The sequence below is a fragment of the Oncorhynchus gorbuscha genome, linkage group LG10 (genome assembly GCF_021184085.1).
Source record: "Oncorhynchus gorbuscha isolate QuinsamMale2020 ecotype Even-year linkage group LG10, OgorEven_v1.0, whole genome shotgun sequence".
Classification (NCBI taxonomy): Eukaryota; Metazoa; Chordata; class Actinopteri; order Salmoniformes; family Salmonidae; genus Oncorhynchus; species Oncorhynchus gorbuscha.
Window position 1 is genome coordinate 82013431 of NC_060182.1, and position 72089 is coordinate 82085519.

A 72089-nucleotide genomic window follows, 5' to 3' on the forward strand; every position below is an offset into this window, starting at 1 on the left:
GGTCATATTGTGGATAATACAGCGTTTTCTAAAAAAGCGTTCTGATGCACCGAATGCTGTTTGCGCAGTTCCTACAGATACATGTGAATGACATTCATTGTAAAGTACAAGGAAAATGTTCTACTGCCTTCTGAAACTGAAACACATATTACAGCAGGCCATTTACTGGTTTATAGAGCTGTCAACTAACAAAAGTAGCTATATTAATGAGTGAACAACACTATATATATATATATATATATATATATATATATATATAAAGGCATTGTCAGTAAGCACAGTTGCAGTCACTTCTGAACATCATTCCTCATTAAGTCAATGTTAGCAGATATGTTAACCCACAGGAATGATTGCCATTGTGTGTTGATTCATGTGTTGAGAGGCTGAATAACCGTCAGTGTTTCGTCCAATTAGAAGGTTACACTTTGAATTGCATCCAGGAGATACAGGACAGGACTCTGTCTTTAACCCCATGTACCCAGTGGTCACACTTCATTCAGGGCAGGTAATAACCAAAAAAGTGTTGAACAAATCCAAATATATTTTATATTTCAGATTCTTCAAAGTAGCCCCCCTTTGCCTTGACAGCTTTGTACACTCTTAGCATTCTCTCAACCAGCTTCATGAGGTAGTCACCTAGAATGCATTTAAATTAACAGGTGTGCCTTGTTAAAAGTTAATTTGTGGACCTTGTGAATATGCTTGAGGAAACAGGTGCAAAAGTACCTATATCCACAGGAAAACTAGTTATATATTGACATAATCTGAAAGGCCGCACAGCAGGGAAGAAGACCCTGCTCCAAAACCACCATAAAAAAGCCAGACTACAGTTTGCAACTGAAATGTCCTCTGGTCGGATGAAACACAAATATAACTGTTTGGCCATAATGACCATCGTTATGTTTGGAGGAAAAAAGGGGGAGGATTGCAAGCCGAAGAACACCATCCCAACCGTGATGCACAGGGGTGGCAGCATCATGTTGTGGGGGTGATTTGCTGCAGGAGCGACTGGTGCACTTCACAAAATAGATGGCATCATGAGGCAGGGAAATGTATGTGGATATATTGTAGCAACACCTCAAGACATCAGTCAGGAAGTTAATGCTTCGTCGCAAATGGGTCTTCCAAATCAAATCAAATCAAATCAAATTTATTTATATAGCCCTTCGTACATCAGCTGATATCTCAAAGTGCTGTACAGAAACCCAGCCTAAAACCCCAAACAGCAAACAATGCAGGTGTAAAAGCACGGTGGCTAGGAAAAACTCCCTAGAAAGGCCAAAACCTAGGAAGAAACCTAGAGAGGAACCGGGCTATGTGGGGTGGCCAGTCCTCTTCTGGCTGTGCCGGGTAGAGATTATAACAGAACATGACCAAGATGTTCAAATGTTCATAAATGACCAGCATGGTCAAATAATAATAAGGCAGAACAGTTGAAACTGGAGCAGCAGCACAGTCAGGTGGACTGGGGACAGCAAGGAGCCATCATGTCAGGTAGTCCTGGGGCACGGTCCTAGGGCTCAGGTCCTCCGAGAGAGAGAAAGAGAGAATTAGAGAGAGCATATGTGGGGTGGCCAGTCCTCTTCTGGCTGTGCCGGGTGGAGATTATAACAGAACGTGGCCAAGATGTTCAAATGTTCATAAATGACCAGCATGGTTGAATAATAGTAAGGCAGAACAGTTGAAACTGGAGCAGGAGCATGGCCAGGTGGACTGGGGACAGCAAGGAGTCCTCATGTCAGGTAGTCCTGGGACATGGTCCTAGGGCCCAGGCCAGTTGAAACTGGAGCAGCAGCATGGCCAGGTGGACTGGGGACAGCAAGGAGTCATCATGTCAGGTAGTCCTGGGGCATGGTCCTAGGGCTCAGGTCCTCCGAGAGAGAGAAAGAAAGAGAGAAGGAGAGAATTAGAGAACGCACACTTAGATTTACACAGGACACCGAATAGGACAGGAGAAGTACTCCAGATAAACAAACTGACCCTAGCCCCCGACACATAAACTACTGCAGCATAAATACTGGAGGCTGAGACAGGAGGGGTCAGGAGACACTGTGGCCCCATCCGAGGACACCCCGGACAGGGCCAAACAGGAAGGATATAACCCCACCCACTTTGCCAAAGCACAGCCCCCACACCACTAGAGGGAAATCTTCAACCACCAACTTACCATCCTGAGACAAGGCCGAGTATAGCCCACAAAGATCTCCGACACGGTACAACCCAAGGGGGGAGGAAACCCAGACAGGCCGACCACAACAGTGAATCAACCCACCCAGGTGACGCACCCCCCCAGGGACGGCACGAGAGAGCCCCAGCAAGCCAGTGACTCAGCCCCCGTAACAGGGTTAGAGGCAGAGAATCCCAGTGGAAAAAGGGGAACCGGCCAGGCAGAGACAGCAAGGGCGGTTCGTTGCTCCAGAGCCTTTCCGTTCACCTTCCCACTCCTGGGCCAGACTACACTCAATCATATGACCCACTGAAGAGATGAGTCTTCAGTAAAGACTTAAAGGTTGAGACCGAGTTTGCGTCTCTGACATGGGTAGGCAGACCGTTCCATAAAAATGGAGCTCTATAGGAGAAAGCCCTGCCTCCAGCTCCAAATGGACAATGACCCCAAGCATACTTCCAAAGTTGTGGCAAAATGGCTTAAGGACAAAGTCTAGGTATTAGAACAGCCCTGACCTTAATCCTATAGAAAATGTTTGGGTAGAACTGAAAAAGCATGTGTGAGCAAGGAGGCCTACAAACCTGACTCAGTTACACCAGCTCTGTCAGGAGGAATGGGACAAAATTCACCCAACTTATTGTGGGAAGCTTGTGGAAGGCTACCCGAAACGTTTGACCCAAGTGAAACAATTTAAAGGCAATGCTACCAAATACTAATTGAGTGTATGTAAACTTCTGACCCACTGGGAATGTGATGAAAGAAATAAAAGCTTAAATAAATCTCTCTCTCCTATTATTCTGACATTTCACATTCTTAAAATAAAGTGGTGATCCTAACTGACCTAAAACAGGGAATTTTTACTAGGATTAAATGTCAGGAATTGAGATAAACTGAGTTAAAATGTATTTGGTTAAGTTGTATGTAAACTTCCGACTTCAACTTTACATTCTAAAATCGCCACTGCATGTACCAATAGACAGCCCTCTTCTCAGCTTACACACACACACACACACACACACACACACACACACACACACACACACACACACACACACACACACACACACACACACACACACACACACACACACACACACACACACACACACACACACACACACACACACACACACACACACACACACACACACACACACACACACACACACACGTACACACAAGTACACACGTATCCGTGAACGCATGCATGTACATGTAACCAATGTGAAATGGCTAGCTAGTTAGCAGTGGTGCACGCTAATAGCGTTTCATTCAGTGACGAGTAGTTATTCCTCTTGCTCTGCAAGGGCCGCGGCTTTTGTGGAGCAATGGGTAACGATGCTTCGAGGGTGACTGTTGTCTGTGTGCAGAGGGTCCCTGGTTCGAGGCGAGGAGAGGGACGGAAGCTATACTGTTACATACACACACATCGAACCATGTCATTGTGTTCATAAAGAGTACATTATTTATCTCTTCCATTTGTATGGAATATTTCATATTTGCAGTGACTTAGTTAGAGTAAATGTCCGGGACTTATTTAGAGTAAATGTCCGGGACTTATTGAGAGTAAATGTCAGGGACTTATTTAGAGTAAATGTCAGGGACCTATTGAGAGTAAATGTCAGGGACTTATTGAGAGTAAATGTCAGGGACCTATTGAGAGTAAATGTCAGGGACTTATTGAGAGTAAATGTCAGGGACCTATTGAGAGTAAATGTCAGGGACTTATTGAGAGTAAATGTCAGGGACCTATTGAGAGTAAATGTCAGGGACCTATTGAGAGTAAATGTCAGGGACCTATTGAGAGTAAATGTCAGGGACTTATTTAGAGTAAATGTCAGGAATCTTGGGACCACAAGGTATTGATGGGATTGGTGTGAATTCATCTCTACAGCGTCTTCAGAACATATTCATACCCCTTGATGTATTCTACATTTTGTTGTGTTACAGCCTGAATTCAAAATGGATTAAAACCTAAGTGTAAGATAATATACAGTATTGTTTTAAGATGGTCATACCATGGATCTTTTAGCTATTTGATTTGGAATTTTAGGACCTCTTTAGGTATCCCCCCAAAATATTAACATATTATTTGATAAAATATTGAATTTGGCCTTTACTACTATAGCCTATTGAAACACATTGAATAACACATGCATAAAAAATAAATCATCAGGAATAACATTTTGAAGTGTCCCAAAATCTAGGAGATAAGAAAGCTAAGGAAATACTTGTGTTTTTTGGACACATATTTAACCGCTTATTTTTGTTGTCACAAAACTACCGTTCCTCCAAACTTCCATTAATTTGAATGGGTTACCTTCAGACGAGTCCCGTGACACTTCTGTAGATTGTTGAGAAAAATGGGGAACAACATGGTGTTTGTGAGAGTCTCCCCTTTCCACATATTAGTTTGTAGCCGAAACGGTTCGGACACTAGAGACAGAAGTTGGCACATCAGCGTTATAGATTTTCGGGATGTCTCTAGCTGAAACTGATGGATTTTGATGGGGATTTTTTCCTTATTTTACTTAGATTGACGCAAAGAGTTGACCAACTTGTTTTCAGGTTGTTTATGCTTCTTTATTTTTACCCATCTACCAACAGGTGCTCTTCTTTGTGAGGCACTGGAAAACCTCCCTGCTCTTTGTGGTTGAATCTGTGTTTTTGAAATTCACTGCTCGACTGAGGGACCTTAGATAATTGTATGTGTGGGGTACAGAGATGAGGTAGTCATACAAAAATCATGTTAAACACTATTATCGCACACAGAGTGAGTCCATGCAACTTATTATGTGACTTGTTAAGCACATTTTTACTCCTGAACTTATTTATGCTTGCTATAACAAAGGGAATACTTATTGGCTCAAGACATTTGAGCTTTTCATTTTTAATTAATTTGTAAAAAATGTCTAAAACATAATTCCACTTTCACATTATGGGGTATTGTGTGTAGGCCAGTGACCAAAAATCTAAGTTTAATTCAATTTAAATGCAGGCTATAACACAAGAAAATGTGGACAAGGTAAAGGGGTGTGAATACTTTCTGAAGGCTCTGTATGGATAATGACTGGGCTGCCTCCCACCCTCCCACACAATATATCCATCTTCATGTATTACTGGAGATATATTCACACTTAGAGAGGTCCTGCAGGACCTCACCACAATCAGCCTTCACACAGCCGACTGTCAGGCTGTCCTATTATAGACTCTTATTTGAAAGGTTCAGTTGGACGTGAAATTCATTCATTGCTGTATCTTTGGCAGATGGCATAATACTTCATATTCATTCTGAATAGACAGCTGTTTTTGTTGGACATTGACATTAAAAGCTTATGGTCCGTCAAAAGAATGGTATCAATATCAGTCAGGGCGGTTTGTGGGAGAGATACATAAAGCCTCCAACTTGGTACACACCACCCACCAAGCACATCACAGCAAAGTTTCACTGTGTTACATAAGGAGAGTTATGCCTGACTAACTGATTGACTGAGCAAAACTAATTTACAATTCAGGACATGCAGAGGGGTGATTCAAATTGAAAAAGGCACCGTGGCAACAATGTTATGACTGTCATCAGGCCCTAATACAGTGGGGCAAAAAAGTATTTAGTCAGCCACTAATTATGCAAGTTCTCCCACTTAAAAAGATGAGAGAGGCCTGTAATTTTCATCATAGGTACACTTCAACTATGACAGACAAAATGAGAGAAAAAATCCAGAAAATCACATTGTAGGATTTTTAATGAATTTATTTGCAAATTATGGTGGAAAATAAGTATTTGGTCAATAACAAAAGTTTATCTCAATACTTTGTTATATACCCTTTGTTGGCAATGACAGAGATCAAACGTTTTCTGTAAGTCTTCACAAGGTTTTCACACATTGTTGCTGGTATTTTGGCCCATTGCTCCATGCAGATATCCTATAGAGCAGTGATGTTTTGGGACTGTTGCTGGGCAACACGGACTTTCAACTCCCTCCAAAGATTTTCTATGGGGTTGAGATCTGGAGACTGGCTAGATCACTCCAGGACCTTGAAATGCTTCTTACGAAGCCACTCCTTCGCTGCCCAGGCGGTGTGTTTGGGATCATTGTCATGCTGAAAGATCCAGCCACGTTTCATCTTCAATGCCCTTGCTGATGGAAGGAGGTTTTCACTCAAAATCTCACGATACATGGCCCCATTCATTCTTTCCTTTACACGGATCAGTCGTCCTGGTCCCTTTGCAGAAAAACTGCCCCAAAGCATGATGTTTCCACCCCCATGCTTCACAGTAGGTATGGTGTTCTTTGGATGCAACTCAGCATTCTTTGTCCTCCAAACACGACGAGTTGAGTTTTTACCAAAAAGTTATATTTTGGTTTCATCTGACCATATGACATTCTCCCAATCTTCTCCTGGATCATCCAAATGCTCTCTAGCAAACTTCAGTCAGGCCTGGACATGTACTGGCTTAAGCAGGGGGACATGTCTGGCACTGCAGGATTTGAGTCCCTGGCAGAGTGAGATCTTGCGTGGAGCCCCAGATCGAGGGAGATTATCAGTGGTCTTGTATGTCTTCCATTTCCTAATAATTGCTCCCACAGTTGATTTCTTCAAACCAAGCTGCTTCCCTATTGCATATTCAGTCTTCCTAGCCTGGTGCAGGTCTACAATTTTGTTTCTGTCCTTTGACAGCTCTTTGGTCTTGGCCATAGTGGAGTTTGGAGTGTGACTGTTTGAGGTTGTAGACAGGTGTCTTTTATACTGATAACAAGTTCAAACAGGTGTCATTAATACAGGTAACCAGTGGAGGACAGAGGAGCCTCTTAGAGAAGAAGTTACAGGTCTGTGAGAGCCAGAAATCTTGCTTGTTTGTTGGTGACCAAATACTTATTTTCCACCATAATTTGCAAATAAATTCATAAAAAAATCCTACAATGTGATTTTCTAGATTTTTTTTCCTCATTTTGTCTGTCATAGTTGAAGTGTACCTATGATGGAAATTACAGGCCTCGCTCATCTTTTTAAATTGGAGAAATTGCACAATTGGTGGCTGACTAAATACTTTTTTGCCCCACTGTATATCATTAGAAATCATAGCAAAGGAAAATGGATGACAGGGTAGAGGAAATAAGTTAGTGCATCGAGAACGGTTGTGTTTACATTGATGAGATACGACAGGAAACTGAAGGGAGAGACACCGTAGTTTAAGAACAAACTAAACTGAGGAGGAGAACAAGCAGTCTAAATCTAACAGTGTTCATGGGGGGGAAATATAAAAAAATAGGTGGACAGTTTGGAGCAACCATCAAGTGCATGTTTTCTTGAATAAACATTGAAAAATTAAAAAACCTGAAAACAAATTGGTACTGTGGTACTGAATAATTCAACCACTCATTGTATTGCTACATGAATCGGTGTTCACAAAAAAATTGCATCAATAGTATTCAGAAGCGTTGTGTAGGTAGCATGGATTACTTTAATATCATAATTCCACTTTTGGCGTCATGACTCCCACTAAGTAAAACCATAGAAATAGTCCTCAAGTACAATAGTGTTAATAAAGGCTCTGCGTGGTCAATCTGATGTCTGAAGTGCCCGTACAGCATTTACTGTGATGCAACCTCTGCAGACTTCAGGGTTTTCATACTTCTTGCGAAGTGAGTTTGTGTTTATACAGGACCTCCCGCCCCCACCTACCGTCAACCAATCATGTCAATGGGGAGCTTTAAGGAGCCCTCCGCATTGTTGCAAAATTTGAGAGGTGCACAGCAATGCGGCAAGGAGCTTGATTTGGCCTCTGCATGCCTATGGAGGCTCCGAAATTGCCCCACACTCTCCACACAGCCTCCGACCACATTTCCAGATCAAGCATAAATGAGCTTTTAGGATGATAAGATGAAGCACATTGCACTGACACTCAATACTCCAAAGGTTGTTATTGGTTTTGTACAAAAGCGCTCAGTGGCGCAGCATACTGCTGAGATGTAACTTGTTTACTACCTGTTCATCTCAATGGCACAAACTTGTCACTAATTATTCGGACTGCCCAGATACGGTCATTCACACCTTTTGTATTTATATCCTGGCAAGAAATGACTACATTTCTTTCCAGTTGTGTGCGTTCAAGTTAAGAGTAAGTTTGTTTCCTTTTTTCCATGTTTATTGTAGTTACCTAACAATGTAATTTTCGTCATTTGAAATATGTTTTAATAGCTTTGTCCTTATCAACATGACCTTTTATGTTATGCAACCTGACATGATGCCTCTCCTTTGTTGCAGAATCACACACCTTTACCATATCCAACCACCAGTCCTCTCTGTCGTCTGCTTGCTCTCTGACCGGAGCGGAGTACACCTGGTGACATCTATCCAGCCAGTTAAATATCTTGGGTTCCTTTTTCATGGTCCTTCGACCGGATTATGTTTAGTAGGGGTACTGTGGCAGATTTCCATCCACCACGGCAAACAGTTGCCTCCTCACCTGAATTACTGTGTGGTTGGTCACTGTAGGGAGTGGAAATGCAAATGATGATACAAATCCTCTACAATCACAGTGAAACCATACAGTCTGGGGTACAAGACAGGGTTGTTTATTTTTTCTGTCTTAAATGGAAAGCATTCATTAAACCCTGACTGGAGTTCACATACATTTTCACAGTAAGTAGACAAAAGGAAGTGTGACTTCACTCCCTTGTTCCTTTGTTCTCTGGTGGCTTTTGGGGGAGACTCCTTTTCCTGTGCACTTAGAATTCCATTTCCTTTGGTTCCCCCACACCGGACCCTTCCCTCTGTGTCCCTTGGACTGCTCCTGTCTGAGATGTGCTGTGGATAAGGTCCTCTCCTGTCTGAGATGTGCTGTGGACAAGGTCCTCTTCTGTCTGAGATGTGCTGTGGACAAGGTCTCACGTGTCTGAGATGTGCTATGGATAAGGTCCTCTCCTGTCTGAGATGTGCTGTGGACAAGGTCCTCTCCTGCCTGAGATGTGCTGTGGACAAGGTCCTCTCCTGTCTGAGATGTGCTGTGGACAAGGTCCTCTCCTGTCTGAGATGTGCTGTGGACAAGGTCCTCTCCTGTCTGAGATGTGCTGTGGACAAGGTCCTCTCCTGTCTGAGATGTGCTGTGGACAAGGTCCTCTCCTGTCTGAGATGTGCTGTGGACAAGGTCCTCTCCTGTCTGAGATGTGCTGTGGACAAGGTCCTCTCCTGTCTGAGATGTGCTGTGGACAAGGTCCTCTCCTGTCTGAGATGTGCTGTGGACAAGGTCCTCTCCTGTCTGAGATGTGCTGTGGACAAGGTCCTCTCCTGTCTGAGATGTGCTGTGGACAAGGTCCTCTCCTGTCTGAGATGTACTGTGGATAAGGTCCTCTCCTGTCTGAGATGTGCTGTGGACAAGGTCCTCTCCTGTCTGAGATGTGCTGTGGACAAGGTCCTCTCCTGTCTGATATGTGCTGTGGACAAGGTCCTCTCCTGTCTGAGATGTGCTGTGGATAAGGTCCTCTCCTGTCTGAAATGTGCTGTGGATAAGGTCCTCCACTGACTGAGATGTGCTGTGGATAAGGTCCTCTCCTGACTGAGATGTGCTGTGGACAAGGTCCTCTACTGTCTGAGATGTGCTGTGGACAAGGTCCTCTCCTGTCTGAGATGTGCTGTGGACAAGGTCCTCTCCTGTCTGAGATGTGCTGTGGATAAGGTCCTCTCCTGTCTGAAATGTGCTGTGGATAAGGTCCTCTCCTATCTGAGTTGTAGAAATGCACTCCACCTCAGCCTCTCTTCCTGCCATTCTCTGGCACTTCCCCAGGAAGCATCTGCTTTTCTCTGACAAAGAAACACTGCCGCAGAACCTAAATAATAGTAATTTACTTAGTAGACAATGAATACTCTGTATATCCCAAGTGGGGTCCTCCCTGAACGCCTCACTAAGTCAAGTTGCTATACAATGACACAATGACTTTCTGAGTGTCGTGTTTTAGGGTTGATAGAAATCAAAGCACACATTAGCGAGGGTCTATTCCCTGAGGGAAATAATCATACTTCTGTTTTTTATCATCACATCGTGATACCAGGACAGTATCAGCAGGCTGGCATATCCTCTCACAAGTTTCAAGTTGGATCTCAGCACCCATTTGTGACACTGGTTATTTTCTTTATTTTGCAAGCCTTTTCTGTGAAGGAAAACTTCCTGCATCTCCCACAACAGAAAGTGAAGCTCGCCTGGTGATCTCATGGGGAAATATTATCAAAGAGCTAAATCATTGAAATTACTGGAGTTATTATGCTGATATGACCTAGAGTACATTAGTGTATTTTTCTCACAACTCATCTGCCAGGCCTTGAATCTTAGGCTGCTGTATACTTTTATAACAATGATAATTTGTTTAAAAGTTGCTAATGTTTGGATATGCCACCACCCCCTCTGCAGAGGAAGTGGATGGCTGTATGAAGTCTAAGCACACTTCCTGCGTTTGTTGTCTTGGGAGGACCTCTCAGGGTAGGCTAAGAAAGTAGCAGGAAAATTTGCATCGTCAGCCAGTCCATTCCAGGGGAGGCTAGCAGGAGGACCATCATCAGTCTGACTGAGCACCACTGTCATCAGATCGATTGGTGCAAGCGGGGAGAATGGAGTACTACTGGATATACCTGTGGAGCATCTTGGGGGTGGGTCTGTGTGTTCCTGATGATGAACACTATACTCTTCATCTGAGTCCTCTCAACTTCGACAAAGCTTTAGAAGCCTGTCTGCCTGCCAGTTTCCTAACTAAAGTGGCCAGTATGGAGGAAGCCACGAAGATTTTGAAAGTCATCGCGAACATGCCATCCACAGAAGGTACATTTGAGTTTTGGGTGGGTTTGAGGAAAGAAAAGTTGGATTGTGTGAAAAATTACACACCTCTGAAAGGTTTTAAATGGACAGTGGATAGCAGCAGTGACACAGAACTGGATCAGTGGAAGTCTTTGCCCAAACCAACCTGTACGGGTATACACTGTGTATTTCTGTCTGGTGAGTTTAATGGAACTGAAATAGTGAACTGGGGGTTTGTTCCCAGTACCTGTAAGACAAATCGTCCATTCATTTGTAAACAACGTGATGAAAAGATGCCTTTCATGGACCAGTGTCTTACCCCACACATACTGGAGGCCCGATCAATAAGGCCAGACCCAAATAATCCTCATAAACTGGATCTAGAATGTTCGTCTGGGCAAATGTTTAAACTGACTTGCTCTGCAACAACTCTGAAATGGAAACGTGATGATGGATCGGCTATAGATGGCATTTGTGCTTCGTGCAAAGCAGGTCATGTGAGAGATGGGTCTGGAAACTGTGTGGACAATGATGAATGCAGAGACCAGCCCTGCAAAGGCCAGTGTGTCAACACAGAGGGTTCTTACCTCTGTAAATGCCGTGATAAAAATGGAAATCTTCAAGACGAGGGCTCAGTGTCATGCAATGAACTACCAGTAGCTACCTTTACTCCTGAAGGAAGTGACACCTATATGGTCCAAGACCACACTCCCACTCCCAAGCCAACAATTACCATCTTTCTGCAGGACCAACGCACTCCCACTTCCCCTACGGATGACATCGAGATAGTGGACAAGAGTGGAGAACAAGCCAAAATCTTCATACCTGTGGTGATAGCAGTGATGACCTTGGTCGTTCTGGTGGTGGTGGTGTTGGCTACTGTGAAGTGCTGTCTCAGGAGGCGATCCCAGAAACTGGCCATGAAAACTGCAGAGATAATGGCAATAAAGAGGGCAGAGGCCTCGGAGGAAAAATACTCCCTGGAAAACACAAATGAGAAGGAGGCAACTTAAGCAGAAGTGTGAACGGAGGTCACAGCAGACTCAGACAACCTGAAGATTTAAACTGACAATATACAAGACTTATTTCAGTTCTTACAGTTAATTGTCAATAAGCACTTGAATAACATTTATTAATAGAAAGGATTGACCACTACTTAGACAATACAATGTTCATTTTTACTGCAGTAGTGAAAATGAAAGCTTTGGATATTATTTTATTTTGAGGATTTGTATGTGGGCTCACATTTATTCATGGTATTTGCTAGACCTTTATGTTTATTTACGTACTTAACTTCCCTACTGTTGTATATACTGTATGTGGTTTGTGTGTATATATATAAGGCATCATGTAACATAGGAAAATGAATTTGATACATTCAGTATTTTGGAAGTTTCTAGTCCTGATATAAAGGATCACAGTCTCTGCCCATGGCGTAAAATGTTGAGCCCATATTAACCTAGTTCTTTCTCAGTTCAAAAGAAAGACCCTATCTTGTCAATAGATCAACTGATTTTAAAAGCAATGATTTTATTATAATTGAAAATAAAGGTTGAATGAATTATGAGCAAACAGACACTGTGGGTAGGTTTATCTTCTAGCCTACAGAGGCCTGAGTAAATATGCACCAAAGAGGAGAGAGAGGACTGCTGATAAGAGATGGCTTGGCTGCTCTATCCGGACCAGGATGTGGTTGTTTTGCCAAATGGTAAAAACGTTTTCCTGTTGCTGTCTGCCTGAGAGATGTTAAAACAAAAATCACTGCTGCTGTTTTAACTTGAACTTACACAATGAATAATGAATCATAGACTGAGCATAAATCTGAACTTAAACTCTGCATCAATCTCCTTTTACTCTTCAAGAAGTCTGGAATAAATGAATCATAGGCAGCAGGGTTCAACACTTTTTTTGTATGTGCTCACTATTATTCAAGTCACAAGCAAGTCTCAAGTCACAAGGTCCGAGTTTCAAATAGAATGGGTCAAGTCTCGAATCAAGTCCAAGTCATACATTTTAAGAGCAAGTCACAATTTCAAGTCAAGTGAAAAAAAATCGATACATGCAACTACAAATCGAGACATTGGGACTATACATATATAAATATATATAATCTGATATTTTTGTAAAAAATGTGTTAATCAGATATAATACATCTTTAAATGGTTCTTCATATGTCTGTTAAATTAGAAGTACATTTTAAGTGAAAGAAATGAAAAACTAGATAGTTATATCTGCATTAACCCATTAGAACTTGGCACTATAAAGTTATATCTGCAATCCAATCACAAGCCTGAACAAATCCAGACAGACCCGGACCAAACACAAGACATGTCTTTGCCATCTCACTCTAAGTATGGTCTAGGCCAGTGGTTCCCAACCTTTTTCCACTTACTGTGCCACCAACTCAATTTTGCTCTGCCTGGAGTACCCCAAACGTACCCCCTGTTTACCAGTTGGCCTACTGTCTCATGAGTCTTCTCAAGTACCCCCTGTGGATAGACCAAGTACATACAGAGGTCCTAGTACCCCTGGTTGGGAACCACTGGTCTAGGCTAATCTAGCCAGCAATAATGGCACACAAGGAACAAAACAAAACTGTCATAAATCTTAAAGTAATGATGTTTTCACATCATTGTTCAGCGATGACAGTGATTTGTCTGATGCTCATAATGCATTTCTTAATGTATTTGATGATGTGTTCTGACTCTATCTTGGGAAAAGTGTTATTCTGTCATTTATGTGGTCAAATAGCTACAGTCTTAAAAACAGAACATGTGTCAGATAGAACCTTATGGTTGAACCCAGATGGACATTTGGACTTGAGGGACCTTTTAAGATGAGGACCTTAATGGGATATGAAAGAAGAGTTCACTACCAAAATGTTCTGGCAGTGGCTTGTATTCATGGATGCCAAGGGATGCCAGGCTTCCTCAAAAATGGTTTCTTTTTTTCCTGGTCAATTTGATCTTTCATCACTCTGTGCAGACCCAGAGCTAGAATGGATCAGTTGAACGGGCATTTGATTTCCACAGGCAGGTCCATTTTGTTCACTGGACCTCCAATGTGTGTACACGTTTGCACGTGTTTGTTTTTTAAATGGGTGCAAATAGTAAAGACCACAGGGGGCTCATGAGTTTCAAGTTTGGGGAGGATTACAATTCATCTTCAAATTTCTACCGATCTGTGTGCCAGTTATACATATTTAACAGTTTCATTTCAATAATAACGTGTTTGTTTCTCAAAATCATTGTTACATGGTTAATCATACAAATCTGAAGTAAAATGATACAAATCTAAAAGTTCAATTTCAACTATGGTGAGGGCAACTAGTCTCTGCCATATGGACACACTGATGCACTGTGATCCACTGGTGGCCAAAGAAATGAGAACATATAACTCAGAGATAGTCTATAGGCCAATGCAGCAGTAGGCCTATAACTTCCATCATCAACTAAGTAAAATACATATGCTTAAAGCCAACAAATAAAAACAGTTGAAAGTATCCTGATAAATGCCAGTTCTTTCAATCACATGAATCTCTCTTCTCCACCTATCTGCCAGCCTTGAGCTATTGCTAGTGAAGTTTAACATCTTATTAAATCTTCACAGGGTCTGCCCCAAAGCTGTCCCTAACAAACTTGCACATTGTATCAACTAGCCCAGTGATTGCTTACCAGGGATTTATTTGTATTTATTTATGGGGATTATTAGGTGACCATGATGGTTTGAGGGCCAGATTGGGAATTTAGCCATGACACCAGGGTTAACACCCCTACTCTTACAATAAGTGCCATGGGGTCTTTAATGACCTCAGAGAGTCAGGAAACCCATGTAACATCCTATCTGAAAGACAGCACCCTACACAGGGAAGTGTCCCCAATCATCTGCTCTGGGGTATTGGGATATATTTTTGATAGACCAGAGGAAAGAGTGCCTCCTACTGGCCCTCCAACAACACTTTCAGCAGCATCTGGTCTCCCATCCAGGAACTGACCAGGGCCAACTCTGCTTAGCTTCAGAAGTAAGCCAGCAGTGGTATGCAGGGTGATATGCTGCTGGGATACTAGGAGAAGCTAAACCCTCTTGCTTCACCTCAAACTCTCTGCTGAAACTATATCACTGGAGAAAGCATTCGAGCAAGCGAAACAGAGCCCCTCTATGCGTGCCCATGTAACTGATGCTGTCTGGACAGAAATAGTATGACATGCTATCAGTGGCGATTTTAGCATGTAAATGTTGGTTGGGCAAACAAAAATAAAGATTCTAGATGTATGCCAGCAAAGCCACTACACAACACTAAACAATAATTCCACTATAAGGGTTACAAATGGTGCCTACAAACTATTAGGGCTTACATAAAGCTGTCCTTACCACTGCTACACCTGGCTATCAGTGGAGCCTTGTCTGGCAGCGAAACAGTTCATTCAGCCTCATTTGCTGCTTTTAAAAAAGCATAGCTGATATGCCTGACTTGCTAAACAAATGTGGCTTCTAATGACAACTGAGATGTACAAACTATGGCATTAAGGGGAAGAGGAGCGGATAAGAGGCAATCCTTAATTTTTATTAAGACATGAATGAGCAACCTAGTCAATATAACTATTTGTTCAGCACTTTTGAAATGTATGGTGCTAGAATTCAGAACATGGACCGTTCTTACAGTATTCTCCCTGTACACCAAGTCAGAACCATAAGATAAATAATGGGCGCATAGAAGCAGACAATGAAAGCTCTTACAATATTTGATGATGACATTTCTCTACAACTGGCTATTGGCTACATGTGCCCCACCAAGTTAGAACAGTAGGCTAATTATGAAGGGAAAAGGGATCAAATTATTTAGGTAAGGCACATGGTCTACTAACAGCTTACTACGCAACATTCTGTAGCTAAGAAAGTAATACTATCTCCCTGGCATATTACATCATTTATGCAGAAGCATACAAGACATTTTTGGACTTGTTGTGCTGTGCTCACTTCAACAGGAAGTGGCACTCTTGTGGGCTCTAGAAAGTTGGATGACAGTTCAAAATTATTTTCCGTATTTTCACAATTGGAGTTTGTTTTTACAGAGTTTCCAGTTGTCTTGAACTCACTGAAGTCAGATTTCCCAGTTCCGAATTTCCAGTTTTGAACTTGGCAGAAGTCATGCCGGATTAATAGCATGGCCAATGTATTCAAACTTTTCTGGCCCATGGTGTTACCCCCTTTTCGGGGTAGTTACTATCTTGTCTCATCACTGCAATTCCCCTACGGACTCGGCGTAGGTCGAGAGCCAAGCTGCACCGCTTCTTGACACACCGAATTCGACCGACTGGCCCACCACAAGGAGTCGCTAGACCACGATGAGACAAGGACATCCCAGCCGGCCAAACCCTCCCCTAACCCGGACGACGCTGGGACAATTGTGCATAACCGGTCGCAGCCGGTTATGACACTGCCTGGGTTCGAACCCGGGGCTGCAGTGGCGCCTTAGCACTCATTGTTGAATTTGCGATTTCCAACTTGTTGTGTAATGTTTATGTCAAATGGCTGATGAGCACCGTTACGTTTTATCTATAATTTATATTTATATGACAAGGGTTGAAAGGATTTACCAGTAGATTGTTGACTCGATGCATGATGATGATTGCTTGTCTAGCCTGATAGCTAAGATGTTGAAAGTATGAAGTTGACATGATAAATCTAACCAAAGCTAAGGTAGATATGACATGATTTAACGTCATTTTATCTGTGGCCAATGACCTTGAGCCTTCTTGGATGGGCACTTCTAATGTAAGTCTATGGCAGCACCCAGGGGGGCTTGAATTTTCGAGCTCGACCCATAGATTTTGTGTTGAGGTAGTGTCCCCATGAGTGACAGAATACTGAGCCAATCATGGCGCAACTGGAGAACATTACCAACCCCTACTCTCCATATTTTCCGCTGGCTGACCCACCACCACAAAAAGCACTGAGCTAGACTGAAACACATTAATTTTGGAGCTGCTTTACTCAAGAAAGCAAAAAAGAGACCTTGTTTGTATGCGGCTTTATTAATGCAACATTTCTTTTACATTGTTTACAGACGGATATGTCACACATATTTTCATGGCAGGTGGGGCAGAGCTCCATCTGTTTTGAGTCCCACCTGCCATGAATGACGCATCTCCACTGGATAATATTCATTTAGGCAGGCTACTCTATTTTGGCCTAGCAAAACCGGGGGAAATTAAACAAGCGATTTCTGGTCACTAATCCGGATGTGTGAGCCCATCTTTGCACGCCAATGGTAATGACTGGTCAACAGTCAAGATGCACAACTTTGTGGTTCTGAAGCATAGTTTAGAATGTTTTGGAAACAACCATTTGTTGCAATGCTGTAGGCCTATCATGTTAGTGACCAGATCGTAAAGGCATTGTTATAAAATTTAAATGTCAGGCTACATGTAGCCTATTAAAATATGTATGAAAAAATATTCATATTTTCCCATTCAGCTTTCGCACAAGCGACCCCCGAAAATCTTCTCACTGCGCCAGCTCATCCGACCTGTGTTGATTGACAGTTGGTCCAATCAGAGAGAGTGCCGAGTGTGCGTTTCGAGTCAAGTCTCGAGTTATTTTATTTTCTATCAAGTCGAGTCTCAGGTGAGCAGATGTGTGACTCAAGTCAGACTCGAGTCAAAGTCTTATGACTCGAGTCCACACTCTGGCTCACACAGGGGAAATGGTATAACTGCACTGCACACCGGCAGCATCTAGTAGTGCAAGTCTGTTTCTGCTCTGCAAGGCTACTTGTCATAATTGGAGGACTTTTACGCACAGTGCCACCTGAATCCATATTGCAATGATTCGAACAATAAGACATTCTGATTAGTCAACATTTTAATTCAGTTCATATAAATAGTTGCAAGTAAACAAAACTAATAAATACCGAAGTAACTAGGCGTAACAGCCTAGTAGGCCTAATGAGCAAAACACTCAGTGGTCACATTTATGATTTTGTTCATATCGTTTCATCACTTTATGTCCATGTGCTAGGTTACAGTGTCGTTGTCCTCGAAGTGCAGATTCCATTTCTATAAGTGCTGTCACATTCCATGTTGTCTGGTTGAAATTCATCCGCACTGTAACCACGACTTTTCAGATCCGTGGCATAGTAATCTATTGGTTCCTCCGTTGCATTGTCCATCCACCGCAGGCACAAAATTCTTTGGAACGAACGTTTGAAATTGTCTGATAAAAATCCATACAGTATAGGGTTGGCGCAGCTGTTTGCGTACCCCAAAATCACTGCGAGTTGCATGAATGTCGCGTTATGGTGCTTCACGAAGACATTAACGAGCTGTACAATATGAAAGGGCATCCAACAGATGACAAACACGGTCACCACCATCAACACCATCAGAGTGATCTTTCTCTCCGATTTCTTACGCTGCTGCCAGCCTGCCTTCAGTGCCACCACTCTCATCTTGGCGATGATGAGGATGTAACACATACAGATAGCAAAGACAGGGAACAGAAAGCCCATGAGAAAGGCATAAATCACAAACACAGCCATCCACTGGTTCACTGGCTCTGGCATCTGAATGTTACAAGCGAGCGAACCGTCCAAGTTTGGAACGGTCGTGGAAAATATAATAATGGGCAAAATGACCAGGATAGAAAACATCCAAACCCCGAAGTTGACTATTTTAGCTATTGTGGGCCTCCGGTACCGGGAGGCTTTGATGGGGTGCACAACCGCGATATATCGGTCTATGCTAAGTACAGTTAGGCAGTAAATACTCGTAAACATATTAATAGCATCAACACTTAGAACAAGTCGGCAGAGAAGGGAGCCGAAAGGCCAGTGGTGAAGGAGTGAAGATGTCACCAGGAAGGGGACACTCAGCATAAGTAACTCGTCCGCGATGGCTAAATTCAGAATGTAAATATTTGTTGCAGTTTTCATTTTGGCATATCTGAAAATGACATAGATAACCATAGAGTTCCCGCACAGTCCGACCAAACAGACAACCGAGTAAATGAAGGAGATGAGGATAGCGCTGCCGTGAGACTCGTTGTACGTTCCGTTCCAAGACGAGTTGTTAATTAGGAAAAAAACGTCCTCCAGTGTAAGATTCCTGATAGAGCTGTTGAGCATTTTGGCAGATAAAAAAAAGTATATCTTAAATAACCCTTCTCAAACAGTACTGTCCAGAGAACCAATCTCCTCACAGCAGTTGATCGATGGTACAGCGCGCAGACGTTGCGTTTCAGGACCATGGATAGCTATGAATGCTGTAGTCATTTAAGACACGCAGCTTCAGACCTTGTAAAATGACGTTGCGGTGGGGACTAGACTCGGTCCTAATCGATATACACTACTGTAATCTGAAATAGAAATGTCGTTGAACGTCAAAACACACATTAAATTTCAACTGTTTGATTGGTAAATTGCTGCAGAGCCTTGTCTTTTGATGACGACGCACAATAGTTAAAAGTTTCCACAAGTTCTTGACGTATCAGCAATTTTACTATTAAATTAAAACACACAGTCAACACTATTGGACATTTACGAGACTAATACAACTGCATAAATTGTCATCTTTAATTTAATAACTTAATAAAAATGACAATCAAAAAGCATACCTGGCATGTGTAGACAGAGCACAAAGATCGTCTTTATTTTGAAATAAGTGAGCTGTCATACCAACTATAATTATTACAGACGACACAATCACAAATCATTTCCACATCAGGGGGGAATGTCACTGAGAATTTCAAATAAGTCCCAGTGATATTTTTTAAATTTACGTTTAATTAATAAAGTCAATCGTCATATTCAAATCAGGTACAAAAACATAGAGATTCACTCTAGAGCCGGCGTAGGAAACCCTGATCCTGTAGCGCTGCATGCGCTTCATGTTTTTGATTAAAACCGACCTGGAAGACCAGGTGTGTTGAAATTAGTCAATCACTGAACTGATTAATTAGCTCAGTGGGTCAGGTATGATCCCTAGGTGGTGCAAAAAATCGTGCAATACTTGCGACACTCCCTGCTCTAGAGACTGAAAATCTAAGTAAGTAAATACAGTTTCATGAGGAAAGCCAAATGCAATATCTATGTTGACAAAGTTGGATAGGAGAGCAGTTTCTGGGTCTTGTGTGACAACTTGACTTTTAATCTATCAGAACTGACCAAATTACGTTAGAGATTCTACCCACTGGGCACAAACGGGTATGCTTTTTTTCACCGAACTTTTAATCTAAATCCAATGACATGGTTCAATTATTGTTTTCACGTTGAATTTACGTTGAACTCTATCAAAATGAGGAACTGAGATCTGTGCCCAGTGGGCAGTAAACAGACTAAAATAAACACAAGTAGTGTTTGGTGAGCAATAACTAAAACATTTTATATTTCCTCAGCTCAGGAGAGAGAGACCTTTGACTTAATTGTATAATTCTAAGGGCTCATATTGAAGTAAAATAAACATGTTCCATTAGAATGCAACAATGTTGGATTGGAAAACTGAAGAATCTCCTCAAACACTGCATTCAGCTGGGTCAGCTATATCATTTTTGCAAGAATTGTTTTGAGAGAATGATTGTCCTTGAAATGCAACAAGCAACACATACACACACTCAGTATGTGAGTGGAACAGATGGTTGTGTTCACACTCCTATCTCCCTCCTGGATGCACGCCGGTTCATTTGGCAGGTGTTTTTCATACTCCATAGGCCTCCCACTCATCTCTCTAGCTCCTGTTTTATAAAGACTGACTCAGCTGATTTGGATGGGCAAGAAGGAAACCAGTTATTTCACTGGGAAAGAGCTCCGAAGCCAAAGAAATAAATACAATCTTTGTTTGTTGGGAACTGCAAGCTGTTTCCAATGACTCAATGAGGATTCATGAAGGTAGATCTTGAACTTGGCACAAAAATCTTTTTCAAAATAACCACCAGTAAATGCACTTAGATCTGATTGCACATGACTCTTGAAACACTCAAATGCAATGTCATAAGTTACTTTAAGCACATAACACAAAATAAAGATTCCTATGCACAAAGTATCCATTTTGATTGGCAGTATCTTTACCGTCAACCATTTGTCAGGTTCAGACCTACTGGTTGAGTGATTTAACAAACCTAAACACATCAAGTACTTAATACAAAAACTTTGATTTGAGTAGCATCATATGGAGACAGAATGTACAGTACCACTACTATGGGGATGGCTCATCTCAGTCTTCAGGTGCCTCTTGGAGTTCACCTTCTGTTCTGTAGTCCTCCACAGCTTGTAGACCAGGGCATCGTTGGGCTGGAGGAGAACAGACATACATACAGAGTAAAACCAAGACCAGACAGTTTGAGGCTGTCTATTCATAGTTAACTATATTTTTAGTCAACACTTATTCTCCACATACACTGTATGAATTGAATGGGCTTGGTCTATGCTAAAACAATTAAATTAAATATGATTCAGTTCCATGCAATCCCACTATCATCAATACAATCAAGTCTGAAAAAGCACTGAATTAAAATAAATGTACAAAATATTGGGATCAGACAGAGACCCAACAGCAGTGTATGAAACATAGCAGCCCTGCTGACAGAATAACAAGGCGGCTGTCATAGCACCCGGCCTGCAGGGTCACGCATTCATCACCCATATTTAATTAAAATCCTTGGCCACAATTGGTGAATCTAATCTGGCAGACCAATCACAAGTCATTAGGGAAATCAGGCTCATTGGCTGGAGCCCGCAATGGCAGAGTTCTGGGTTTGGAGCATGGAGCCTGCAATGGCAGTTCTGGGTTTGGAGCATGGAGCCTGCAATGGCAGTGTTTTGGGTTTGATTCATTGCCTACAACGCAACAATACAATGCACTGAACCACATATCCTTGAGACAGGTTGATTTAACAGGCCTAAACACAAACTACTTAATACAAAACAGTTTACAATACAACCATCTGACCTTGTAACTTATGACAAGACAAATCTCTGTATAATACCTGGCGCACAGTGGACTGAGAAACTACTGAACAGTGAATACATTGAGTAGCAACTTAAATCTCGCTGGATTGATTGCTTTAATTTGACTCTTGACTGTTTCCCACTCATGCATGTGCACTTTTTGTTTTCCTCTCACGTAAATGTTTGTAGTGACACTCCTGCAAGGGGACTATGGTTTGTATGTTAGTCAAATGTGATATCTCAAACAGTGCTTGCCAGATTTTGACACAACTTCAGTGAATGATGCGTCTTGTCATAGTGAGCCGACATTTACAAAATGACACTTATTGGCCCATGGCGGGAGCTAGAGTTAACTGAAATGTTTTAGTCAAACATGATGTCTCAATTGGCTCAAAGGGGATGCAATATCTCAATTGGCTCAATGGGGGGCGCTGCATCATTTGTGGGGACATGCTTACTGTTGCCTTGTTCATGTATGCAGTAGCCTACACACAGTGTATACAGGCTTTTTCCAGGACAGACTGACCAGTTGAAAGCTATGATCCCTTATTGATGTCGCTTTTTAAATCCACTTCAATCAGTGTAGATGGTGAGGAGACATTAAAGAATGATTTTAACCTTAAGACATGGATTGTGTATGTGTGCCATTGAGGGTGAATGGGCAAGACAAAATATTTAAGTACCTTTGAACGGGGTATGGTAATAGGTGCCCGGCAAACTGGGTTATGTTAAGAACTGCAACGCTGCTGGGTTTTTCATGTTCAACAGTTTCCTGTGTATATCAAGGATGGCCAATCGCCTGTTTCCGGTGACGATCAGCAGCTAACTATAGTCTGTGTAGCTCCAACCCCATTTTTACTCATTATTCAACTCCTAGTTACACATTTGAACTAATTGTCCAAGATATCGGTTACATGGAAAATTACTTAGAAATGCCCAAAAGCAGACACTTTTGATGAAAAACACAAATGTTGTCTCTACCTGCACCTGCTGCTAGCAAGGAAAATGGCAGAGAAGAACAGCCTGATGACCCAGTTCTAAAGGAGATTTGCAAAATGAACAAAAATCTTGAAGAGAAAATTGCCAAAGTGGGCGAAGATGTGGCTGAAATAAAACATACAGTGGGCGCACTGAAAACAAAAGTGGACACTCGACAACCAAGTTAAACGCAGAAGAGCAGATATGATAGAAAAATCGATTTACATTTTGGTCTTTTAGCAGACGCTCTTATCCAGAGCAACTTACAGTTAGTGCATTCATATTAATACAGCTAGGTGGGACAACCACATCTCAGTCATAGAGTAAGTCAATTTTTTCTTCACTAAAGTAGCTGTCGGCAATGTCGCCGCAAGTAGAAAAAAAAGTGAAGTGTGACTTGGATAATGGGGGCCTCCCTGGGTGCACCTTTTTGTTTTTTCCCCTAGCACTACACAGCTGAGTCACATAACCAACTAATCATCAAGCTTTGATTATTTGAATCAGTTGTGAAGTGCTAGGGCCAAAACCAAAACGTGCACCCAGGCCCGAGTTTGGGAAACCCTGAGTTAATGGATGAAACATGTCAAGGTATGGTAACCCATAACATAGCAACAACATACTATGACCATGCTTGCCTTCATCTGAGTCTTACCCAGCAGAATGAAGATAGGAGGTGAGGGTCGGTTGTTGGTGGCTGCCTCTAGACAGGCAATGGCTTTGGCATCATTCCCCAGGAAAGACTGGACTGCAGCCTGCTGGATAGGAAATGACCCTAGAGCTGGTGGTGGGGAAGGGCCAATATAAATATCACAGTCTGTTTGGTCCGTATAAGACGGTTGTTGAGTCCTAAATGGCCCCCTATTCACTATATACTGTAGTGCATTACTTTTGACTAGAGCCCTATGGGCTCTGATCAAAAGTAGTGCACTATGTAGGGATTAGGATATCATTTTGGACACAGTGAGTCCCGCCATATAGCGTCTGTCTGAGAGATAGCAATGGCTTGTCAGTCAGGGAGCTCATATTGTGCTTCCTTTATGCATAGAATGTTTGTACCTTCGTTCATCTTAGCAGCGTATTTAATACAAAATGTGGTCAGGTCAAATTGTTTCATGTCTCTCAGATACTGGCAATACATAGTACTGTTACTGTACTCTAAAATAATGGTTGAAGTCACTTCTATAGACTTACAGTAAGCTCAAGCCTTACTTGAGAAATAACATTTATACAGCAAAAAGACACATGTAAGTCAAGGACAATAGCTTTTATGTATGTGACAGAAAGGTCCTTTACCTCATGATATGGAAGTGATGTGCACCTGGTTTCATGTGAGTGGCTTGTATGATTTTCTCTCTTCAGATCATTGACCTGTTCAGATACAAATAAGATGCAGTACATGAACCATAAATGAACCATGAATTTCTTATTTAACATTTTACCTTTATTTAACTAAGCAAGTCAGTTAAGAACTTAAGAACAAATTCTTATTTTCAATGACAGCCTAGAAACAGTGGGTTAACTGCCTTGTTCAGGGGCAGAACGACAGATTTTTACCTCGTCAGCTCGGGGATTCGATCCACCAACCTTTCGGTTACTGACCCAATGCTCTAATCATTAGGCTACCTGTATCCTCTGATGTAGGTGGGGTCCATCCTTAAGGCATTGCTGAACATTCTGATGGCTACATAATTCTGACCCATCTTCAGCAGGGTGGGAAATGAACACCAGCCACTTGCCAAATGCTGGTAGATTTTGGCATTGGCTGGTACATTCATATTTATTTGAGTGTGTTTCAGCTCCAGAAGAAACAATCTGAACACTGGAGGTGAAAGCGGGGTGGGGTACAGCGTAGAAGAGAAATGGGCCTGGAACAAAATAGGAGGGGCTGGTAAAATGTGGGTATCCACCAACCACTGAGGATATTTTCCCAACCTTCAGCAAGCCAGGTTCACTGGGGCCAGCGCTACAGACATGAGAGAAACAAGAAATCATCATAAAGAGAGAAACATTGAGCAAAATGTCATTTCTCCATCTCCAGGGTATTCTACAACATTCTCATTACCAGTCATTACACTTCGAGCAAGATTCTAGTTCTAAACATTAAACATTCTTATACATCGTGGAACTCTTATTCACACCAACACCCAACCCCCTCTCTTTCTCTTCCTGTCTCTCTCCCCTCTCACTCAAAGCCCCGTTGCTCTTTTCAGAAGAAAGGATCCAGACTCTGTCACAGCAAGAGGCCCAGTGGTATTACCTGTCGAGTTTGATCCCGCTTCAAAGTCGGACATGGCTTGTTGCCACTGCCGTTTCTCAGTGTAGAGCAGGCCCCAGGAAGGCACTCAGGTTCTCATGGCTGTCATTGTTGAGCACTGGTGGCACACATTGAAATAGAACACTGTATATCTGTAGTGCTCACAGTACTGCATAACATAACACTTCAGTTCAGCACACAATGGAACACATAATAATAGCCTAAAAAGCTCAGATTGTGGGGGTTACTGTAAGATAATATTGATACTACTTATCAAGTCCGCATACATTTTAATTAAAGATATTTATAGTCTGAAATGGGGGGTCAGCGTTGGGAATTACATAACATTTACATTTGGGTAGGGGGGGGGTACTGAACACCACACTGACCAATGAGTTGGTTGGCTCCATCTCTGTCAGGTCACAGGCTGATTCCTTCAGGTCCTGCAGATCCTCCCTTGTCATTCCGGATTGCCTAAGTAAAAAACACCATAGAAACACAGCAGTATGATATATATATAGGGTGAGATCACATTGGTGAGGTATGGTTAACTGGTTAAATTGCAATTAGCCATTTTTAGGACTCAAAGCTATATTTCAGATATATCAAAGATATTTGATATTCAAAAATATTCTATTTCACCAGGTTAAAACTGCATGATCAATTTGTCCTTGTAAATGTCATCTAACTGTCAGAGTAGTAAGGCATATTGTAATGTAATGATCAAAGAGCATCGCCAATGTTCCCCATCACATCTCAACTAAAACACTGAACAGATGGAGACTTCTGAAGTTAAGTCTGCCTGTAACTGTTCCAGTGGACTGACTGTGTCTGGCAGGGAAGTAACCTGTCCATCTGTAAACATCAGAGGCTCAGTACTACACTATCTAGTAATTGGCTCAGTACTACACTACCTGGAACTTTGCTCAGTACTACACTACCTTGTACTTGGCTCAGTACTACACTACCTAGTACTTGGCTCAGTACTACAATACCTAGTCCTTGGCTCAGTACCACACTACCTTGTACTTGGCTCAGTACCACACTACCTTGTACTTGGCTCAGTACCACACTACCTTGTACTTGGCTCAGTACTACACTATCTAGTACTTGGCTCAGTACTACACTACCTAGTACTTGGCTCAGTACTACACTACCTAGTACTTGGCTCAGTACTACACTACCTACCACACTACCTTGGCTCAGTACCACACTACCTTGTACTTGGCTCAGTACCACACTACCTTGTACTTGGCTCAGTACCACTACCAAGTACTTGGCTCAGTATCACACTACCTAGTACTTGGCTCAGTATCACACTACCTAGTACTTGGCTCAGTACCACACTACCTTGTACTTGGCTCAGTACTACACTACCTAGTACTTGGCTCAGTACTACACTACCTAGTACTTGGCTCAGTACTACACTACCTGGAATTTGGCTCAGTACTACACTACCTGGAACTTGGCTCAGTACTACACTACCTGGAACTTGGCTCAGTACTACACTACCTGGAACTTGGCTCAGTACTACACTACCTGGAACTTGGCTCAGTACTACACTACCTAGTAATTGGCTCAGTACTACACTACCTAGTACTTGGCTCAGTACTACACTACCTAGTAATTGGCTCAGTACTACACTACCTGGAACTTGGCTCAGTACTACACTACCTGGAACTTGGCTCAGTACTACACTACCAAGTACTTGGCTCAGTACTACACTACCAAGTACTTGGCTCAGTACTACACTACCTGGAACTTGGCTCAGTACTACACTACCTGGAACTTGGCTCAGTACTACACTACCTGGAACTTGGCTCAGTACTACACTACCTAGTACTACACTACCTAGTAATTGGCTCAGTACTACACTACCTAGTACTTGGCTCAGTACTACACTACCTAGTACTTGGCTCAGTACTACACTACCTAGTACTTGGCTCAGTACTACACTACCTGGAACTTGGCTCAGTACTACACTACCTGGAACTTGGCTCAGTACTACACTACCTGGAACTTGGCTCAGTACCACACTACCTTGTACTTGGCTCAGTACTACACTACCTGGAACTTGGCTCAGTACTACACTACCTGGAACTTGGCTCAGTACTACACTACCTGGAACTTGGCTCAGTACTACACTACCTGGAACTTGGCTCAGTACTACACTACCTGGAACTTGGCTCAGTACTACACTCAGTACACTACCTGGAACTTGGCTCAGTACTACACTACCTGGAACTTGGCTCAGTACTACACTACCTTGTACTTGGCTCAGTACTACACTACCTGGAACTTGGCTCAGTACCACACTACCTTGTACTTGGCTCAGTACTACACTACCTGGAACTTGGCTCAGTACTACACTACCTGGAAAGAGTTTGTGTTTGATGAAGGCATGAAAGCAGCTGAACTTGGGAGGCACTGGGTGCCAGAATTTCTTCAGCTCGTTGGAACACAGATGAGAAACACACTTTAGGACAGGGAAGTTGAGGGAACTAATTTAAACCAATTAAATGACTCCTTTAAAACGAGCAAAACAATATATTGAGACATTCAACACTGAGTAGTTAGTGTTCAGTGAATGTATAATTGTGCCTTACGTCATAGCAGCATCTTTCAAGCAACCTGCTGAATCTAATGAGTTGCAAATGTATTTGGTGCCACCTAGTGGATAATTCTTTTGGGGAAAAAAGTTGAATGAATTTAGTTGCATTCACATTCTCCTCCCCCGCCTGTCCATGAAGCATCATCCTGGGCATCTCTACTTAATATCCAGTGATCTTTTGCCAGTCAGCCAGGCTGGCTGAGTCCTGGGGAGGGGTCACACAGTCTTTTACATCAGACTCAGTCACATCCACACAGGGCACGCCTTCATTTACTATACCTTTAATCTCTTTGCAGTATCTTTTTTACATGTTGTAATGATACTCCTGACATGCAAAGTTTGTATATATGAAGTAAGGTAAAGGGGGTAGTGGGAGAGAAAGTGGAGAAGATGACTACATTTTATATACACACACAGTTGAAGTCGGAAGTTAACATACATTTAAACTCAGTTTTTCACAATTCCTGACACTTAATCCTAGGAAAAAATTCCCTGTCTTCGGTCAGTTAGGATCACCAATTTATTTTAAGAATGCAAAATGTCAGAATAATAGTACAGAGAATGATTTATTATTTTTTATTTCTTTCATCACATTCCAAGTGGGTCAGAAGTTTACATACACTCAATTAGTATTTGGTAGCATTGCCTATAAATTGTTTAATTTGGGTCAAACGTTTCGGGTAGCCTTCCACAAGCTTCCCACAATAAGTTGGGTGAATTTTGTCCCATTCCTCCTGAAAGAGCTGGTGTAACTGAGTCAGGTTTGTAAGGCCTCCAAGCTCGCACACGCTATTTCAGTTCTGCCCACACATTTTCTATAGGATTGAGCTCAGGGCTTTGTGATGGCCACTCCAATACCTTGACTTTGTTGTCCTTAAGCCATTTTGCCACAACTTTGGAAGTATGCTTGGGGTCATTGTCCATTTGGAAGACCTGAGCTTTAACTTCCTGACTGATGTCTTCAGATGTTGCTTCAATATATCCACAATTTTCCTCCCTCATGATGCCATCCATTTTATGAAGTGCACCAGTCCCTCCTGCAGCGAAGCACCCCCACAACATGATGCTGCCACCCCCGTGCATCACGGTTGGGATGGTGTCCGTCTTGCAAGCCTCCCCCTTTTTCCTCCAAACATAACGATGGTCATAATGACCAACAGTTCTATTTTGTTTCATCAGACCAGAAGACATTTGTCCCCATGTGCAGTTGCAAACCGTAGTCTGGCTTTTCTTTGGCGGTTTTGGAGCAGTGGCTTCTTCCTTGCTGAGCGGCCGTTCAGTTTGTCGATATAGGACTCGTTTTACTGTGGACATACAGTGCCTTGCGAAAGTATTCGGCCCCCTTGAACTTTGCGACCTTTACCACATTTCAGGCTTCTAACATAAAGATATAAAACTGTATATTTTTGTTAAGAATCAACAACAAGTGGGACAAAATCATGAAGTGGAACGACATTTATTGGATATTTCAGACTTTTTTAACAAATCAAAAACTGAAAAATTGGGCGTGCAAAATTATTCAGCCCCTTTACTTTCAGTGCAGCAAACTCTCTCCAGAAGTTCAGTGAGGATCTCTGAATGATCCAATGTTGACCTAAATGACTAATGATGATAAATACAATCCACCTGTGTGTAATCAAGTCTCCGTATAAATGCACCTGCACTGTGATAGTCTCAGAGGTCCGTTAAAGGCTCAGAGAGCATCATGAAGAACAAGGAACACACCAGGCAGGTCCGAGATACTGTTGTGAAAAAGTTTAAAGCCGGATTTGGATACAAAAGGATTTCACAAGCTTTAAACATCCCAAGGAGCACTGTGCAAGCGATAATATTGAAATGGAAGGAGTATCAGACCACTGCAAATCTACCAAGAACTGGCCGTCCTTCTAAACTTTCAGCTCATACAAGGAGAAGACTGATCAGAGATGCAGCCAAGAGGCCCATGATCACTCTGGATGAACTGCAGAGATCTACAGCTGAGGTGGGAGACTCTGTCCATAGGACAACAATCAGTCGTATATTGCACAAATCTAGCCTTTATGGAAGAGTGGCAAGAAGAAAGCCATTTCTTAAAGATATCCATAAAAAGTGTCGTTTAAAGTTTGCTACAGGCCACCTGGGAGACACACCAAACATGTGGAAGAAGGTGCTCTGGTCAGATGAAACCAAAATTGAACTTTTTGGCAACAATGCAAAACGTTATGTTTGGCGTAAAAGCAACACCCTGAACACACCATCCCCACTGTCAAACATGGTGGTGGCAGCATCATGGTTTGGGCCTGCTTTTCTTCAGCAGGGACAGGGAAGATGGTTAAAATTGATGGGAAGATGGATGGAGCCAAATACAGGACCATTCTGGAAGAAAACCTGATTGAGTCTGCAAAAGACCTGAGACTGGGACAGAGATTTGTCTTCTAACAAGACAATGATCCAAAACATAAAGCAAAATCTACAATGGAATGATTCAAAAATAAACATATCCAGGTGTTAGAATGGCCAAGTCAAAGTTCAGACCTGAATCCAATCGAGAATCTGTGGAAATAACTGAAAACTGCTGTTCACAAATGCTCTCCATCCAACCTCACTGAGCTCAAGCTGTTTTGCAAGGAGGAATGGGAAAAAATTTCAGTCTCTCGATGTGCAAAACTGATAGACATACCCCAAGCGACTTACAGCTGTCATCGCAGCAAAAGGTGGCGCTACAAAGTATTAACTTAAGGGGGCTGAATAATTTTGCACGCCCAATTTTTCAGTTTTTGATTTGTTAAAAAAGTTTGAAATATCCAATAAATGTCATTCCACTTCATGATTGTGTCCCACTTGTTGTTGATTCTTCACAAAAAAATACAGTTTTATATCTTTATGTTTGAAGCCTGAAATGTGGCAAAAGGTCACAAGGTTCAAGGGGGCCGAATACTTTCGCAAGGCACTGTATATACTTTTGTACCTGTTTCCTCCAGCATCTTCACAAGGTCCTTTGCTGTTGTTCTGAGATTGATTTGCACTTTTCGCACCAAAGTACGTTCATCTCCTGGAGACAGAACGCGCCCCCTTCCTGAGCGGTATGACTGCATGGTCCAATGTTGTTTATACTTGCGTACTATTGTTTGTACAGATGAACGTGGTACCTTCAGGAGTTTGGAAATTGTTTAAGGATGAACCAGACTTCTGGAGGTCTACAATTATTTTCTGAGGTCTTGGCTGATTACTTTGGATTTTCCCATGATGTCAGGCAAAGGGGCACAGAGTTTGAAGGTAGGCCTTGAAATACATCCACAGGTACACCTCAATTAGCCTATCAGAAGCTTCTAAAGTCATTTCATTTTTCTGGAATGTTCCAAGATGTTTAAAGGCGCAGTCAACTTAGTGTATGTAAACTTCCGACTTCAACTGTATATGCTTATATGTATATAACTGAAATTCCACATTTAGCTATAACATCCACGTTTTGGACATCCTATGAAGCAGAGCCTGGAAGAGATTTAATTTGACCTGTGTCTGTCAGGCTGGGTAGCAATGTGTTGTAGTGCTACCCTCTGTTGGTGAAACAGTGGTGGTGCAGTGAGTTGGCTGGAGGTGTGACAGACCAGGGAAGTCCGCTCCAGAGGCAGGGCTTGGCTGACTGCGGTTCTACAAAGATGGTGAATGGTAATTGTATTCATCTGCACTGTGGGAGAGCAATACAACAGTGATTTAGTAAAATGTTGTGATATGCTTACTTAGCCAGTCTGTTCGTGTCATCATCCACCTCCTTGTCACTGGCTTGACAATGACAACAATTGAGTTGGCAATAGCATAAATACATCTAGGACCAAGCTAATGCTTACTTGCCTGTATATCTAAATTGAACATAATTTCTGACTTCTGTACCTAGTCTGTAATGACACAGGTCATATAACACACCATATTATCATGTAAGGTAAAGGGATTATGGAAAGTAACTTTGAAACAAAACCCCACTGATTTGTTACATTGAATAATGTCAATGATTCAACAACAATCCACATATTTGAAACCTCTACAATCGATACAGTGGTCTTGTGACTTGTCCCAACAGATTTAACATTCTCTGTTGCGTAAGCAGATGAGCAGGAGGTGTATTTGCTCAGATCATCCCTGCAATAACTTATCCCTCTTTGAACTTGCGACTCTGTGTGGCAGCTTAGTGTTGGGAGGGAAAGGTCGGGCCTCCATCCACCACTTGACTAGGGCTTCTAACCTGACAGACACTGGACAATTTATTGGAGGATAGCATGTTGACTACGGCCTGCCACTCCTGGGATGAATCATCTCTCTGGAACTCTGGGGTAGGTAGGTAGGTATGCCTCAGCTCAGTGAGCGCAGCAAAAACCCTGTAAGGTCAACCAGAGTCATTCACCTTGTTTTCAATGAAATGAGAATTCTAGAAATGTGGAGTGGAGCCAATCTGAGCGCTGCCTGTCTTTTAGACTTGCTGTCGATCTAACTCTAATCCATCTACCATTGGCAGACAGGCAGGCTGGCAGCCGGGCCCCCTTATAAAGCCTCCCATCCATATCCAGCAGAAACCTTTCAGTAAACCAAAGCTCTGAAACCCCTACCTAATTAAATGGCACTTGTTTTGGTAATTTTCTTTCATGAATGGGGATAGGAGGGAGTGGAAAGGGAGTGAGTGGCACAATTCCAACTCCTGGCTTGCAATAGGAGGCAGTAAATCTGGTATCTTTGGGTGAGTAAGCAGTCACTGATAAGGAAGTGTGTGGGTGCACTAGGCACCAGACAGACTGAGAGCAGTCGTAAGAGAGTGTTAGGCCGGGAGCATAATAATTAATCTCTTTGTCAATGGGTCTCTGAGAATGGGGTGGAGGAGTTTTGATGATAGCCTAGTCACTTCGCTTAGACTCCCTGGAACTGAGTTTACCTCCGTCCAAGACCATCCCCGCCCCAGCCATTAAAGTCAAGGTTGCAGATGGTTACCATGATAGTGAGTTGAAGAGGTCATTGGGAAACTACTTCCTACAAAACAAGCAGCAGTCACAGCTACCTATAACTAGCCAATGACAGGTTTACCTGATTTTTATGACAGCAACCTGGTTTTATTTTTTTACTACAGTTCTGTGTTGGTGGAAGCTAACACAGGCTAGGTCTGTGTTGCATCATTTCATGTTGTATCCATGTGTTACACACACTTGTAGTAGTTTAACCTCAATGATCACACTCAAAATCTGTTTGTAACAACAACTCACAACTCTCATGATCAACCAGACAGACAGGGAATACAAGAGTATTATGGTTCTTTGGGGCCCATGCTGCTACAAGTGAAAGGCCTTGAATGGTTTTATTTTGTAAATACACACTCGTTGGTCTCTGAGAAGGAGCTATGGCATCTCGAGCTGTCATTTACATCTGTATAAGTCACCTTTGACAGAAAAAATACTAAACTGATAGTAGTTGAAGTTGTTGATCAGGATAAAACACCTACTGAACTAAAAACGATGACCAAATATATTCAAGTAGTACCTTCTGTGGGAGAGCAGAGGCCATAGAGCAGTTGTTGTTGTCGGTCTGTCACGCTCAGACAGTGAGTCGGCCATCTTGTAGACCCCTGATTCTCTCAGACAGTGAGCCAGCCATCTTGTAGACCTGTTGTGATTTAGGGAACTCAACAGGTCTTGGGGGGGTTGGTGTCTCCCTCTTAACCCACAACATCCTCTGTGGAATTGTGGGACATCTGAGGATTACTCTGGAAAATCAGCATAAGATGTCTGTTAACTATCATACAAACATTATACAACCTTAATAACAGAAAGCTCAACACTTAAAATATGCTCAAATGCTCTGAGAGGCTATTTTTCAATGTCACAAGGCAAGTCAAATGTGATACATCTAAATACACTGCCTGTAGTCTCTCCATGACCTGTTTGTACAGGGCTAATATTATCTTCTATCTCCTCTTCTGAATCCTCTGATTTTGATTGCGCTGTTTTCGCTTCCTTTAAAAACATGATTGAAAACAAAAACGGATCATTAAATAATAAAGTGCAATTGTTATGAGCATTTTAGACCTTTTTTAAATAACTAATACAATTATTATTATGTAACTATCACTGGGCTTATTTAATCTCTACCAAAAGTATGAAGGTCACCTTTAGTTTTTGTGACCATTCAGCATATTCTCAATTGTTAGGCTGTTATCCTATTGTCACCTAATTGTCTGCATTGTAGCTGAATTAATTCTATGGTCCCCCAGCACTCTCCCCATCAGCCCCTTGATCATCTGGTCTGAGGCGGACGACATATCACCGCCTCCTCTCTGTAGGGAGGCAATAATCTCATCCACCATCCTCCCTCTGCCAAGCCCCATAGCCGTGGCCACTGACTCCTCGGGTCTTCTGCTGGGAGTCTGAGTCCTCCTGGCCCTCTTCCTCAGCCCCTATGATCCCCGGGCCTCATGAAGCTGCTCTGTGGTGAACTTGACAGTACAGATGCTGTTGTCAGTGGAAGTCATTGGTGTAGATGTAGACCTATCTTTCGGTTTCCTAATTTTATTTTTTAAATCTTCCGCAGGGGCGTTCCCGTGGGATTGGTCGAGTCCTCACTGTTCCTGCTCTCATCCGTGCTGTCAAAGCTCAGAGCCTGACATCTGCTGAGGAAGTTTGATCTCCGGACACGCCTTTCAGCTGCTTCCTTCTCCAAGATAGACACCTGCTCTGATTCCTTCTTGCTCTTGTGTATATACACATACTGGTCCCTGTTGCTGGCCTCTCTGGTCCTGGGCTTTTAAGGAGACTGTGGCCTCATGGACATGGACACCACATTGGTAGTGCCTGCTAGCTGAGGTATGGCCGGCTTCGAGGCAGGTTTGTGCTCTGGAGGACACAGTACCAAATGAACTGAATCAATAGCATTGCTGACATCTCTCTCCACTGATTCCTTATGTGTTATCCCTTGACTCTTGCTCACCTCTCTGACTTCCTTTAAGGGATGTCTGGTAGTAGTGCGCTCTGTGGTAAGGAGGCAGGTGGGGATTGTAGCAGGTCTGCATGGAACTCCAACGGGCTGTCTGACCCTGCAGACATCGTTGAGGTCTTGTTTTGGGGTGCGTCCGACGTCCCTCTGTAGCCTCTTCCATCAGTCCTCATGACTCCAGTGTGTGGGGGGAGTCTGCTGGCTGGGCTATTGTGCTGTCGTTGCGTGGAAGTTGAAAAACAGCTGATTCATTTTTAGGAAGTCACGCTGGGACTCTTGCGTAGAGCCTCTAACTCTTCCCTCAACTTCAGCTCCTCTGTGGCTCTGATCTTCTTATTTCTCAGCATGTTGCCCTGTGTCTATCAACATGACCAAGTGTTGGAAAGTGAAACATGTAAAAAAAAAAGTACAGTACTGAAGATGAAATAATTTAATGGGTGATAATGAAACATCAATTAAAATGAGTAAAAAAACAGCAATAATAAAATCTAAAATGATTGGTAAATCTCTGTCACTAATTATGCTTCTTCTCTACTCAATAATTGATGATCAAGCTGTTGATGTTAAGATTGTTGTTACTGTGTTACAAAGTAGGAGCACTGTCAGCCTAACCAACAACGGCTTCATAGTGTAGATTTAGTTGGTAATGAAGTTTGAAAGATGTCAAATGCCCAGTTAGCTATAATGTTTCCAGTGAACCACTTTAAAAAATATATAGGAAGCATAAGTTTTTACTCACCAGAGTAACAACACAGTGTGGTCAAATACTTTAACTTAGTTGTAGTCACAATCTGGTTAACTATAATTACAAACAGTTATGTTTTAGCGTTTTTATATATTTATTAACTTATTTCCGTATGTCTTTGGGACTACCCACAATGAACTATTTCTCAAAGTCATATGGAGAACCGGTGTTAACTAGCTAGTTCCAGCTGGCTAACGTTAACTACTAGCCATGCTAGCATGTAATTACTTTCCAAACCAAGTGCTGGAGAACAACTATGTAGAAACCATATAAATGAATGTGAAAAACTGCAACACCTCTTCTCCTGTGTGTTTGGTAGTGGTATTCGAGCGAGGGTTTTCGTAGTTTTCCGTTGTTTGTAGCTAGTGCAGTAATACCCACAAGGAAAGGGTTACGACTCATTTGTGTCCCAATAATTAGATGCAAGCTTTGAAGTGGGAGCGGTGTGTCCGATCGAAGCGAGTGGATTGGAGTATAGGAATCGTGCGCATGTCTACTGTATGTATGCACTGCTCATTTCACCCCAGAGGACTTTGATGACTTAGTATAACCAGCGGAAGGCAGAATGAGACTCTGACTGAAACCGAGCTTGAATGTGAAGCCTTCAACCTCTATTTCCTACCGACCTACCGGTACAGTACATCACGAGTGTCAACAATGATGGAGATAAACTGAGTAAATTCAATGTGGATTTACCTCACTATATCGCTATTAGATTAGCTAGCTAGCTGACTCTCCCTTGCCTAGGCCGGTGAAACGGCCTCCCTCTGAAGGCCTCTACTTAGTTCTTCTTTGACTTTGGTAGCTAACTCAGCTGTCAATCAGTAAGTTTCCGCTCCCTCTACTTGATCTGCAGGCTTTTTTTGTGTTCTGTGGGTTCCTGCCTGTGCTAGACTAGTTGTTCTCTGGCTTACTACTTAGCTATGTCGACAATGGTGGTTGGCTAGCTAGGCTAGTTTTCAGGCTAGGCTAGCTACAAGGCTAAAATGACTAACCTTAGCTGGCTGGCTTGCTGGCTGAGGTAATTGCATATACCGGTAACATTGTTTGAACGATTGTTTACTTTAATGTAGCTGTAAGCTAGGTGTTGATAGCAAATAGCTGACTCATGCAGTGATGGCAGGGTAGTTGGTTAGCAACCTTGCAAGCTGATTTGTAACAATACATTCATAAAGTATTTGCTTGTAAATTGGTGGAAATTTCAAATGAAACCAGTAGTCATGAGTGCAAACGATTTGGTTTAATTTAAAGTTATACATTTGAAGTTATTTCTGTTGGGATTATTACTATAGGGAATATGCTGGCATGCCTGGTCCTCCATATTATGTCACACCTTGCAAAAAAAAATTCCAATAGGACTTCAGTTCAGCATTCTTCAGAATTCTGATCAGTTTTAGTAATAACTTGAAAAATGAGGTAACTTTGCATTGGGATATTCTAATGCAAATCAATATGTTACATGTGGTTACGTTTATGCTACCTATCCTTTAATCTTCTAGAATATATTAGCTAGTTATTAGTTGCTATCTAGCTTTAACACATTAGACAATTCCAACACTTACCTTTTTCTAGAATAGTGAAGTGATAAGTCACAGCTCTTTGCTGACATTGACCGTACTTTGACGTAACTTTTGGCACTAATTTTTAAAATGTACGTCATATCTGAACACCCACCAGTGTGTTCTCTCATAAACACGTTGGCAAAATAGAGAGCCAGTTAAAAGTTGACAATCTTTTTGTAATATTTCTTCCTGGTGGCTGGGAGGACCTCCTAGCAACCACCAGACAACTGGGCAGGACAAAACAGACTCCACCTGGGTGCAGAATCGGGACGAACTTCGGGAACGGAACAAAATAGAAAGAGTTAGCCTACATGATTATAATAATGCTCCATGCAAAGCACAGGTTGCTCTCATCAACAGAAGTTGATTTTGCCATATTGTTTTTATTCTGTACTGAAGTCCTTCAGGAAATATTAACCTGTATTGTCATAAAATTATGTATAAATTAGTAGCCTTTACTAGCCTATTGAACTGTGGAATATAATTCCTTCCTCATGTGGTGATGGTAGCAATTGGCGTTTCTTTGGGGCAAATTATAGTCTTTTAAAAAATGTTGCTGTGCCAAAATAAACAGCAGGATGATCATAATAACTAGTGTCATAGAATGAAGCATACGATGAGTCTAATTAGGCCCTATCTGTAAAACAACCATTTTCATCTGTAGGCCTTTGATGCCCTGGCTATATCTCCCGTGACAGAATTCAAATCCAGCAGTAAGCATTATGGGAGGTTTTAATCCGGCCTGAACTAATCGATTTTCTCTCCCGAACGGCATTAGAAATCACCCTGACATAATCCAATGTAAGGGGATAAGTATCGCTGTTATTCGCCCATTAACGGGTTTAGAATCGAAGGACGTGGCTGTAACCCCTTGTAGTGTACAGCAGAGCCGAGGGCTATGAAGGTCTTTTCACGCATATATATGGATGTTGACAAGTTCCATCTTCTCGCCATTGACAAGCGACAATAACATTAATTTTAACATAGGCCTACGTGGGCTAAAATTAAATGCTATATGGGCATAGATGAAAAATGAATGAAAATAATATGCGTTGCATCATATGACAAAACATTAAACTAAACCTGACAGAATAATGCATATCAATGAATGATTTGTATCGGAATATCAAATATCCTCAGTACTCACGCCTTCTCATTTCTCGCAGAATTTAGCCATTTGATTCCTATAGCCCACTGTCTGTGAGCCAGAGCAAACATTGTCATGAGGTGCTGGCGCCCATGTGCGCATAATGGACATTTTGAAATGAGTCATAAACAGGGACGTTTTTGTTGTGTTTTTATTGCATCAAAATGTCCTTTATGATGTATCATAATACAGGTCTAAAAGACTAGGTTTGTAATGCTAGTTTCCAGTCTATTTGGTATATGCCTGGCGTTCCCTATGGCGTATGAAATGTATTTTGGCTATTTGTGGAACATTTCAAGTGCGTAATTATCAACAAGGAATGCCATGCTCGGCTGTCTTTCAAACCCTGCTTTCTAGCCGATCGAATGTTTACACACTTTATGAGGGTGAAAATAACTTTTTTGACTGGGCTGTTTGTCTCTGTAAAGACACAGAATAATTGTGGACAGGGGATGTGTGACTACAGTGAGGGAAAATGAGCCAGGAAAATGAACACACAAAAGTGGGTGTGTTATACCGTCTTCGTAATAGGGGAAGATCTACACTCAGTTCACACTGCATTCAACATCTCTTCACTTCTTTACTCTAGCCCTCCTGCAACATCCAGCCAATTACAGCACACCATTTCCTAGGATACATTTCCCCAAAACTTCAATCTGAGGAACTGCATGTTTACGATTTGTGGATTTCTACCATAATGTTGGGAACAGTGAAAATGGAAGGTCACGAAACACCAGATTGGAGCAGCTATTACAATGACGCACAAGAGGTATGTGTCGAAGTTTTCGATTTGGGTTATAGAATAAAGTGTTAACTGATTCCCAATTGTTCCGTTTTCGCAATGAATGTTTTCTAGCAAACTTCATTGAGTTAGTTTCCCTCAAATTGTTCAATTACAGTCAGTGTTTGGAATATTGGGCTGTTTTTGGTATAGATGTCACTAAATGCAAATGCATGTTCGCCAGAGGGCCAAATGCTGACTTGAGATATTTGCAATTTACAATAAGTAAAAACCCATTACATCTGTTGGTAATGCAGTCCGATAATAAGTTAGGATTTGGCACTGAATATTTACCAGACATCATGGCATATGTTTTTCAAATCATACTATTAGGAAAAAAAGTTTCAGTCAGTGCATGGAATGTTAGAACTCCATTTGAATTAGTTTGTTTGACACGGCGTAATACACTTTCCTTGACCTCGTTGTGTTTGTGCATAATAAGCTTACATAACATGTCAATTGAAATGTCTAATTATTATAACAAATAATTGCTTGATATGGCCTAAAACAGTGGAACAATATCGAGTTCGAGATTCACAATATCTTGGACTGTTTTCATGCTGCTGTTTCGAGGTTCTCAAAATGAATCCCATGTTTTCTTGTCAAATCGAATCAATTAAATAAGTTTCGTTTCGAAATATTTTGTGTTAACCATTATTAATTATGATTGGATGTACATTAAACAGTCAATTTCAACAGAATAAAACATTTAAACTCAAGCACTTTGAGTGTGTGGAAGACGAAAGCACTGTTGTGATCACATTTTATCTCATGTTATTCCAGGTATATTCGCCCATGGCAAACAGCGGCATGAATGCAGGACTGGGTTCCATGAATAGTATGAACAGTTACATGAGTATGTCTACCAGTGGAAATATGACCTCCGGTTCTTTCAACATGTCCTACGCGAACCCCGGCCTGGGAGCCGGAATAAGCCCCGGTACAATGGCAGGGATGCCTCCGAACACGTCCATGAATGGAATGTGCGGCGGGGTATCGTCAATGGGCACTGCCCTTAGCCCCTCGAACATGGGCGCAATGTCGGCTCAGCAGGCTTCCATGAACGCTCTGAATCCATACGCCAGCATGAGCCCTACAATGAGCCAAATGTCCTATAACCAGCCCAACCTGAACCGAGCAAGGGACAACAAGTCGTTCAGGAGAAGCTACCCGCACGCAAAGCCTCCGTATTCATACATATCCCTGATAACCATGGCCATTCAGCAAGCACCAAGCAAGATGCTCACGCTTAGCGAAATCTACCAATGGATAATGGACCTATTTCCATACTACAGACAGAACCAACAGAGGTGGCAGAACTCTATTCGCCATTCCTTGTCTTTTAATGATTGCTTCATCAAAGTGTCTAGATCACCAGATAAGCCAGGCAAAGGCTCATACTGGGCCCTGCACCCAGATTCTGGAAATATGTTCGAGAACGGTTGTTATCTCCGCAGACAAAAGCGCTTTAAATGCGAAAATAGAAAGCTATCTTCAAGTAAAGGAGACGGAAGGAAAGACCAGTCTGGTTCTGGGTCACCTTCGAGCGACAACAGCAAGACTGGACATGTGGACCCCAACTCCCTCTCCACCTGCAACCAGTCCTCCAGCCCTCACATCATGGACCGCAGGAGCAGTAGCAGCGCCTCTGAACTAAAGAGCAGCGGGCCACCTCTCCACCCTGTGGCCAGCTCCGTCACGTCCCTGTCCTCTCTCCCTTTACCTCCGCACTCGATGGCGCACGAGTCCCAGCTGCACCTAAAAGGGGATCCCCATTACTCATTCAACCACCCCTTTTCAATAAATAATTTAATGTCATCTTCAGAGCAACAGCACAAACTAGACTTGAAAGCCTACGAGCAAGCTTTGCAATACTCCTCCTACGGCTCAAGTATGTCCTCCAGTCTACCCCTCGGCAGCGCGTCCATGGTAGGCAGAGCCATGGACCCATCCGCAATAGAGGCGTCATACTATCAAGGTGTGTATTCCAGACCGGTCCTCAACACTTCTTAGTCTCTTCTCATTTTTATAGTGCTCGACAAAAGGACAAACAGAAAACATTTATCTTATTTTTGCATGCACCTGGTGCATAAGGACTGTTACTTCAATGTATAAGAATATGTATGAGTAAAATACAATAGTCCTGTAAAGTGTTTCCAATTGAATGATTGTATATCCAGCTGTAAATCATTGCTAGTGTATTTAAAACAATTTCGAGCTTGTAAAATAATGTTGTATTCCCAAAACTTGTAGTCCCCACAATTAATATGTCCATGTGTTACAATTTGCATGAATGAAGGTCAGTCAATAAGGTCTCGTGGAACGCGTGACGCAGGTAAAGCGCAAAACACCTGTCTGTTACAGATACAGCCTACTTTTTTGAATGGATGTTGTCATTTTACGCATTGCTTTGGTTTCATTTGCTAAATATCTGACAAACATTTTTTAAGCAATCTTAAATTCCAAGTGGAAATGAATTATAAATAAAATGTTATTCTTTATAGGCTAAAGCAAAATTCCAGTCTTTTTTGTGGTATTTTTCAAACCAGAAAATGGGTGATTATGTGCAGCTTAATGTCAGCGTTTTGTCTTTCTCTGTTTGTTTTGATGTCTCTGCACGTGCTTAACTTATTTCTTGTTCATTTCCAAATAAAACAAATACGATTTATTCACTGATTGTTGTATTTTTTTTACATTAATTTGAAGCCGTGTCTGACGCGTAAAATATAACCTACCACTCAATTACGCAACTGTTCCAACTTTATGCATATCCAAATAATTCAGGAACAATATTACGTTTAATTATGCCTTAAAAACATTACAATTGTAAAGGGAATGTACTAATTATAGGGCCTAGATCTTCAGTCGGTGGCATATAGCCAGCTTTATTGTTCAATCTTGTAAACTAATGCGTCATCTTACTATATCATGAATGTAACTCCATATGAAATGCGGGTTATAACCATTGATCAAAACCTCTAAAGTGCATAATATCCCCGTAAAGTTTAGAAACGCTAACTGTACCCTATTGATGGTCGCGCTTCGGTTGACGCACCGCAGGTTGTTGATCAATGAGCAAGGCTAAAGCCAACTCTAACAGAAATACAGCCACAGAGCTTTACCTCATAAAGGATTCCGGCGTGTTGTAGATGGATTTTTAACAATCTCAAGGAAAGGCCAAATCATCTTTTTGTGAACCGTAACCCTACATGATGCGGCTCGTGAACTTGAACAGATTTTACTTTGATCATGGTATTTTGTAGACACACATTTTGGCTGAGTAACCGTGAAACGTGTTTAATTATCATGTAATTGCCCCCTGATGCGCAAATAACATAGATAATTGAATTGAGCGTGGTGAAAATATCGAGGAGTTATATGGGCTAGGTTTGTGCTCTGTGCTTTTACCAGATTATATTTCCACTCGGACATATTCAAGTTTAGTTGTAATATAAATATTAAAACATTTTAAGAAGCCAAGTTTATTTAGACTACATCTAAAACAAGTGTATTTGGAACGACTGAAAAGCTTGTCTGCGCGTGAGTTGCTCGAGTCGTTACATTTACTCCAGATGAACTCACATTCATATTAACAATATTAAGACTAAAAAACGACATTTTTATAATACATTTTATTATTGTATTGTCCTTTTATATTTAAATGTTATTCTATTCAAATCAATTGGACGATAATATCCTAAATGGTGACTAATGAAAATGGTATAGTTCTACAACGATTGGATATTTCTCCTGAATAATTTAGGCCTAGGTTAATATTGCATTTTTGTTATTTTCACCAAGATAAATTATTTCTTCAATAAAATAATTGTGATTTGGAGCGGCAGGGTAGCCTAGTGATTAGAGCGTTAGAATTGTAACCCGAAGGTTGCGAGTTCAAACCCCTGAGCTGACAAGGTACAAATCTGTCGTTCTTCCCCTGAATAGGCAGTTAACCCACTTTCCCCAGGCCGTCATTGAAAATAAGAATGTGTTCTTAACTGACTTGCCTGGTTAAATATTTTTATTTTTTTTCATTAAAAAAATGCAATTAGTCATTTCTCTACAATGACAGTGTTCATGAATCATTTACGAGCATATCAAAGAGGGTATGGACCACAATGAATTTACTGGAGAAACAATCCTAGCTCCAGATATGATCTCAATTACTTGTGTTCATAATCAGATATTTCATTGGAATACGTTTGGATCAAGGTCCCCACCGGAATTACTTGATGGGACAGGTACAACCGTGTTCAGGCCTACTGCATTTGAAGGTGTATCATTTGAGGCAGTAGGCCTATCTTATTCAACAATCGTATGGTACTGGGCAGTAATTAGGGGCTGAATACAAATATCGACCCCAGCAGATAGACCAATATGCACCAAGTAATTCATTTATTTCTCCTCCTCCGTTAATTAAGCCTCTATTACAAAGTGTTTTTAGCAGATTACAATAACATAAACTCCAGTTTGTGGCAAAAATGACTACTCGTTTCCATAAGCAATCTTTGAACTTTGGACAGATCTTGTTCATTAGTTTGCCCAGCTGTTGGAAAAAAAGGTTTGCAGGGTGTGATTCAGTATGGAAAAGTGAAAGACCAAATACAGAGCCAGCTTTTGCTTGATATTTGCTTATTATATTTGAATCGTTATATATAATGCTTTATATTGATGATTGAGTCATAACTCAACGGGCAAATAGAGATATTCAATTAATATATTTGCCTGTGAAAGAGGCAATGAAATGCTTTTTTGAAAGCTATGATACAACATGTAAAATGTACAGTTCGAGCACGTCACGTTGAGACCCATACATTAGTGTTCGCTTTAGTAGGATATTTGATCAAGCTAACCCAATACATATGTTGTTGGCATAGCAACATCTTTATGCTCACAAGATAGCAAGGTGAAGTAATCACTTTTGTGGGTCAATTTAGTAGACCTAATTATAAACGCAGATTAGGTTTATTATCCGAATTATAGCATACAAATAGATCGCTACAATATGGCAACACGTGTATCTATTATTACTATCATCACCATTATTAGGCCCCTAATAATAATAGTATTACTATTATTAATAGTTTTAAATTGCCCTGGGCGTATGCTAAATTTCTCCCATGCAGCACATTGGAAACTTTTAATGAATTCATTCAATCTTAAGTACAGTGTGACATATGTTATCCGCCAGCCCAGCCGCATGCAGTGTCCAGCATAAAGATTTCAACCAGCACCTTGTTTTCCAATTGATGTGGTATTTCTCGTTACCACATCAAAAATCCTGAAGCTTTTTGTCAGCCTTATGGACAAAAATGTAGACAACAATGCGCAGACCCCTTTACTTCAAAAGCGACCATCAGCGAGCCTACCCATAGATCTTTCTTCTCAGTCTTTTCATTCTGAGTTTAGAAAGCCACTACAGGGCCAAAGCGCTTCTAATACCTTTTGATGGGGATTGAATTAATTATCTGCTTGGCCAACGAAAAGAGCAAAGCAAAGCAATACCCCTTCAGATTCACAGACGAAAGAAAAGAACCTTTCAAAAGGCCGAGGGGGAAGAGGGAGAGAGCTCTATCCGAAATCAGCTTTAGAAGCAGCTGGTTTTCCATTAAACATTATACGGAAGAAGTTTATTAGGGCTTTGTGTCCTCCTAATATGGACCGACTATGTCAGGCTGGTGGTCCCTCGGCCTGCCTCCCTTCCACCATGATGTTTTGTGTCTTCATTCATCCATTGGAGGCCACAATAAGGGACAACCCAATTTGGTTGTTTTGTTGGTTGCTGTTTTTGCAGGGTGGCGGAAAAAGTTAGAACAAACAAATGCATTAGCCTACCAGGTTTTGCAGAGGACGAAGACAAATAGAAATTACTCCAAATGTATGCCTATACCAGATTTCAAAATATTAAATACTATGATACCGGTCTGTTAAATATGTGGCCCTATAAACAAACAGTATTAGCTATATAACTGACAACGAATACATGTTAAACCATTTGGCAATGTAATCGGAACGCCCAAATAATCTATAGTCAAACAAGTGAAACACGCAAAGTCTAACCCGATGGAAAGAACAACCGTAAACAACGATAGCCAGGATAGCCCACTTTTAATCATTGTGCAATTACCACATTTTCCCCCAAATTGCATGCTTTAGACATAGGCCTAGGCTTTATAAAATGTGTTTAATTAACATTTGTATTGTCAATGAGCCTCAAGTTCCATACAGTGTTAGTAGAAAAGAGTGCCTACAACGAATACATGGATGGAATGCGTTAAAGTGAAAGGAAATACTGGAAATATTTGGTGTCGTTATAGCAACAGGATCAGTCACGCTTTTCTCTGAAGGGCATTCACCACTGGGCTGTCAGAACACGTTTTTAATTAAAGCGTATAAAAAGTTTTTGTAGGCATGTCATCGTGTGATTGAGGTAATCGGGAATGGGGATCCCGTTTATTTTTGATGCGCTCGTGCGCAATCCTTTTCCACCAAGACCAAGAGAGAAAAAATACCAAAAGGAATCAAGCATCACACACTCCAAAATAACATTGCAAAATAAATAAAAACGGCTACTATAAGTCTAGTCAAGATAGATTGGGAACTGAACTATAATACAAATGTAGGGGTGGCAGGTAGCCTAGTGGTTAGAGCGCTGGATCGAATCCCCGAGCTGACAAGGTTAAAGATCTGTCGTTCTGCCCCTGAACAAGGCCGTTCTTAGGCCGTCATTGTAAAAAAAAAAATCTTAACTGACTTGCCTAGTTAAATAAAGTTTAAATATATATATATAACAAATGTAGGCCATAGAGGCTACATGAGGGATTTTATTTTTGCGAGTATATGATCATAAGGATGCATTGCCGACTTGGGGATGACCAGGAATATCAAACGTTATCAGATTTCAACAAAGTGAAAGATTTAGCCTCCGTATTTAGAACACGGCTGATTATCTGACGGATAAACATACACTGGGAGGATCTTGTGGGATTAAGAGTGGGGACACCCAAGTTGTGCGATCTCCACGGTTACCAGAGGAGAAATCGAGAAGCTTGTCATAGTGTCGCTTGTTGAGCATTATGAGCGGAGGGTTACAACACAGCAGCGTTCGCGTCCAAATAGACAGGCCCTCTCCTACCCTCCTGTTTTTGGATTGCAACTTGAGGGCAACGGTGCATCCAACCATCGAGTACATAATCGACCATATATGGGTACACAAGTCTCACCACTGCCCTAGCTGTTCTATCGGTGGACACCGGGAGGAAAGTAGAGCTCATGCGGGTCAACCCATCAATATGAGAAAAAGGAAACGTAAACGATGTGGACGTAATTGCTTGGCGTGTAGTCTGTAGTACAGTTCGCCGGATCTATTTTGCCCATTTATGTTGATAAACTATCAGTATACAGAGAGAGAGAGAGATTTTTGGTGCAGGAAAATAAATACACGAGCAATACATCCATGGAAAGTGTATTTTCTCTCTCTCTCTCTCTCTCTCTCTCTCTCTCTCTCTCTCTCCCTCTCTCTCTCTCTCTCTCTCTCTCTCTCTCTCTCTCTCTCTCTCTCTCTCTGTCTCTCTCTCTGTCTCTCTGTCTCTCTCTCTCTCTCTCTCTCTCTCTCTCTGTCTCTCTCTCTCTCTCTCTCTCTCTCTCTCTCTCTCTCTCTCTCTCTCTCTCTCTCTCTCTCTCTCTCTCTCTCTGTCTCTCTCTCTCTCTCTCTCTCTCTCTCTCTGTCTCTCTCTCTCTCTCTCTCTCTCTCTCTCTCTCTCTCTCTCTCTCTCTCTCTCTCTCTCTCTCTCTCTCTCTCTCTCTCTCTCTCTCTCTCTCTCTCTCTCTCTCTCTCTCTCTCTCTCTCTCTCTCTCTCTCTCTCTCTCTCTCTCTCTCTCTCTCTCTCTCTCTCTCTCTCTCTCTCTCTCTCTCTCTCTCTCTCTCTCTCTCTCTCTCTCTCTCTCTCTCTCTCTCTCTCTCTCTCTCTCTCTCTCTCTCTCTCTCTCTCTCTCTCTCTCTCTCTCTCTCTCTCTCTCTCTCTCTCTCTCTCTCTCTCTCTCTCTCTCTCTCTCTCTCTCTCTCTCTCTCTCTCTCTCTCTCTCTCTCTCTCTCTCTCTCTCTCTCTCTCTCTCTCTTAGTCAATAATGTCTTTGCCAAAATCTGGCCAATTAGGATATTATGACAATAGCCAACATAATAGTGCCAAGGGATTAAATACCAATGTATTACAATTAAGACATTTAAAGATTGAAATATATAAATCTAGAAGTTCAAGTTCCATGAAATGGATATGCATGGACTATTGGAGTTACCTAAATATATCCCTCTCTATACTTTGACCTACTTTGAATACTTCTAACAAGTGAATATTGCTTCATGAAACCATTTAGTCAGTAAGAGAGAACAAATAAAAAAGTTGTGTAATTTAGAGAAATTTTTCATATTGATTTAACAAAGTTAATATCAGAGGTAGTGGGTTTATTTAAATTTTTACTCTTTAAGACCTGTTCCACATTACCACACTCAGAGTCAGACCTTAGATAAACAGAAGTGTTAAAACAGAGTTTTATCTTCAATTAGAAGTCACTATCATTCCATAGGGATATAATGGTTTTGAATGACTGAGTTGAATATGTACTGCACCTTTATAAACATTTAGAAAAACATCCCTTACAATAAAACTAGATTTGGTCAACACGAATGTCACAGATTTAGCCTTTGAGAATAATGAATACTGTTGAGTTATAGGTGATGTTCTTCAAATCACAAATTCCATGAATGATTTAATACGAGAGCATGATGGAGTTGACCAAACAAATCACATGTTATCTGGCCCAAGGCAGTGTCAATGTCAAATCCAGGCAGCACCAACAACCTTTACAATACAGCACTTTTCAATGAAACATGTCAGGACACTGTATTGATGTGGGATATAAGAGAATATATAATTTATCAATAAAATAGTGCAGTAATGCATACAGGCATTTCCCTTTCCCAGGCTTCTACACCTGCATTGCTTGCTGTTTGGGGTTTTAGGCTGGGTTTCTGTACAGCACTTTGAGATATCAGCTGATGTACGGAGGGCTATATAAATACATTTGATTTGATTTGTAACAGAGAGATACAGTGAGCTCTAAAAGTATTGGGACAGTGACACATTGTTTGTTGTTTTGGCTCTGTAGTCCAGCACTTTGGATTTGAAATGATACAATGATTATCAGGTTAAAGTACAGACTGTCAGCTTGAATTTTTTGAGGGTATTTTCATCCATATCGGATGAACCGTTTAGAAATTACAGCACTTTTTGTACATGGTCCCACCATTTTAGGGGACAAATTCACTTATATGTCTATTAAAGTAGTCAAAAGTTGAGTATTTGGTCCCAAGCTCATAGCACACAATGATTACATCAAGCTTGTAACTCTACAGATTTGTTGGATGCATTTGCTGTTTGTTTTTTTTTTCAGATTATTTTGTGCCCAATAGAAATTAATGTCATTTTGGAGTCACTTCTATTGTAAATAAGAATATAATATGTTTCTAAACACTTCAACATTAATGTGGATTCTACCATGATTACAGATAGTCCTGAATGAATCGTGAATAATGATGAGTGAGAAAGTTACAGATACACAAATATCATACCCCCAAGACGTGTTAACCTCTCACCATCAAAATAACGGGAGGTTAGCATTTTTGTGGTGGTGTGATGTGTGTCTAACTTTCTCACTCATCATTATTCATCAGAACAATCCATAATCATGGTAGCATCGACACTAATGTAGAAGTGTGTGACATTTGAAATCCAAAGTGCTAGAGTACAGAGCCAAAACCTATGTCACTGTTCCAATACTTCTGGAGCTCACCGTAGATAGGCAGCAACACAAACATCAATACCAAAATGTGTTGATGATAAAAAAAACTTCTAAAGATGGTCAGTAAAGTCAAATGTACAATTTAAGACAGAAACAGAGAGAGAGAATGAGAGAAGTGGGCAGCAACAAACCAACAACCCAAGTGGGTAAACATTTACTATTCAGTTTGAGCCTAGACTGGAATGAGGCTTTGGAGTGCAGCACTTCTAACAACTGTTTGCCCAGTTAAGGCTTGGTTGTGTTTACACAGCGTTAAACAGCAGCAGCAGCAGCCCGGGCCTGGGCAGGCAGGGAGGAAGCCTGGTGACCAGATGTGGCTGTTCCACTAGCCAGTGGGTCAGGTAGCTCCAGTTCGGACAGTGCAGCGATGTGCTATGTCGCAACTGGCACCCTATTCCCTTTACAGTGCACTACTTTTAACTGGCACCTATAGGGATATAGGGCTATGCGCACAAGTGGTGCACTATATAGGGAATAGGGTGCCATTTGGGACGAAACAAGGAACAGAGTGGACAGACTGCTGTTGACCTTCTGCGTCTGTCTCCGTCAGATGACCTTTCAGATGCTGCCTTTCCCCAGCTTGTTCCTCAGCACCTCCACCAGCCGCTCCAACCTGCATGTTGACATAAAGAATAATAACACGTGTTTTTATAGAGCGCTTTATAATGACCCAAAGACACGCAGGGGGGGGGGGGACCCTAAAGATGGGGAGGAAGACGAGGTGGGGAGGAATACAGGGGGAAACAGAGTAAGGAAAGGGGGAGAGGGGAACAGAGGAGGGGAGAGAGGGTGAGTGAGGGGGAGACAGAAGGAGGGAGAGGGTGAGGAAGAGAGGGAGACGGGATGTGAGGAATGAATGCATCATTCCTGGTGCGGTGGTGCACAGCACTCTAACACAAGGACACACTTGTTACAGGGTAAACTGGGGCAGGATGTAGACACTAAGTGGGTAGCTAGTCAGACACCACCCAAACCCAACGTACAAATCCTTAAAATACACTGACTCTTTCCTCTCCGTCTCTCGTTGACAGGATCTAGTATTTTTCCCTGGCTGAGGGGAAGGACAATCACGGTGTCTTTATGGGTGAAAATAAAAGCGAATGATTCCCAGATAGGATGGAAATCGCAGTGAATTGATGTGTGAGAGAGGAGAGGAATGCTTTTGGAGTGAGAAGCTGGGTTTGAGAGGGAGGAAACATAACATAGCTTTTTTGGCTCTGTAGAAAGGAGACATGAGAGGCTGGCCAAAACATGCACAGTCATCACATATCTCATTTGAACCTAAACAGACTATTATGGGTTTGTTACTGAAATAGAGTCAATAATAATATTCCTAGCTATTCAGTTCAAAAGCATCCAACTGGAAATTATGTTAAGGTCAAACGTTAAGATGTCGGGAAATGGTATTTTTGTGTCTTTTCAAATAGGAACACATTTCACAGGACTTCGATTATAATATAATTCCATGGTACTAATCGAGGGAATTGAATAAAGCCAAATGTCCCATAGGGCGGCGCACAATTAGCCCAGCATCGTCCGGGTTAGGGGAGTGTTTTGCCGGAGTAGGCAGTCATTGTAAAATAAGAATTTGTTCCTAACTGTGGGGCGGCAGGTAGGTAGCGTAGTGGTTAAAGTGTTGGGCCAGTAACCGAAAGGTTGCTGGATTGAATCCCCGAGCTGACAAGGTAAAAATCTGTAAATCTGCCCCTGAACAAGGCAGTTAACCCACCGTTTCCCGGTAGGCTGTCATTGTAAATAAGAATTTGTTCTTAAACTGGCTTGTCTAGTTAAATAAAGGTTAATAAAAATAAATAACTAAAAACTGCCTAGTTAAAGTAAGGTTAATACAAAAGGTAATGAAGTCGCTCTGGATAAGAGCGTCTGCTAAATGACTTAAATGTAAATGTAAATGTAATGGAAGTTTTCTTCAAATGAAGACATTTCTTCAAATTAAAAACTTTGGGAGCACTTATACAGAGAAAAGCTCCCACTGTGAATGAAATCAGAATAGAAAGCCGTGCCTGAAATACAGCAAGCTTTTTGTTATAGAGGGAGGATTTAAGCTCTTTCCACGAACATCTTATCCCGTCCTCACCGTGATAAGTGTGACAAGTGGAAAGGCTTCACATAGGCAGGCAACACCGTTTCCTGTAGTTGTGCAACAGTTCTCCCGCAAAACATTTCACTTCGATTTTTCAGATAAACCATATCACAAGATACATCTTTAGTCTTGTCATTATTAAACAACTAGCTAATCATATGCTGGCCATTATATCAAAGTTATCTTTTAATTGTAACGTTGACTCACAAGTGGGTAGTGGATGCTGATAAAAGTTTTCTTGAATTCCTGACACTGTGCATGAGTTACACTACACACAGACCAGAAATAACAAACACTTTTACACAGAAGACACATGTTGGATATTTTTGAAGGAGTGCTGTCTTCTCCCGTTTGAAACATGCTGCATTGATTATTTTCCTTAAGCAGTCCAGTTGTAATGATCTGAAGACAGCCAGACAGAGGCTGTGGCCCAAATTGCACCCTATTCCCTAGAGCACTACCTTACCCAGAGCCCTGTGGGCCCTGGTAAAAAGCAGTGTACTACAAAGGGAGTGGGACTAGTGTGCAATTTGGGATACAGCCAGAGAATCACGCTGCCTGCCTGGGAGCGAAGCTGTCTAAGCTGTGTCTGTCTGTCTGCCTGCCCTGGGTTTGTACTGACTGACTGGTAATCAGGCAGCATCTGGGAGTGGTCTGAGCCAGGTACTGTCTGGAAGTTATTCTCCACCTGTTCCCCTCAACATGGTGATTCATCATCACTACGAACCTGGCTGTATTCATCAGCCCGTGACTGGATATACGGCATAGTACACACACACACACACACACACACACACACACACACACACACACACACACACACACACACACACACACACACACACACACACACACACACACACACACACACACACACACACACACACACACACACACACACACACACACACACACACACACACACACACACACACACACACACACACACACACACAGGCCATGTCACAGATCAACACACAAACATGGCTCACCTAACTAGTTCAAATGTAGATGAGTGCACAAGGCAAGGAATCTCTTCCCCTCTCAAACTAATAACAAATACCTTGTCCCCCCTTGTGTGTAAATGGGACAATCCCTTGTTGTATTTTAAATATAACATTAGCCACTCTGTCACGTTTGCACAATAAGACAGTTCCAGGTAGTGCGCTTGTCTGTCCAAGGTGTACTGGTGTGGCGGTGGGGGATTGGGAACAACACTGTTTACAGAGGGTGTTCAGTAAACCCAAACACACACAGGAGAGGAGCCAGAGAAAATATAATGCCTGATTAAGAATTCACAGTGTCGCAAAACCAACAATTATAGCTGGAATAAGACCAAGTAAACACTCAGCTCCTCACATTCATTCTAAACAACCCAGAATCAGAATCTTTCTGCCTATGCTTTCTGCAGTAGAGCAGTGAAGTATATCTAGCAGTGTTTCAGTGGAGTGGGCATTGTGCTGAATGGACAGCCTAGATGCACTTGTTTGTGTATAATGGCATTTCTTATTTTTTTCTATTTTACCCCATTTTCGGTCTGGTCTCATCGCTGCAACTCCCCAATGGGCTCGGGAGAGGCAAAGCTGGAATCATGCGTCCTCCGAAACATGACCCGCCCAAACCTCGCTTCTTAACACACACCAGCTTAACCCGGAAGCCAGCCGCACCAATGTGTCAGAGGAAACACTGTTCAACTGGCGACCGGGATCAGACTGCAGGCACCAGGCCCGCCACAGTGAAATGAGTCAAGTAAAGCCCCACCGGCCAAACCCTCCCCTAACCCGAACGAATTGTGCGCCGTCCTATGGGACTCCAGGCTACAACCGGTTGTGGCACAGCCCGGAATGAACCCGGGTCTGTAGTAATACCTGTAGCACTGCGATGCATTTTTTAAAGAGGAGCTCAGAAAGTATTAAAAATATTCTAATATATCATTCATAATACTTTATACAGTTGCAAATAACACAGAAAATACCATTTCCAAAATTTCCAACCATGAATCATAAGAAAGTAACATAACACCAAATCATCATAATAAGTGTATGGAGGAAGAAGCTAGGTACTCTGCTGCTCTGTATTCAGTTCACAGGAGGGTATCAGGTCTGACAGATGATGATGAGACAGACAGACACCACCAGTAAGCAGTGTGTCATTACTAGAGGTCCAAGACCAACATCACCTCCTAATGAAAAGGATCTTTGTGTCCTCTCGTCTCCACTATGGCCAAGTTTGCTTCAGCAGGCAGCTCCAGATAGGTCATTGCACATTGTGCTCAGGCCCCATCAACCCCTGACAAGCCCAGTCAGCCCCTTCAGGCTCAGTCATCCCCGTCAGGTCGCATCAGCCTCCAGTCAGGTCCCATCACCCCCCCAGTCAGGTCCCATCAGTCCCTGGTCAGGTCCCATCAGGCCCGTCAGACTCCACCCAGGTGCCAGATTCTGGGCTACCTCTGTTTCCTCTGGCAAGCAGTGTGCTCTGGGGGTTGATGGGGGGGAGAGGTGGTGTAACTTTGCTCCCCCTGCATTCTTCTCACTTCTGTGTGACGGGGCCTGCGTCAGAGCTGCTTCTCACTGCCTCCCACCACAACCAGCACTGGGTCCCAAATGCCACCCTAATCCCTATATAGTGCACTTATTTTGACATGAGCCCTAGTGCACAATAGGAAATAGGGTTCCATTTGGGATGCGTCCCAGCAGGGCCAGGGCATCTGGAGGTCAGCTAACGGTGGGGTGTGACTGTCTTCAGATCCTACTACTGCTGCTATTTCTGCTCCTGGCCCTGGGCTGCAGTCTATCCCCTCCACACCTGGACACATCTAACCCCGCCCCTCCACACCTGAACACATCTAACCCCGCCCTGCCACACCTGAACACATCTAACCCCGCCCCTCCACACATCTAACCCCGCCCCTCTACACATTGACACATCTAACCCCACCCCTCCACACATCTAACCCCGCCCCTCCACACCTGAACACATCTAACCCCGCCCCTCCACACCTTGACATACCTAACCCCACCCCTCCACACCTTGAACACATCTAACCCACCCCTCCACACTGTGACACATCTAACCCCGCCCCTCCACACTGTGACACATCTAACCCCGCCCCTCCACACCTTGACACATCTAAGCCCGCCCCTCCACACCTTTACACATCTAAGCCCACCCCTCCACACCTTGACACATCTAAGCCCGCCCCTCCACACCTTGACACATCTAAGCCCACCCTCCACACCTTGACACATCTAAGCCCGCCCCTCCACACCTTGACACATCTAAGCCCGCCCCTCCACACCTTGACACATCTAAGCCCACCCCTCCACACCTGAACACATCTAACCCCGCCCCTCCACACCTTGACATACCTAACCCCGCCCCTCCACACATCTAACCCCACCTTTCCACTCCTTGACACATCTAACCCCGCCCCTCCACACCTTGACACATCTAACCCCGCCCCTCCACACCTTGACACATCTAACCCCGACAGGCATCTTTCTGGGAAAGGATCAGACTGAAGGATATCCCAGACCATGCTGACTGACCAGGCTCTGAAACTGTCAACTCTGTCTTGTTGGCCTCCACTAGGAGCCAGGAACCACTTGATAAAAGTGCAAATCATCAGCATCAGTACTATGGACTTCAGTGCATATATGCAATGCATGGGAAGCACTTGCAAGCTGCAGTATTGCCCCAAACGATTCCAAGAGTGAAAATGTCACGTTCATGGGGGAATTGGGTTGTGCATTAGTTTTTACTGTTGGAACAAAGTGTGTGTCACTATCTCTATTTTATCTTTAACTCTGCATTGTTGGAAAAAGACCTGTAAGTAAGCATGTCACTGTTAGTCTACGACGCATATGACAAATAACATTTGATTTGGAGAAGAAGCTGTTATCTCCCAAGTAAAATGGAGGCCCTCCAGTGAGGATGATTTAAACACAATACCAACTAGAATGCCCTCTTTTCTCCCTCCCAATCTGTGGGGTGTGGGGCCTTCCCAGCCCTGAGAGCTGTCACCCCCCCCCCCAACCCCCCTGTTAATTCGCCAGGCAAATAGATGAGCGGGTGACTGTTTGTTTAGCGAGGAGCGGGTAGGCCCAATGTGACTGGGAGGGAGCAGGAGCAGCAAAACCCAGGCTGGGACTGGGGAGAGAAGGACTCACAGACAACCAGTAACCAATCGTCTATCAGCATGGAGACCACCAGCACAGGCCAAGAGAATTTGTACATTTTTATTAGGATCCCCATTAGCTAATGCTGTAACGTTAGCTAATCTTCCTGGGGTCCAACACCAATTAATAAGACATTACAAAGGAAGACTTTACAAACATTTAACAAGTAGACAATACAGACAATTAAAATACATGACAGGAAACACATTTAACATTCAGTTGATGCTTTCTATTTCCTGTCCAGTAATATGGTCCATAGCATTAGATGTTCTTTCTATTTCCTGTCCAGTCATATGGTCTATAGCATTAGATGTTCTTTCTATTTCCTGTCCAGTCATATGGTCTATAGCATTAGATGTTCTTTCTATTTCCTGTCCAGTCATATGGTCTATAGCATTAGATGTTCTTTCTATTTCCTGTCCAGTAATATGGTGTATAGCATTAGATGTTCTTTCTATTTCCTGTCCAGTAATATGGTCTATAGCATTAGATGTTCTTTCTATTTCCTGTCCAGTAATATGGTCCATAGCATTAGATGTTCTTTCTATTTCCTGTCCAGTCATATGGTCTATAGCATTAGATGTTCTTTCTATTTCCTGTCCAGTCATATGGTCTATAGCATTAGCTGTTCTTTCTATTTCCTGTCCAGTCATATGGTCTATAGCGTTAATGTTCTTTTATTTTTCTTGAAGGTGGATTTACTTTTTGCCTGAGAAATATGGATTGGTAAAGAGTTCCATTCAGCTATGGCTCTACATAAAACTGTAGATTTAAGATGATTTGCCTTGGCTTGGGTTTTCTTAGCTGCCCTGAATTTACCTGTCTGGTTTGGTGGTTATGCGTGTTGCTAGTATGTACAAATTGGTCTGAAAAATATAACATTCCTAATGAAAATCAGAAGGCTGGATAGTAATTTGTTTTCAACATGAAGCCATGAGAGATTGTGATGCATTTGGATAAGATTCATATAGATAGAGCAATGAAGAGCTAATCTGACAGCCCTGTTTAGAGCAATGAAGAGCTAATCTACAGCCCTGTTTTGAGCAATAAAGAGCTAATCTGACAGCCCTGTTTAGAGCAATGAAGAGCTAATCTACCAGCCCTGTTTTGAGCAATGAAGAGCTAATCTGACAGCCCTGTTTAGAGCAATGAAGAGCTAATCTGGCAGCCCTGTTTTGAGCAATGAAGAGCTAATCTACCAGCCCTGTTTAGAGCAATGAAGAGCTAATCTACCAGCCATGTTTAGAGCAATGAAGAGCTAATCTACCAGCCCTGTTTAGAGCAATGAAGAGCTAATCTACCAGCCCTGTTTTGAGCAATGAAGAGCTAATCTACCAGCCCTGTTTAGAGCAATGAAGAGCTAATCTACCAGCCCTGTTTAGAGCAATGAAGAGCTAATCTACCAGCCCTGTTTAGAGCAATGAAGAGCTAATCTACCAGCCCTGTTTAGAGCAATGAAGAGCTAATCTGACAGCCCTGTTTAGAGCAATGAAGAGCTAATCTACCAGCCCTGTTTTGAGCAATGAAGAGCTAATCTACCAGCCCTGTTTAGAGCAATGAAGAGCTAATCTGACAGCCCTGTTTAGAGCAATGAAGAGCTAATCTGACAGCCCTGTTTAGAGCAATGAAGAGCTAATCTGACAGCCCTGTTTAGAGCAATGAAGAGCTAATCTGACAGCCCTGTTTAGAGCAATGAAGAGCTAATCTGACAGCCCTGTTTAGAGCAATGAAGAGCTAATCTACCAGCCCTGTTTAGAGCAATGAAGAGCTAATCTGACAGCCCTGTTTAGAGCAATGAAGAGCTAATCTGATAGCCCTGTTTAGAGCAATGAAGAGCTAATCTGACCAGCCCTGTTTAGAGCAATGAAGAGCTAATCTACCAGCCCTGTTTAGAGCAATGAAGAGCTAATCTACCAGCCCTGTTTAGAGCAATGAAGAGCTAATCTACCAGCCCTGTTTAGAGCAATGAAGAGCTAATCTACCAGCCCTGTTTAGAGCAATGAAGAGCTAATCTACCAGCCCTGTTTAGAGCAATGAAGAGCTAATCTACCAGCCCTGTTTAGAGCAATGAAGAGCTAATCTACCAGCCCTGTTTAGAGCAATGAAGAGCTAATCTACCAGCCCTGTTTTGAGCAATGAAGAGCTAATCTGACAGCCCTGTTTAGAGCAATGAAGAGCTAATCTACCAGCCCTGTTTAGAGCAATGAAGAGCTAATCTGACAGCCCTGTTTAGAGCAATGAAGAGCTAATCTACCAGCCCTGTTTAGAGCAATGAAGAGCTAATCTACCAGCCCTGTTTAGAGCAATGAAGAGCTAATCTACCAGCCCTGTTTAGAGCAATGAAGAGCTAATCTACCAGCCCTGTTTAGAGCCATTTGAAGAGCTAATCTATATCCCTGTTTAGATGTCCATTTGGACAGTTTTATATCTTTGATAGGACCAGATTGTCCATATAACTGGACAGTTCTCTAAGTGTGATAGGACCAGGGATTGAGCATATAACTGGACAGTTCTCTAAGTGTGATAGGACCAGGGATTGACCATATAACTGGACAGTTCTCTAACTGTGATAGGACCAGGGATTGACCATATAACTGGACAGTTCTCTAAGTGTGATAGGACCAGGGATTGAGCATATAACTGGACAGTTCTCTAAGTGTGATAGGACCAGGGATTGACCATATAACTGGACAGTTCTCTAAGTGTGATAGGACCAGGGATTGACCATATAACTGGACAGTTCTCTAAGTGTGATAGGACCAGGGATTGACCATATAACTGGACAGTTCTCTAAGTGTGATAGGACCAGGGATTGACCATATAACTGGACAGTACTCAAAGTGACAGAACCAGGGATTGACCATATAACTGGACAGTACTCAAAGTGACAGAACCAGGGATTGACCATATAACTGGACAGTACTCTAAGTGTGACAGAACCAGGGATTGACCATATAACTGGACAGTACTCTAAGTGTGACAGAACCAGGGATTGACCATATAACTGGACAGTACTATAAGTGTGATAGAGTACTGTCCAGTTATATGGTCAATCCCTGGTCCTAAATGTGATAAGACCAGGGACTGAATACCTGATTCAGAGTGCTAGATCTTACATACTCTGAACATTTTCTTGTAACAGCAATTCCCTTACCCATCTTAACAACAATTTTATCTATGTGTTCTGACCATGATAAAGCTGTGTCCAATATGACACCTAGTTGTTGTTTTTTTCACTTGCTCTACATCCCTTCTATTCATCGACAAATTCAATTGGAGATCATCAGCAAGCATATATCGTGAACCAAATACAATACATTTCATTTTAGAAATGTTCAACCAAATACAAGCCCTTCAGTGTCATTTTTGTCATTTTTAGAAATGTTCAACACCATCGCCCTGTCGTGTCGTGTTTTCCTCAGATGCTGCGTGGTGAGCAGGTGTCTGAGTCTGTCTGGTTCAAGTGCCTTCCCGAGGCAACCTGCTGTTCACCTGCTGTTCAAGATCGAGTCTCCAGTTTGTCCTCGTCATTTGCTCATTCAAGCCCTTCAGTGTCATGTTTTGTCATTTATTATCTTGTCTTGTCCCTGTGCTTCCCACATATCAAGCCCTTCAGACACAATTCTTAGATCAAAACTCAGTACATCTGTTAGCTCATTACATTCTGATCCTGCACTATACATTGTATAGTCATCAGCATACATTACCACTCTTGCATTGTTAAATACTGAAGGTAAATCATCAGTAAAGAAAGAGTAGAGAAGTGGGCCTAGGCAGCTTCCTTGAGGAATACCACAGTGTTCTTCACTGTTTGAAAAGCTACCATTAAAGAACACCTTTTTCCTTCTCCTGAATAAATAGCTTTCCATCCACAATAGAACTGCAGACTTAAAACTATAACATTTGAGTTGACCTAGTAACAGTTCATGATCAATTACATCAAAAGCAGCACTGAAATCTAATAACTTCCTATCATCCATATTCTTTAACCAATAATCTGTTATTTGTGCTAAGGCCGTCCTTGTAGAATGTCCTTTGTATGCATGCTGGAAACCCGTTATCAGACCATTACATGATAAATAATCCTTGATTTGTACAGATATAATTTACGTAACACAGGCAGCAAGCTTATAGGACAACTATTAGGACTAGTGAATGCAGATTTATCTACGGTAGGTAGTGGAATAACCTTTGACTTTTTCCTGACTTCTGGGCACACTCCATACACTGGCTTGCAAAAGTATTCACCCCGCTTGGCATTTTTCCTATTTTGTTGCCTTACAACCTGGAATTAAAATATATTTTTTGGGGTGTGTGTATCATTTGATTTACACAACATGCCTAACACTTTGAAGATGCAAAACATTTTTTATTGTGAAACAAACAAGAAATAAGACAAAAACACTGAAAACGTACATTGTAGATGTACAGTTATAGTCTATTGGGGTATGTCTCTATAAGCTTGGCACATCTAGCCACTGGGTTTTTTTGCCCATTCTTCAAGGGAAAACTGCTCCAGCTCCTTCAAGTTGGATGGGTTCCACTGGTGTACAGCAATCTTTAAGTCGTACCACAGATTCTCAATTGGATTGAGGTCTGGGCTTTGACTAGGCCATTCCAATACATTTAAATGTTCCCTTAAACCACTTGAGTGCTGCTTTAGCAGTATGCTTAGGGTCATTGTCCTCCTGGAAGGTGAACCTCTGTCCCAGTTTCAAATCTCTGGAAGACAAACAAGTTTCCCTCAAGAATTTCCCTGTATTCCTTCAATTCTGACCAGTTTCCAAAGTCCCTGCCAATGAAAAACATCTACACAGCATGATGCTGCCACCACCATGCTTCATTGTGGGGATAGTGTTCCCGGAGTGATGAGGTGTTGGGTTTGCGCTAGACATAACATTTTCCTTGATGGCCAAAAAGCTCAATTTTAGTCTCATCTGACCAGAGTACCTTCTTCCATATGTTTGGGCAGTCTCCCTCATGCCTTTTGGCAAACACCAAATGTGTTTGATTATTTTTTTCTTTAAGCAATTGCTTTTTTTCTGGCCACTCTTCCGTAAAGCCCAGCTCTGTGGAGTGTACGGCTTAAAGTGGTCCTATGGACAGATACTCAAATCTCCGCTGTGGAGCTTTGCAGCTCCTTCAGGGTTATCTTTGGTCTCTTTGTTTCCTCTCTGATTAATGCCCTCTTTGTCTGGTCTGAGTTTTGGTTGGCGGCCCTCACTTGGCAGGTTTGTTGTGGTGCCATATTCTTTCCATTTTTTCTAATGGATATAATGGTGCTCTGTGGGATGTTCAAAGTTTCTGATATTTTTTTATAACCCAACCCTGATCTGTACTTCTCCACAACTTTGTCCCTGACCTCTTTGGAGAGCTCCTTGGTCTTCATGGTGCCGCTTGCTTGGTGGTGTCCCTTGCTTTGTGGTGTTGCAGACTCCGGGGCCTTTCAGAACAGGTGTAAATATACTGATATCATGTGACACTAAGATTGCACTCAGGTGGACTTTATTTAACTAATTATGTGACGTCTGAAGGTAATTGGTTGCACCAGATCTTATTTCGGGGCTTCATAGCAAAGGGGGTGAATACACATGCACACACCACTTTTCCGTGTTTATTTTTTTTCATTTAACTTCACCAACTTTTTTGTGTATGCCCATTATATCAAATCCAAATAAAAATACATTCAAATTACAGGTTGTAATGCAACAAAATAGGAAAAACGCCACGGGGGATGAATAATTTTGCAAGGCTCTGTACATCAAGCACTTATTACAATTATGAGAGATTGTGGTAGATATTTGGTTAGCTGTAACTCTAAGCAATTTGGTGTCAAGATGATCTGTACCAGGTGACTTGTCATCCAAAAGAGACAACAGCATCCTTTCCTCCTCTTCCCGTTCTACATGTTGACATTCAAACATGCATTGCCTCTCCTTCATGATACATTATTTTATAAGGGTATATGACATGGACCTTCAGTTGGAATCATAGCATTCCTCAACATGTCCACCTTGCCTGTAAAATGTTCAGAGGGTGGGGCTGGGTTGCAGCAGGAGTTATTGAGGGGGGGGGGTGCATGCTGTAGGGAGAGATTAAATGAGATTATACTTAACTGTATTTAGCCTTGCATCACAATACACCCTCATTGCAGAGATACAACATATTTATAGGGAGTGAAAAAGGTCCATAGTAAAACTATGGATGTCAACACATCCACAGAAACATACTGGGAGTTACAGGATGTATCAGCTAACAACAGTGACTTGTAACAAGCCACTCTAAAACAGCTGTTTTCATTGTATTTGATTGACACATTGATATGGTCCTTTGGCTTTGAATTTGGTGGGAGGAAAAATTTTGACATACTGGCCATCAGTACTGTCAAAGGTGGTTGACAGAACAGCAAAGAGGCATATCTCAATTTCTGAAAACAACAAGTTGTAGATGAAAGAAGGATGGGAAACACTGCAAGGATACTGTAGTAGGTCTTATAGATGAAAGGTGCAGTACACGGATGATGCACTGAACAGGCTTCCAACCAACAGGTCTCCTCTACTCTCTGGTTTTTACTCTGCAGCGAGAGTGCCGCCGGCCACACTTCTATCACAAACCGACAGAAACTTGACCTTATGCAGTGAAAGCATGCCTGCAGTTTACCTGACAGTAGGCAACGTTATTCTGTATCAACACCCCGTGGCAAAGAGACACGTTTAATATTCAAATGCTATGTCACTACATGAGACAATATCTGGAGGCAATAATGCGGCAGAATGTCAGTGGAATATATTACCGTACATTACTGATGGGACTGACTGAGTTACTGAGAACATCAAACTGACAGAGTGGAGCTCAAGGTAAAAGCAGACAGGTGTTTTCCAATGAGATGCGAGAGGGACAGAGTGCTGCTCTCAAAAGGAGAGAGATTGAGGTAAACCGTAGTGTGGTTATATTTTCAATAGAGCTTGGTAGGGTGGAGTATTCTTTGCTTGAGTATAGGGCTAACGAAACCCATTATCTATAGGGGAGGAGAGGAAACCAAAACATTGATGCTAACTCTGACTACCATGTGAAACCCATAGATTAGGCCCTAAGTAATTTATTTAAATTGATTGATTTCCTTATATGAACTGGAACTCAGTAAAATCGCTGAAATTGTTGCATGTTGCATCTATATTTTTGTTCAGTATAGATTAATGACCCGAGGCCTCTGCCTCCATCCCAGCTAGGAGTGTACATACTGTAGCTTTAAAATCTTATGACTCATTCTGGCCTGTCGTCCCCTTAATGAGTTTCAGAGGGGGGAAGGTGAAGTTCCTGTTTTATGCTTCCTCTTCTGTTTCAGAGCTGAGGGTAATCAATTCAGATGTGCTATTGACAGGTATGGGAGTGATGTAAAGTTTGTGTGCTTTGTTTAATTAAATGCAAACATACTGGGTCCGAAGGTCCGATGACTGTGACAAACAAGGGCAGAGCACAGGAGAGGAGAGGAGGAGAGGAGAGGAGGGCAGAGGGGAGGGGAGAGAGGGGGAGGGGAGGGGAGGGGAGGGGGGAGAGGAGAGGAGAGGAGAGGAGAGAGGAGAGGAGGGAGGAGAGGAGGGAGAGGAGAGGGGAGAGGAGGAGAGGAGAGGAGGAGAGAGAGGGAGAGGAGGGAGGAGAGGAGGGAGGGAGGGAGAGGGAGGAGAGGAGAGGAGAGGGAGAGAGGGCAGAGGAGAGGAGAGGAGGAGGGGAGGGGAGGGAGAGGGAGGGGAGAGGGAGGGGAGGGGAGGGAGAGGAGAGGGAGAGGAGAGGGAGAGGAGAGGAGGAGAGGAGAGGAGAGGAGAGGAGGAGGGAGAGGAGAGGAGAGAGGAGAGGGAGGAGAGGAGAGGAGAGGAGAGGAGGGGAGAGGAGAGGGAGAGGAGAGGAGAGGAGGAGGAGAGGGAGAGGAGGGGAGAGAGGAGGGAGGGGAGAGGAGCAGAGAAGAGGAGAGGGGAGAGAGGAGAGAGAGGAGGGCACAGGGAAAGGAGGGGAGGGGAGAGAGGAGGGAGGGCAGAGGACTGGAGAGGAGGGGAGGGGAGGGCAGAGGAGAGGAGGAAAGGGCAGAAGAGAGGAGAGGAGGGAGAGAAGGGCAGAGGAGGGGAGGGCAGAGTGAGGGGCAGACAAGAGAGGAGGTGAGGGGAGGGCAGAGGAGAGGAGAGAAGGAGGAGGGAGGGCAGAGGAGGGGAGGGCACAGGAGGAGGAGAGGAGAGGAGGGGGAGGGCAGAGGAGGGAGGGCAGAGGAGGGGGAGGGCAGAGGAGAGGGAGGGCAGGGAGGGCAGAGGAGAGGAGAGGGAGGGGGGGAGGGCAGAGGAGAGGGGGGAGGGCACAGGAGAGGACGGGAGGGCAGAGGAGAGGAGGGGAGGGAGGAGGGGGGAGGGCAGAGGAGGGGAGGGCACAGGAGAGAGGAGGGCAGGGGAGAGAGAACAGAGGAGGGGAGGGCAGGGGAAAGAGAACAGAGGAGTGGAGGGCAGAGTAGAGAGAATAGAGGATTGTTGGGCAGAAGAGAGAACAGAGGAGTGGAGGGCAGGGGAGAGAGAACAGAGGAGGGGAGGGCAGGGGAGAGAGAACAGAGGAGGGGAGGGCAGGGGAGAGAGAACAGAGGCGGGGAGGGCAGGGGAGAGAGAACAGAGGAGGGGAGGGCAGGGGAACGAGAACATAGGAGTGGAGGGCAGGGGAGAGAGAACAGAGGAGGGGAGGGCAGCGGAGAGAGAACAGAAGAGGGGAGGGCAGGGGAGAGAGAACAGAGGAGGGGAGGGCAGGGGAAAGAGAACAGAGGAGTGGAGGGCAGAGTAGAGAGAACAGAGGATTGTTGGGCAGAAGAGAGAACAGAGGAGTGGAGGGCAGGGGAGAGAACAGACGAGGGGAGGGCAGGGGAGAGAGAACAGAGGAGTGGAGGGCAGAGGAAAGAGAACAGAGGAGTGGAGGGCAGAGGAAAGAGAACAGAGGAGTGGAGGCAGAGGAAAGAGAACAGAGGGGAGCGTTGTTTCACTATAGATGATTTTATCTGACCCTGCCTGCATCACCTCGACCCCCCACCTCAACCCCCAGAGCTACACAACAACCTCCCTTTACAACACATATTCATGGAAACCAATCAAGAGGAAAGAAAAACACTGTCCGCAAACTGTTCAAATGAATTTCCTGGGAGAGCGAGAGAGTGAAGGAAGGAAGGAAGCAGGGAGGGAGAGAAAGAGAGCTACCTATTGAGAGGGTGTGTTTCAACACAAACCAGGTGAGAGGTGATTTTAAGCTGTATTTTGATAATGCTGACAACGTCCATGGGAAGTCCTCCCTGGAACAACAAAAGCAAAGGCACAAGGCCATGCATGTATTGTTGGAGCTGATCACGTTCCATTCATGAGGACGAGTGTCTGCTCTTGTTGTACTGATCTGATCACGTTTAATCCATCTGCGTTTCATCCATCTGCGTTTCATCCAAACACCTAACTGGAGTGAGAAACAGGCCTAGTAAACTAAGCTCCCATGACCTGATTGTCATAAAGTACGGTAATTACAACAAGTGATGCTCTGCTCCAGATTCCTCCTTCTTATCTTCCCACCTGCTCTTGTGCGTCTGTGTGTCTATCTATAGAATGTTTATGACTGTGAATTCTGAGTTTCTGAACATTGGCTTACTGCTGTAGTTTCTGCCAGTGACCTCCAGAACAGAGAAGAGAAGGGCTTCAGTCTGCAATGCAGAACAGTTAATGATTAACTCCCCTAATCAGTTAACCCAGCAGCACAGATGCTAGAGCCCAACAAACCTGCCCTCTAATTCTAGTGATGGGGTGTGTCTCAAAATGGTAACCCTTTGGGCCCTGGTCAAAAGTAGGGTGTAGGGTGCCATTTGGGATGCATATATGATTAATGCTTAGTGTGAAAGAGGATTGTTATCAGGGGCAGGGTATGTAAAATACCCTTTAATAGAGACTGGGCTTTAAACAAATAAACTAGGACTCCAGGCCTGAGACAACCAGGTCACAGAGCTCACCTGTTACCAGACAGACTGGTACACCAAGCTACAGCCATGTCACAGAGCTCACCTGCTACCAGACATACTGGTACACCAAGCTACAGCCAGGTCACAGAGCTCACCTGTTACCAGACAGACTGGTACACCAAGCTACAGCCATGTCACAGAGCTCACCTGCTACCAGACATACTGGTACACCAAGCTACAGCCAGGTCACAGAGCTCACCTGATACCAGACAGACTGGTACACCAAGCTACAGCCAGGTCACAGAGCTCACCTGCTACCAGCCAGACTGGTACACCAAGCTACAGCCAGGTCACAGAGCTCACCTGCTACCAGACAGACTGGTACACCAAGCTATATACAGGACAGGATGACCATTTGTCGCCTTCCTACCATGGCACCTCTGAGAAGCAGCCAGGTCACCTCACCTTTTATCACACAGGTATCCCAAGCCAAGCCACAATTACTGGGGAGAATATCCACCTACATTATTTTGGCTCTAGCCTGGTCCCAGATCGGTTTCTGCTAAATAGCCAACTCCTATGATGGCATCTGAGTTTGGCATGACAATAAATGAAAGACGATAGGATTTGGCAAGACAGCACACATTGATCTGGGTCCATGCTACCTTAGCTCCTACTACCTAATAAAAATGTAATTAACAGTGAGTGACTTGTTGCTTAATCACTTATTTTCATCACCTGCCTCTATGATGTACGAACACAAACCAATTTGGGCTAGAGGTTCAGTGGTTTGCAGGGGTGCTGCTGAGCATTTTGAATAACTTCCTCCATTTCTATTCCGGCGGAGTCTAGCCTGCTGAGAGGGCTCCTAGACAATCCACCAAATGTATTGAGGAGCACAGATTGAAAAGTAAGGGCAAACCCTGAGTTTGAGGCACTGGGTCACTTTTTTGTTGTTGTTGCAGCCTACATTTAAAATGGATTAAATTTAGATTTTTGTTTGTCACCAGCCTACACAGAACACCCCATAATGACCAAGTGGAATTTATTTATTTATTTTTTATTTGACCAATTAATTAAACATGAAAAGCTGAAATGTCTTGAGTCAATAAGTATTCAATCCCTTTGTTATGTCAAATCGAAATAAGTTCAGGGATAAAAACTTGTTTAACACGTCACATAAGTTGCATGACCTCACTCTGTGTGCAATAATAGTGTTTAACATTCTCTTTCTCCACACATATTCTCCACACACATTCTTTCTCCACACATATTCTCCACACACATTCTTTCTCCACACATATTCTCCACACATTCTTTCTCCACACATATTCTCCACACACATTCTTTCTCCACACATATTCTCCACACACATTCTTTCTCCACACATATTCTCCACACACATTCTTTCTCCACACATATTCTCCACACACATTCTTTCTCCACACATATTCTCCACACACATTCTTTCTCCACACATTCTTTCTCCACACACATTCTTTCTCCACACATATTCTCCACACACATTCTTTCTCCACACATATTCTCCACACACATTCTTTCTCCACACATAGTGTTATGTGTTCCTTCTAAACAACTCAACTTTTTACAAAGTTTCATCAGTTACGGCTGAACAGTTTGTTTGTGTGATTAACTCTGCCTGTAAACACGCTGGATGATTCAGAATCCATTGAAGAGCTTGAACGATTCATTGACGAGAGATACATGTACTTACGAACTCAAAGAAACATGTCGCTGGTTTCGGAGGATTCAAGTATTGTTAAGGACAACCAACCAAATTAACAAAACCAAAACCAGGTTGGCCAATAGTTATCAACGATGGAAATCCCCTAGTAAGAGCGCGTGCGTGTGGCGAGTGGGGAGAGGTTTACTGATATGGATGTTGACTTGTTAAAATCCTTCAATGAAAGGCTTACCAAACTTGATATATTACGAGAGGACATCAATGCATTATGTGCTAGTCTAGAATTCATCCAATGTCAGATTGATGATCTAAGGAAAGAGAAACACTGCGCTGAAAGGTACTGTAGACTCTATTCATTGCAAGGTGGAGGTGGTGCAAAGGGAGAACAAACAACTTAAAGAAAAATTGCTTGATGTGCAGTGTAGATCCATGCGGAACAATCTAATATTCTCAGGGATACCGGAGAATGACAACAGCAGAGGCTGTGAGAACACAGTCCGAGACATTATGTCAACTCAATTAAAACTGCCCACTGATGCTGTGCGTAATGGCACTTTCTCCAGAGTCCATGGAATAGGTAAGGCCCCTGGAAATAGGCCACGGGCTATTATTGCATGTTTTGACAAATTTAAGCAAAAGGAAATGGTGAAGAACATGGGCAGAGAACTCAGAAACTGTGATTTTGGAATGAATGATCACTTCCCCACCAAGATCAATGAAATGAGAAACAGACTATATCCCATCATGAAGGAAAAGCGTTGCCTGAATCAACGAGTCTCCATGGTGATGTATAAACTTTATATCAACGGGCAATTGTATCGGGACTCTGGAGTAACTCCCTGGCTATTTCAATTTAATGTTCAAATCTGAGTTTGTGTGTTGTAGTATATCATGACAACTTCAACTATAACGAATACATGCTCTATTGATCTCCACTTGATAAGGAAATGGTTTCATATAGCTCAGGTTAATGTATGTTGTCTTCCTAACAAAACACACAAGGTTTTTAACTTGGTCAACATAAATAATATTCATATTTTGGCTTTGACCGAAACGCATTTAGATGCATCTGTAAATTATGGGCAAATTAACATTCAAGGATATAGTCTACTGAGAAGAGATAGGAATAGGAATGGTGGGGGTGTAGCACTGTATATTCAGAATCATACACCTTTTAAGAGGAGGATGACCTTAATGTAGGTCAAATAGAGGCACTATGGGCTCAAGTACATCTGCCTCACCAGACACCCATATTGGTAGGATGTGTGTATAGACCTCCTAGCTCTAAGGTGTCCTATCTGGATGACTTATGCACTGGGTTTGACCAGGCCACAGATAGAAACAGAGATGTATTTATCTTGGGTGATTTTAATATAAATTGGAAGGATCACAATAATTCGAATAGAACAAGATTGCTGAGATATGCTAAGAACTGTGGTTTGAAACAAATGGTTAATGATACTACTAGATCTTCAATTAAGTTGGGTCATCGGTCAGACACATAAATTGATCTGATTTTCTGTAATATACCATTGCAATGCTTAAAAGCCAGATCAATGCCAGTGGGCTGGACAGACCATAATATTGTGACCATAACCATGAACACCAAGGTTCCAAAGAAACCCCCTAGGATTGTGGTCAAAAGAAAAAATGTTTCTATATTGTTAAAACCAACATGGAATCAAGGTTCTGTGTAGATCACTATGTAGATAGGAACATAAGGTACTAAAAGTAATTACTGAGAGAAACCCCAGGCAGCCAGCCTGTCTTGTTTCCCTCTGCTAGCCTAGCTAATCACTATTGAGTTTGTAGGTGTTAAAGTTCGACCCACTCAACCTCTGTGATGATCAGCCTTCCCCAGGGAGTTTCATGTCCATCCGGAGTGTTTATACATGCCCTGCTAGGCCTGACTGAGTCCGTCCAGCCTCCTTGTGTTGAGTCCCAAATGACACCCTCTCCCCACTACTTTTGGCTCCAACCTACCCAAAGGGCTAAAACTAATCCTCATATGCATCGTTTGGCTCTAATTTGAGATATCTAAAGTACTTACCCCCTAATTATAATATTAATCCATGGGAATTCATTATTAGAGGTTTTGGAAAATACTGAAAAAGGTGCTTTTTATTTGTCTTTGGCGTTAATTAACTGTCCGTCAAATTTTTTGTTGTTGTCATTTGTCTTTCAATGGAAGAAATTGTGTGACAACACCTTAAGAATAGAAGAGAAAACCGTAGCTAGCTTGGTGTACCAGCAGTGTAGCTAGCATGCCTGTGATTGGTTGTGTGTATTATCCAGGAGACACAATGGAGAGGGCCAGTGAATCCTCAAACAGACACACAGAGCAGAGCCAGCTTCTCTTCTCCGCTTTGTTGGGGCTGGAAGGACGGTTTCCCACATAAAGGTCTACAGGACCACTGATAAGACATAGTACTAGGCTACCTCCCTCCATCTTTCTTTCTTTCTCCCTATCAATTCAATTGGCAAACATATGTTTACATTGCCAAAGCAAATGCAAATTGTCTGAGAAGAGGAGAATACAATGCTATCCTTAGTCTCCTCAGAGCAAAACCAGGGTGGGGTTGGCCACTCCATAAAAACCTACTAGCGTTCTCAGGGATCCCTGTCACTCTGTGGTGACCAGACTAACACTCCACCACATGACAGATGAGATGCAGAGAAACTACACATTAAGAACAGGATGCAGGTTACCAAACTAGATCGTCTACTTTCTGAGCCAACAGAAAATAGATGGTAGGACATGCTAGCTACTCCACTGTACAGTTTTCTCTTCTATTTTTAAGGTGTTGTCACACTATTTATTCCATTGAATGACTAATTACAAAAAAACATGTAATTGGCGGACGATTAAAGCTAAAGCACTCTTTCTGTTTTTTCCAAAACCTCTAATTAATTAATTCCCATGGATTAATATTATAATTAGGGTGTAATTACTTTATATATCTCAAATTAGAGAAAAACAATGCATATGAGGATTAGCTTTAGCTCTTAATATGAGTAGGTTGGAGGGAGAGTTTGCGAAAACATGTTTCTCAGACATTTTTAATAAGCGGGAGAGCAATGAGCTGTCTTGCTATGCAGCCATTTTTTATTAAGAAGTTAGAATGGGGTGCGATCATAGCTACCTGACCCTTTCAACCAAATGAAATGGAAATGATCTGTGGTCCTATGAATGTGTAGTTCTTTCTCTGTGGCTCGTAGTATTTATGCAGAATGGGATCAGAAAGTACCCAGGAATAACATACTTTATTACTAGGTTCAGTATTTTACAATTATTACAATAACGATGACAGGATACTTTTTTGTTTAACTAAATTGTGTCCCCTAAACCAATGGTATAACAATGTACTAATGGAAAAATGCACGAGTGAGCAGGTTTATTTAATTACATAAATAACTTTCCACTAAGATTCTAAGTCACAACAAAGTCTAATATGAGTCTTATCATATTTCACTATTGTGCCTTTAAATCTCCACTATTTGGAGCTGTATAACCCTAGCAGAAACTATACCAATGTACCAAGCAGCACTAAACCATATATTCCTGTTATCTGAGAACTTTCACTATGCAGATACACTTCCTCTTTAAGATGTCTGTATGTGTGTGTGTCACCTGTGGTACGTGCATAGTGTTTGTATTTCCTCCTCCAGCTGTTGGCTGTGCTCCAGGGCCCTGTCTCTCTCTCTCTCTCTGGACCACCTCCACGTCCTCCTGGTAACAACACAAAACAGAGGACAGAAAGACAGACGGTTCAGAACGATGCAGATACAAATGTAATGAATAGATTGAACTCGTTTCCCAATTCATATCTGTTCTATACAATATACTTCTATCTCCAGCTCCTCCTGTTGACACAACAGACAGTCAGATCACATCACAGTTTGAAAAGCACAGCTAGTAGCCACTGTTACAGGACATGGGGCTGAATGACATTGTGCTTGGGTGGCTTAATTAATATTATTTATCCGTGTGTTTCCATATGAGAATAAAATGTATTGTGACCATTTCAATTCCTGTGATTCTTCAGATTTATCAATAGTTTTACACTTCTGATGTGACATATTATGCATTCCATTTTTAACACTGGATTATATATATTTTAACTCAAAATCAAGCAACGGTACTTGTAATAAATCAGTTCACAAACACGTTAAAACGCAGTTGAAGTATCACATCTTTTCCGCTTCTCACAGTGGTTTTCCTACTGAGGCGGAGGAGGCGTTACGTCATTGATTCCTCTCACACCACAGAGAACTATCCATGTCTACAGCGTATGTCTTTTAACAGCGTTTTAATTCAGCTCATGTAGAGCACCAGCAGTCCCAGAAGCACACAGGGAGCCTCTAACACAATGAGGCTGCTCTGAGGGGATCCCATTCACACTATTGTCTCCCCACTCAGCACCTACTCAGAGGGACTACTGTTCAAAGGGACGAGGGAAGGGAGGCCGGCTGGCCTGATCACGGCGGTGGGTGGGAGCAGGGGATGCTGGGTAAACAGTGTGTGTGAGTGTGTGGTTGTGTGTGGTTTTGTGTGAGAGTGCTGGGCAACCCTGTGGTTAAACCTGGCCCAAAATAAATGCCCTGCTAATTAGCAGCCGTTGAAACAGATGTATTGATGGTCTCAACAGCTAAAAGAAGAGGGAACAATGGAGGAGGGCTAAATAAACAAGGGGGAGCTGGGCCATACTGTACATGGCCGCAATCTATAGCCTCTGTGATGAGAAGGGAAGAAGGGGGAGAGAGAGAGAGATAACCTAGGAGGGCTTTTGTCTTAACAGTGACAGGAGAGAGGATTGGACTAGCAGAGTCGTGTTCAGTAGGGCACGGGAAAAAGGAAAATCTGTGTTCTTATTGGACAAATTCATGTAGTACTTCACTCCTTTTCAAAACGTTTTCTCACTGCTGAACACGACCCGAGCTCTATTTAAAAATGAGCGTTTTATTGTTTAACTGCAGAATGGCAAGCACCACCTTTTTTGGGGACTTCTATGACTTGGTTGGATAGTGGCTGAAATAGGGTGACCATCTGCCCTGGGCAGTTGGGGGGGTGGGGTGATTGCTGCCCCAAAAAATGTGTTCATGTACATTGTCCCTCATTTGGGTATTTTAAATTTGGTCACCATCTGAGATGAAACCATATGAGTCCTGGGCTGGGGTCTGGTCTGCTGCTATAAACACCTTTGGCCTAAATAAGTACATGCAGCTTCCCCTCTGTTCTCCAGAACTATCATTCTAATTACTGGCACCAAGGTCTCCCAAGTCAAAGAGAACATCAAAAAGAGGCCAACCTCTAAAGTCAATATGTACTTTTCTCCAACAGAGAGGAGAGCTCGACTTCAAAGCCT

General features: G+C 42.6%; 2 protein-coding genes and 1 long non-coding RNA gene across 4 annotated transcripts; 1 reads left to right on the forward strand and 2 right to left on the reverse strand.

The window, feature by feature from the left end:
* Nucleotides 1–16983: 16983 nt before the first annotated feature.
* On the reverse strand, nucleotides 16984–19198 carry LOC124046640 (somatostatin receptor type 1-like). Its single transcript, XM_046367250.1, has one exon. It carries the CDS (start codon nucleotides 19078–19080, stop codon nucleotides 17977–17979), a length of 1104 nt encoding a protein of 367 aa, XP_046223206.1. The 5' UTR covers nucleotides 19081–19198; the 3' UTR covers nucleotides 16984–17976.
* A 773-nt stretch (nucleotides 19199–19971) lies between these two features.
* LOC124046641 (hepatocyte nuclear factor 3-alpha-like) lies at nucleotides 19972–41597 on the forward strand. Of its 2 annotated transcripts, XM_046367253.1 has the most exons (3): nucleotides 19972–19999; nucleotides 38732–38911; nucleotides 39707–41597. In XM_046367253.1, exons 2-3 carry the CDS (start codon nucleotides 38840–38842, stop codon nucleotides 40934–40936), a joined length of 1302 nt encoding a protein of 433 aa, XP_046223209.1. In that variant the 5' UTR covers nucleotides 19972–19999; nucleotides 38732–38839; the 3' UTR covers nucleotides 40937–41597. The 2 variants fall into 2 exon arrangements, with proteins under 2 accessions (XP_046223209.1, XP_046223208.1); XM_046367252.1 differs by lacking the exon at nucleotides 19972–19999 and having other exon boundaries at nucleotides 38320–38911.
* On the reverse strand, nucleotides 23421–33492 carry LOC124046642. Its single transcript, XR_006841037.1, has 6 exons — nucleotides 33240–33492; nucleotides 25519–25603; nucleotides 25133–25247; nucleotides 24430–24838; nucleotides 24169–24243; nucleotides 23421–23653 (listed from the first exon to the last, which is right to left on the reverse strand). It is a non-coding gene; the product is annotated as an uncharacterized LOC124046642 (long non-coding RNA).
* Nucleotides 41598–72089: the final 30492 nt, after the last annotated feature.

What these genes read in the sequence shown, in the direction of transcription:
- LOC124046640 (XM_046367250.1), bottom strand. Translation starts at nt 19,080, where the DNA reads ATGCTCAACAGCTCTATCAGGAATCTTACACTGGAGGACGTTTTTTTC.
- LOC124046641 (XM_046367253.1), top strand. Translation starts at nt 38,840, where the DNA reads ATGTTGGGAACAGTGAAAATGGAAGGTCACGAAACACCAGATTGGAGC. An exon ending in ATTACAATGACGCACAAGAG is followed by an intron (nt 38,912 to 39,706) that starts GTATGTGTCGAA and finishes ATGTTATTCCAG; the next exon opens with GTATATTCGCCCATGGCAAA.